This window comes from Salmo salar, chromosome ssa25 (genome assembly GCF_905237065.1).
Source record: "Salmo salar chromosome ssa25, Ssal_v3.1, whole genome shotgun sequence".
In the NCBI taxonomy this organism is placed as follows: domain Eukaryota; kingdom Metazoa; phylum Chordata; class Actinopteri; order Salmoniformes; family Salmonidae; genus Salmo; species Salmo salar.
The window spans coordinates 30,873,609-30,945,697 of NC_059466.1; the positions used below are offsets into that span (position 1 = coordinate 30,873,609).

The following is a 72,089-nucleotide window of genomic DNA, read 5'->3' on the forward strand; positions in this document are numbered from 1 at the left end:
GTGTGTGTGTGTGTGTGTGTGTGTGTGTGTGTGTGTGTGTGTGTGTGTGTGTGTGTGTGTGTGTGTGTGTGTGTGTCATCAACCCTCTGCTGCTCTCAGATCCAGTGTTCATCTGTCATGGGGGAGATATTCTCAATAGGGCAAAAGTGCGTCCTCTCCTCGACTCATCTGTCCTCCTTTCCAATGTGACCCACGAAAACCGATAAGTGGTTGCCAAATGTAGGAGCGCATCAATTAGTTAATAGGTGAACAGAGAGTAGTTTGCTCCTCTCCTCGACTGCCTTCTTCTGGCAGAGGATGCTCTGGTGTATCCTAAATGGAAGAGATTTAAAATCCGCCACAAACCCTTTGAAACATATTCTCTGAGGTGAAAAGCATGCACACATTTAAAAACGATATGCTACGTATCTTTTTATCTATAAAATGTCTAGCACAACTAGCTAGATGTATTTTTCTAACAATTTTTTGGGGGATAATTTTTTTTTAGGATGTAAATCATAATTTACCTGATGGCATGCTAGAGGAGTGTGTGTGTGTGTGAGCGAGAGAGAGAGAAAGCGAGAGAGAGAGAGAGAGACACTAGAACGCTCCCATTTAACAACTTGTGTTTTTGAATTCCTTCTGCCTATGTCTTCAGTATGCTTTTTGTTACAAAGAATAGATTTACCATATTTATAAGTAGTACTGCGCCATTGTGTAAAAGAACAGCCATTACAGAGCGGGTTAGACCTTCACATAGGTGCGAGTGCTTTGGCAGGCACCTGATGTCTATGTATTTCACATGAAGAAAGCTAAGATAACTGAGCTAAACGACTATCGCCCCGTAGCACTCACTTCCGTCATCATGAAGTGCTTTGAGAGACTAGTCACGGATCATATCCCCTCCACCCTACCTGACACCCTAGACCCACTGCAATTTGCTTACCGCCCCAATAGGTCCACAGACGACGCAATCGCAATCTCACTGCACACTGCCCTAACCCATCTAGACAAGAGGAATACCTATGTAAGAATGCTGTTCATCGACTACAGCTCAGCATTAAACACCATAGTACCCTCCAAACTCATCATTAAGCTTGAGACCCTGGGTCTCAACCCCGCCCTGTGCAACTGGGTCCTGGACTTTCTGAAGGGCCGCCCCCAGGTGGTGAGGGTAGGAAACAACATCTCCACCCCGCTGATCCTCAACACTGGGGCCCCATAAGGGTGCGTTCTCAGCCCTCTCCTGTACTCCCTGTTCACCCATGACTGCGTGGCCATGCACGCCTCCAACTCAATCATCAAGTTTGCAGACAACACTACAGTGGTAGGCTTGATTACCAACAACAACGAGACGGCCTACAGGGAGGAGGTGAGGGCCCTCAGAGTGTGGTGTCAGGAAAATAACCTCACACTCAATGTCAACAAAACAAAGGAGATGATCGTGGACTTCAGGAAACAGCAGAGGGACTACCCCCCTATCCACATTGAAGGGACAGTAGTGGAGAAGGTGGAAAGTTTTAAGTTCCTCGGCGTACACATCACGGACAAACTGAAATGGTCCACCCACACAGACAGCGTGGTGAAGAAGGCGCCTCTTCAACCTCAGGAGGCTGAAGAAATTTGGCTTGTCACCGAAAACACTCACAAACTTTTACAGAAGCACAATCGAGAGCATCCTGTTGGGCTGTATCACCGCCTGGTACAGCAACTACCCCGCCCACAACCGTAAGGCTCTCCAGAGGGTAGTGAGGTCTGTACAACGCATCACTGGGGGCAAACTACCTGCCCGCCAGGACACCTACACCACCCGATGTCACAGGAAGGCCAAAAAGATCATCAAGGACATCAACCACCCAAGCCACTGCCTGTTCACCCTGCTATCATCCAGAAGGTGAGGTCAGTACAGGTGCATCACAGCTGGGACCGAGAGACTGAAAAACAGTTTCTTTCTCAAGGCTATCAGACTGTTAAACAGCCATCACTAACATTGAGTGGCTGCTGCCAACATACTGACTCAAATCTCTAGCCACTTTAATAATAAAAAATTGGATGTAATAAATGTGTCACTAGTCACTTTAAACAATGACACTTGATATAATGTTTACATACCCTACATTACTCATCTCATATGTATATAGTGTACTCTATACCATCTACTGCATCTTGACTATGCCGCACGGCCATCACTCATCCATATATTTATTTTACACTTGTGTGTATAAGATAGTTCTTGTGATATTGTTAGATTACTTGTTAGATATTACTGCACGGTCGGAACTAGAAGCACAAGTATTTCGCTACACTTGCATTAACATCTGCTAACCATGTGTATGTGACCAATAAAATTTGATTTGATTTGATGGACACTATTAAAGTGGAGGATCCCATAATGGAATATGCATCAGTGCAGGTAATAGTAGTCAGGTTGAGCACCCAGGAGGCAGTGGAGGATTCCATTAGAGACTCACAGTTCCTAAATCAGTAATTTTCTCTCTCTCTCTCTCTCTCTCTCTCTCTCTCTCTCTCTCTCTCTCTCTCTCTCTCTCCCCCTATCATTCTCTCTGAGTGTGTATTGAACTGCCTCTTTCGGGTAATTACTACAGCTTCATAAACTCTCTACTCCTCGGCCTCCTCAACAATGAAAAGAGACCTAGTCCTTGGACTTATCAATGCCCACCCAGCTGAAACCATTACACAGTGGCTCTCTCTCAAGCATAAGAGGCTTACAACAGAACATCACCTGACAACAGGTGTATAGACTGAAGCCATCTCAAAACAGGGTTTTGGGCTATAGGTTTTTGTTATATGTTGAAGCCATATTGCAAGTTATTTATAACAGAATAGGCTAAAGGTTTTTCTTAGGGTGATTACAATATTATTATTGCAATATTATAGCTTACTGTGACCACTATTGTATCATATATATATATATATATATATATATATATATATATATATATACAGTTGAATTCAGAAGTTTACATACACTAATGATGGAGTCAGGGGCTAGGCCCCTTTTTTGTCAATTTCCGCCTGAATGACGTGCCCAAAGTAAACTGCCTGTTGTTCAAGCCATGAAGCCAGGATATGCAAGTTTGTAGAAATGTTAAAAATAATGTAGGAGAATATAACACAATAGATATGGTAGGAGAAAATCCAAAGAAAAACCAACCGGACTTCTTTTTTTGAGAGAGACCTTGCTCTTACAATGGAAAGCATACTGGAAATTAGCTCCCTGGATGCAATTCCTATGGCTTCCACAGGATGTCAGCAGTCTATGTTCAAGGTTTCAGGCTTGTAACTTTAAAATCGAGGAAGAAATATCAGTTTTAGTACAGGGACACAGTCTTGGAAATTCGTGTTTGGCGCACCATGAAGAAGTAACGCACCTGCTAAAATCGGTTTCCTATTGAACATACTTCTTTCCGTAAGAAAAATCATAGTTTGATTACATTTTAGGGTATCTGAGGAATAAATAGAAATGTATTTTGACTTGATGAAACAAAGTTTAGGGGTAGATTTTTGGATTCCTTTCTCTGCATGTTGAATGGGTCGATTACTCAAATCGATGGCGCCAACTAAACAGACTTTTTGGGATATAAAGAATGATTTTATCTAACAAAACACCACATTTTATAGCTGGGACCCTTTGGATGACAAATCAGAGGAAGATTTTCAAAAAGTAAGTGAATATTTAATCGCTATTTGTGAATTTATGTAACCTGTGCAAGTGGAAAAATATTTTGATGTGGGGTGCCGTCCTCAAACAATCAAACAATAGCATGCTTTCGCTGTAATAGCTACTGTAAATCGGACAGTGCAGTTAGATGAACAAGAATTTAAGCTTTCAACCAATATAAGACACTTACATTTACCTAAATGTTTAATATCCATAATTTTAATAATTATTTATTTGAATTGTGTGTCCTCCAGTTTCATCGAATGTTGTCCCGCTAGCGGGACGCCTAGCCCTAAGAAGTTTTAAAACTCGTTTTTCAACCACTCCACAAATTTCTGGTTAACAAACTATAGTTTTGGCAAGTCAGTTTGGACACAAGTACTTGTGCATGACACAAGTACATTTTCCAACAATTGCTTACAGACAGATTATTTCATTTATAATTCACTGTATCACAATTCCAGTGGGTCAGATGTTTACATACACTAAGTTAACTGTGCCTTTAAATTGGGATAGGGGGCAGCATTGGGAAGTTTGGATGAAAAGCGTGCCCAGAGTAAATTGCCTGTTACTCAGGCCCAGAAGCTAGGATATGCTAGGATGTTGCAATCCTGTACCTGTCCAGCAGCTGTGATGTTCGGATGTACCGTTCCTGTGCAGGTGTTGTTACATGTGGTCTGCCACTGCGAGGACGATCAGCTGTCCGTCCTGTCTCCCTGTAGCGCTGTCTTAGGCGTCTCACAGTACAGACATTGCAATTTATTTCCCTGGCCACATCTGCAGTCCTCATGCCTCCTTGCAGCATGCCTAAGGCACATTCACGCAGATGAGCAGGGACCCTGGGCATCTTTCTTTTGGTGTTTTTCAGAGTCAATAGAAAGGCCTCTTTTGTGTCCTAAGTTTTCATAACTGTGACCTGAATTGCCTACCGTCTGTAAGCTGTTAGTGTCTTAACGACCGTTCCACAGGTGCATGTTCATTAATTGTTTATGGTTCATTGAACAAGCATGGGAAACAGAGTTTAAACCGTTTACAATGAAGATCTGTGAAGTTATTTGGATTTTTACGAATGATCTTTGAAAGACAGGGTCCTGAAAAGGTATGTTTCTTTTTTTGCTGAGTTTGGTATACTATTACCTTAACTGTAATGAAAGCAGAAGACATTCACAATGGTGTCCCACATATGAAATAAAGCCTGTTTCATAGAAGTCTTTCCTGTTTGCCCGTGATCCAAGGCCCTCTCCTCGCCCGCACTGACAGTTGTAAGATTAACGTAGTAAGGTGCGAACCTGCTCATGCGCACCAAATTAAATTAATGGAACAAATTTCCCTCCTAATTAAGATGGAAATTTGTGTCAGTTGTAACCTTGCTGAGCACTAATTATGTACAAATGATTTGTCATCTGTTTGGTCCTGAATAGCAATGGTCTCACCTCACTGATAGCCATGGCCGCAGTTTAAGAGATAGGCTGCTCATTAACACTGAGAGTTTGTGCTACAGAGGAGCAGCCAATGAGAACATATGCACTGAATCTCCCTCCTTTCAATTCACCTATATTGGATGCGTAACTGAGTTTCACTGGGCTCGGCTCTGACATATTTCTCTTTCCTGAATGAAAATAAAGTGTCTGCTGACTGATATTTTTTGATGAGTGTTTCTCGGTTTGTAATTGATGATGAATCCCATGTAGGCCATTTCAAATTGAGAGTGCACTGATTATGCCTGTATGATGACTGATAAATATACTGTAGGGGTGAATAAACATCCTCATATAGCACTCCTCATATATTGTCTTCTCTTTCCTCCCGTTAGAAACAATGGGTTCAGTAAAGCACATCTGAGCTTGTGCATTTGACTTGATAGGTTGACCAGGCTAGTTCTATGATGGTGCCAGTAGATGGTGCAATAGGTTAAGATTGACAGTGAGCAAGTGGGGTATAAAATGCAGTTGGGCTAAAAATGGCAAAACACGCAGAACTCTGTACAATGGTGTAACTGGTGTATTCCATTTTATTTCCCTCCTTTAGAGCTACATGGGAAAATACATTTCAATGGGAGCCAACAGTGATTAGCATTAGAATCCTGGTCCTCTTGGGGGTGAGGACACACTGGCCAATCTGTAATCAGCGTTCCACAGACTTGCTCACAAGGGATATGGCATGCTTTGTCATTATCATTCAAGATGCCACACACATGCTGGTATTGGTGCTTCTGTGTGGCCAGCTAAATTACATTAGCATTTTACCTCATACTCTTAAGAATTTTCAAAGACAATGATGAACTAGTAGACTACCCTCTGTTTCTAAAGCTCCAGCATATATATTATTTTCCATACTGTGTTTCTTTCTCATTTATTTTGAATTATAGACATAAGTGTGTGTCCCTGTGTGCCTGAATGCTGTGCTCCTTAAATACCACATGGAATGTCTAATCATGCCGTTATGGACCATTTGACTTTCCATTATTACTCATTGAGCAATACCATGAATATGACGGTTGGTATTTTATTGTTGCATTAAATGCCAATATACTTTCTGAGGGAGGTACTTGCATGGTTCTTTATTAATTCTTGGCTTATCTTCTGCTTGGCCATCCTCTGCTGCTGTAAACACAACCCATTACAGATGTTCATGCAGATACACAGCATGTCAGTCAGGCAGAGAGAGAGAATAAATATGTCAAGCCCTGCTGATACACCCTGTGAGCCCTGCGGACCAGGGGGCACGCTAGAACGTGCAAACAGATGTGCATTGGTGGAATTTCAAATAAGGCATTTCATTAATATTATGAGTTTATGTTAGAAAACTATTCTTAATTCTCTATGGCATTTAGACAACAGCTTTAGTAATGTTATGTTTTAAGTGATTGAAGACTACCACCGTTGTCACCAACAGAAATGACACGCAACGGCATAAAATATGTTACAGGTATTTATTGGTCATGATGTACAGGCAGCCCCAGTGAAACACATACTCAGCCATTTTCCTTTGTTGCCCTCAGTGGTTTTTAGTTTTAAATAACACCTCTGAGAGGCTGAGAGTTCCAGTGGCACTGCAAAATGCATCTATTATCCCTGTCTGGGGATTGGTGGGCGAGTCAGAGAGGGGAGGGGTTTAGGGGTTAATTAGAGACAACAGAAAGGTCAGGGGGGCTATTATGTGTGAGCTGAGACCTGTAACAGGCCAATAGGGGTTGACTTTAACTAGAGCACACCTCACCCTGCACCTTCCCCATCAGTCACATTTATACCAGGGTTGTGTCTGACTGGGACACACGGGGCTGGTAATGAAAAGGCCCTTAACATTGAGCCAGTCAGGATGATGAATTGGGTCCCTGACCATTTCCTCTTAGCGCTAGGGGGCCTCCAAATAGCCCTTGACAACTAATTGAAACCCCTTCTGTATCCTGCCTGTACCTAGCAGGCTCCCTCTATCACTCTGATTATTAGGGTTAAGGACATCTCCCCGGGGATCGTTGGTACTGCTGTAGTGGATGGGATTTGCAGTGTCCCGATTGAATCCAGAAAACCCAAGGTGATAACAGTTCTAAATGAATTCACCACCACTATTCTTCTTCTCCTATTCTATGTGATTTTACGTCCTAGCCATCCAGTGTAAATGGATACTAAGGTGTTTTCACTGGTGTGTTGGGAAGTAGTTTAGTGACAGTTCATCCTACTGTATGTCAGAAGAAATGGAAATATCCCTTAATAGTTGAACTATCTCTGGGCAAAATAATTCTAAAGGCTTTTGTGTCCCTCAAAAGTACAGCTGCCCAATATCCCTGTCCTGCTTCTCACTGTATACTCAAAAATAAATGTGATCCCATTCTCTCCTGTCATCTTTCATTCATGATGGCTGAATGGCTTCCCTTAAGTCTCTTACCACTGTTCAGTCAAGACATTCCTTTTGCTCCAGCATGTAGTCTAATAGGCTTATGCTATGGAGGTGAGGCAGTCACAGTGTGGAGTAGATCACAGATAATCCCCATTTCCACTTGATTTGGTATTCAGTATTCAGACTTTTGCCTTCTCAAAGTCTTACAGACCATTCACACACTGTCTATTAGGATTTATTGTTATGTTTACAGAAACTCTGGATTTCATCCAATGGATAGACCAAAAATTACAATAGGCCTACATTAATGACAGATGTGATCCACATTAAAGACATTCTTATATAATGGGATGGCAGGTAGCCTAGTGGTTAGAGTGTTGGATGAGTAACCGAAAGGTTTTTAGATCGAATCCCCGAGCTGACAAAGTAAAAATCTGTTGTTCTGCCCCTGAACAAGGCAGTTAACCCATTGTTCCTAGGCCATCATTGTAAATAAGAATGTGTTCTTAAGTGATTTGCCTAGTTAAATAAAGGTTACATTTTTTGTTGTTGAAATAATCATCATTGATTTGATATACACACCCAATGCCAAACAATTTTATCAATATGTTTATAAATGAATGTATTTTAATTTTAACCACTTCTGTGCATTTTCTAATGTTTTATATCAAAGACAATTTTGCATTTATTCTACCTGGGCAAAACGTGGGCTTTGTGCAATGAGATTACGTCAGGGTTTTAGAAGCCGATTGGTTGGCCACGTAGCCAGTGCCAAACCAGTTCATCCGAAATTAGCGAGAAGACGATTTTTTTCCCCCCCTCGAAGCTAGTTCTCAAACTCCTGCTACTACCTAAAAAATAGAATCAAAATGTGTCTTTTGCAATTTTTGAAAAATACTTTATAAACATTGAAGGTAATATTTATTATTTAATTCAAGGCAAATAGCGTGTGACTGTAAATATCAGCTGACGAAGTGTGCTAGCTAGCTAGGCTAATAAACAAGATGTGTATGCTGATTATCAGCAATCAATTGTTGCTAGCATATATACAAAAACTATCAAATTCGTTTTATTTAACACTACACTATATAGTTAGCTAACGTTTAGTAATTATTGGTTGTATCCAACAGTGTATTCAAAGTATTAATGTTAGCTATTATGCTAGCTGGCTATCTATGTTAGCTGGCTATCCTCTAACGTTAGCTAATTTAGCTGTTTTCGATGACCTTCGCTAGCTAGTTAGATAACGTTACGTTGCTCTGGCAGTGCCAATACTGCCACAGGTTGCTGTTATATCAGCTTCCAATCTCGAAGTAGATGAAACGTCACTGTAGGTAGCTAACTAGGTCAAAAGTAGAGAGCCATCTGGCAAATGTGATGTATGCATTTGCTGAGGCTGAGCATAACGTGGTTTGATCAAATGACTGAAGAGTTATTGTCTCTTCTTGAGACAAAGAAATCAACATTAGGCATAGCTAGCTACTCTTAATTATTTGACTAGTGTTTGTAAGCTGAGACATGAACATTGACTAACTAGACCAGGGATGAGCAACTCCAGTCTTCAGAGTCTGGAGTGGTGTCACACTTTTTGCCCATCCCTAGCAAATACAGCTGAAGGTCATGATTAGTTGATTGTTTGAGTCAGGTGTGTTAGCTGGGGCTGGGGAAAACGTGTGACACCAAATCAGGCCCCAGAGGACTGGAGTTGCCCATCCCTGAACTAGACAGACATCTGTGTTTGTCCACTGACTTCACACCTCTGGGCTGTGGTTGTTTTATTGGATGATCATGTAGCCACACCTGAATATGTTCCTGTGTTTCAGGGTATTGGTGATGTCAGTGGACAGTGCGATCACTGGAGGGTAAAGCTAGCATTTCCCCTTCTGTCCTGGTGTCCACGATTGCCCTGGCAGCCATGGCCGACTCCACAGTAGTCAGCGACCAGCAGCGGTCTGGGTCCAGTCAGACCGCTCCTTCCAGAGCACCATACATTGCAGTGATCACCAACAGAAGCACCACCCTGGTGATCCGTGGGTTCATGCTGTTCTCTATAGGAGTTTTCCTGGCTCTGGTGCTCAACCTGCTGCAGGTGAGCTATGTTTGTATTTTAATGATACATATCTTGAATGGGGAAATATTTAAGGGGAAGATATGACTAAGAGTACTAAAGTAGCTAATATTTGTTTTCTCTCACTGCAGGTACAGAGGAATGTCACTCTGTTCCCGCCTGATGTCATCAGTAGCATCTTCTCATCAGCCTGGTGGGTGGCGCCCTGCTGTGGGACCGCCTCAGGTAGGGGACACACACATTTACATTTTAGTCATTTAGCAGACACTCTTATCCAGTGTAGCTTACAGTTAGGGCATTCATCTTAAGATAGCTAGGTGGGACAACCACATCACAGGCATAGTAAGTACGCTTTTCCTCAAAGTAGCTATCAGCAAAGTCAGCAGTAGAAGGGGGACACACACAGGTTTTTGCTGCCAGACTTGACTACTATCATTATTGAATTGTTGTCCCCTGGGTCTACAGCACAGAGAGTAGATGTAGCTGCTGATTCCTAGTGGACCAGTAGAAAAGCACAACAGCCGCAGGCCTGTATCCCCCTGAGACTGAGACTGCCGCGCTCGACTGCTCAGCCTGGGGGGAGATGCAGGTTTCCACTGTTACTGCGCACTGGGCTGTTTGCATCATGCAGTAGCTATCGGGTTTTATTGACTAGTCAAGACCAGAGCAGTTCACTGTACAGTTACCTAAATTTGCACAGCAGTCTGTATAGTTCTTGTGTAATATTTAAACAATAGCTTTAAAAGGAGGCCAACCTCAACAACAGTGGGTTTGTTTTTTGGTGTGTCATCAGAATAGCGTTGATGCTATGTGGTGGGCTGGCATGGCAGCCTTTCTCTCCACAACCATATTAACAGGAATGTACGACACAGGCCATGCTACTGCAGCAATAAAGCTGCTTGTTGATCTCTGATCCCCTCTTCCTATTTCTGCACCCTCAATCCCTTACCTTTATCCCGGTCTACCCCTCTCTCTCAGCAATAATCGGTCTGTTGTATCCATGCATTGACTGTCGGCTCGGCGAGCCCCACAAGTTCAAGCGGGAGTGGTCCAGTGTGATGCGCTGTGTGGCCGTGTTCGTGGGCATCAACCATGCCAGCGCTGTATCCTCTATGCCCTTAAACTCAACTCTGGACCTGGAATCCAGTTCCACTGCATTTTTTTCATTGTTCCCCTCTATAATCAGGGACTGATTTAGACCTGGGACACCAGGTGTATGCAATTCATTGTCAGGTAGAACAGAAACCCAGCAGGCTCCAGACCACATAGGGTAAGAGTTGAGTATCCTGCTCTATTCCTACCTGCCTGTCTGAAACTTACTGAATTTGATGTGAATAATAAAAAGATGTGTAAAAACCTGTAAACCATGGGGCAAAAGCATTCCATGTTGACATTTTTACTTGCAAATCAAACTTGATTTAAATTGTATTTATAATCGCAACACACTTTACAATAAAACAAAATGAATCTGTCGATGTACCCATGGGCAAGGCACTTTACCCTAATTGCTTCTGTAAGTTGCTCTCTATAAGAGCATCTGCTGAAAGACTCAAATGTAATGTGTAAAACAATAAGATCAGTGACTAAAGGCCCAGCTAAAACGATGGGCTTTTAAATGTGATTAAACAAGCCTGTTTACAAGAAGAACCTTACTGAGCCGAACCCATGGTTCCTGTGTGGACTATCCTACTACATGATCAGCTGTCCTTAACCCCTCTCAGAAAGTGGACTTTGCGAACAACGTGCAGCTGTCCCTGACGCTGGCAGCCCTGTCCATCGGCCTCTGGTGGACGTTTGACCGGTCTCGCTCTGGCTTTGGCCTGGGGGTGGTCATCGCCCTGCTGGCCACTCTATCCACTCAGCTCCTGGTCTACAACGGAGTCTTTCAGTGGGTACTAATACAATACAGTTTACAGGACATGCATGTATAATAATTAAGCAATTAGGCGCGAGGGGTGTGGTATATGGCCAATATACCATGGCTACGGGCTGTTCTTATGCACGAGGCAACGGGGAGTACCTGGAAACAGTCCTTAGCCATGGTATATTAGTTATATACCACAAGCACCCAAGGTGCCTTATTGCTATTATAAACTGGTTACAACCTAATTATAGCAGTAAAAATATGTTTTGTCATAACCGCGGTATACGGTCTATTATATACTGGGTGGTTCGAGCCCTGAATGCTAATTGGCTGACAGCTGTGGTATGTCAGACCGTATACCACAGGTATGACAAAACATTTTATTTTTACTGCTCATATTACGTTGCGTCGTGCCTAAGAACATCCCTTAGCCATGGTATATTGGCCATATACCACACCCCCTCGGCCCTTATTGCTTAAATATACAACTGCTTTGAGCCAATCAGCATTCAGGGCTCGAAACACCCAGTTTATAATATTTTTCAAGGTACGGGAGGGATTTCTGTAGATTTTCATGCTCATTTGGGGATTGTCCTACGTTTTAATACCTGTTCTCTTGTTTTGTTTCAGGTATACCTCTCCAGATTTTCTGTACATTCGCTCCTGGTTACCTTGCATCTTCTTCGCTGGTGTGATAACCATGGGGAACATAGGACGACAGCTAGCCCTGGTGAGGAAACTTTATGCTGAATTAAAGTGTCATAGGTTTATAAATGTCCTACATACATGCATGTATACATTCATTCCAACCAGAGCTTTTTACTGAATATTCAACTGCCACATTACATTATCCCTTGTCTCCTTGGTTCTCTTTTCCAGTATGAATGCAAACTTATGTCAGAAAAGACTCATCAAGACTGAGAGAAATTCTGGCTATATAAAACCTTTGCACAAAATTACATTTTCGTAGCAACAAAAAGCCAAAAGGAGATGGTAAAGGACATCTGTATGCAGCGTTGATGGAGATTGGTCAACCTTGGAGGAGGCGGAGCAGTCATCCACAGGCAACAAATGATGTGCTTCTGCTTTGCTGATGAGTGCTTCACTGTGGAAAATAGTGTTTTGGTTGGTTCTTATGTGCCCTTTCTGGGCCTAGGGGGACAGACACCAGCTCGCTTTACTATAAGCATTCAATGGATGTCTAAGGAGAGGAATAACAACTGCCGATGTGATGTCGTGTGTGGTAGGTAGGCCCCATCTACAACGCAATCTGTGATTGCAACTCAACAGGCACCAATATTAGTGTAGCTCTGCTGTTGTTCAGGGCACTTTCAGCACCAGTGGTGAGAAACCTTTGGCTCCATCGTGCCAAACAGGATCATCTGAATAATTTTCTTTCGTCATCCATTCTTTATATCCTTTATATACTGGTAGAACCTGCAGTGTATATGGCCCATATATGTATAGAGAGACATTTATTCCATGCTTTTACAACGTACAATTATATACACATATTAGTTTTTTTTTTTATGCTGATAATGTCTGTGTTTGCTGGCAGTCATGAAGGGGTGAAGTGTTCAGTGTTGCACTTATTTGTGCCATCCCAGCGTTATATCAAGGCAACCAGCATCCTGGGTCCAGTTTGGTATTTCATCCAGCCTTACCAGACCCAGCTTTTCATTAATTTCATTTTGTAATAAAACGCTCATAGAAGTTTATGGGCAAATTTCACTTCATTAACTTAATTTTGGTTAATTTCCTAAATTCAAAACTGAATTTAGCAAACCCTGATGAAATCCAATCAGAGACCAGGCTTCCCATTTCATTGTCCAACCTCCAGGTGCACGCAAGTATCCACATCATCAGTGGGTTCTTTGGTCAGGCATCTAATGGCAGATCTGCATTTTTTTAAATAGAAAAATGAGATATAATACAGTGTTACATTCCTGGATGCAGTTGGACTTGATTTAGGAACCTCACTTCTCATCGTAAAAGATGGTCTTATTGGAAATAGAGACCAAGAAAAAGGGATGGCTTTCTATATCTAGAAAATGTTGCGAGACTGCTAAGTGAAGGAATTTTATTCAAATGTTATTTTTTTACTTTTTAGAAAAACTTTAACAAATTTAACGTGACTGGTTGAATTAGAGGATGCTGAAACTGTGTTTAAGTGTCTCAACAGTGTTTTTGTAAAATATTGTTTGTAATTTCACTGTGCATGATAAGGCAAACAAACTGCCAATGACTACAGAGGAAAGAAAATTAAGAACCAACAATCAATATTAAAATGACTAACTTGGATATCCTAGCATGTCAGCGTTATAGCTATGGTGATTTTTTTCTAGAAATATGATGAACTAGTTTTATTTCATCCATCTCTTCAGGAAGTAGAGGATTTAACTGGTTGAACTGGGACATTTTCATCCTCTCACCAAACAGAAAATCTGGAACTTGTGCAATCTCTGGTTCAATAAAGAACATTCCTTTTGTTGACGACAGGTTTATGTTGTTTCTCCTTGATCACGCACACGGCTCTGAAAGATTTTAGGGAAAGTTTGGAAAAGCATTTTTTTTGTTCTAGATATTGTACATTTTGTTGTTATATAGAGAGCCTCTTGGTCATGATGCTTAGGCTACTCTACATGGTTAAATGAATGTGTTTTGGCATGAATATACCAGTGCTGCAGTCAAAATGTGCAGTGCCTGCTATGGCAGGTTTGGCCTATCTAACTGGTGTATTCTACTAATGTGGATTAATGTTGCCTGTCTTCACCTGCCTCCCACAATAACAGGCTTCTATAGACACATAATTAAGATGAATAATCTGAAGTTGACTCCTTTGTTTGCGTGGTTGCTAAATTCCAGGAGATGTGGATGCTTTTTTTTCTTTGGTTTTACAGTCCTGTATGAGGCAATTTACTGTGTGAATGTTATTGTTCAAGACTAACTAGCTAAAACAATAGGCGTGATGTGTCATAGCAGAAAGTGGTGCTGTGAAGAGCTAAACTCCCTCCTGCTAATGAATTCATTAATCTCTCTATTTATTCCTGACAAGTAATTATCTCTTCTTAGAGACTGAGGGTCCGGAGGCAAGGTTGAGAGCACTCAGATACACTGCAAGGAAAAACTGAGATGGGCTCTTTTCCCAACCGTTCTGCAAGCTCCTTAGCGTGGTCGTGGATTGTGGGTAACACGTTCCTTTGAAACGTTCACCTTGAGCGGTGTTAGCTATCCCCACTTCTGACACCAGTGTAGCTGGTATTGAACCCAGTAGTACCCTATTGCACTGAACGGTAAGGTACAGTTGTGTCCAACACTCGAAGCAAGTCTGCAGTTAACTGTGGTCACTGCATTTGCTCATCACATGAAAACAATGGTAGGAGTTTGACCTTGCCCACTGAGGTGTTTTCACACACAGCAGGGCACAAAATCCATAAAGTCTCAGTGAAATTGAAATGGGGGTGGGTCTTCATACAATGAAATGGATGCTCCACTGCCACGTTTCCTGTAAGTCTCTGAGGAATGACCATCTAAATCGGAGCAAAATCCTGTTAAACAGTGTCAACATGAATCACCGGCTGCACAGACATCCATCAGGGCTAAGAAGTTGACCACAAATGACCTGTGAACCACTATATATTGATTACTCATGTACGGCCAGTGTCAGGTTTAATGTTGTGGCCGCCTGAGAGTGGTGCCTCTGACAGCGCGTGATCTAACTCTCCTCTAATAGATTTTAATGGTGAGATATTGATTTCTCTGTGGCCAAGGTCTCCCATTGAGGATCATTTATTGGGGTATTGCAGGACAACCCATGCATCCATCACAATCTATCACTTTGACAGGGAGCACCAGATATTATCCACGACTGAGAGGGTTGAGCAGAGAGCTACAGTACATGGCTGAGAGCTCCTGCAGAGAACTGAAACTCCAGCTAGATAATATGAATACTAAGATGTGTTTATTGAGTGGGAATGCTCAGCAAATCAGCACTGACGTGAAAGCAGCTAGTCGGAGTGTCTGGAGCAGGGAATGAGGATCTCAGTGAGAGGGTCTATATTTTATTTGAATGTCTGAGGCTGCTCGAGACTGCAGCAAGTAATGTGTTGTGTTACAACCCAGTGGCTGTATGGTTCTCTCCACCCACAGTGATAACACACCAGCTAATGGGAGCACATCAATCACAATCACACTCCTATTCCACCAGTGTCTCGATCTGCTCTTTCCTCCTCCCTACCAGCTCTGTAGCATGAACAATTCCAGTAATAATGGAGTTTTGTAGCCTTACACATTCCAGGATCATATTTACAGCTAAGGTATGAAATGGCTTTGCCAAGTCAGCATCTCTTTGAAAAGGTAACAGAAAAGTCAGTGAAAGAATCATGAGAATCATGAGGAAGGAGATGATGAAAACCGGCCTTTTGTCAAATATTGTAAGGCCTTCCATTAGTATTATAGTGATATATTTTGTTATCACAAAGGCTGCGTTTAAACAGGCCGGCAGCCCAATTCTAGTATTTTTCACTAATTGCTCTTTAGACCAATCAGGTCAGCTCTGGTAAAACAGCTGATGTGAAAAGATCTGATGTGATTGGACAAAATACCAATTATTGGAAAAAAGATCAGAATTGGGCTGCCTGTTTAAACGCAACCCATGTGTTGTGAATGGGAGCTGGATGACCAGAAGGGGGCACAAAACTACAGGACTGTTACACCAACCTTGATCTGTGTATAACTCAATTGCTCTGTGAATGGAGTTCCTGAATGTATTATTGTTTCCCTGTAGATATCGTTTTTTTAAATTATAGATGTACAGTACCTGTAAAAAGTTTGAAGACACCTACTCATTCCAGGGTTTTTCTTTATTTTTACTATTTTCTACATTGTAGAATAATAGCGAAGACATCAAAACTATGAAATAACATATATCGAATCATGTAGTAACCAAAAAAGTGTTAAACAAATCAAAATATATTTTAGATTCTTCAAAGTAGCCACCCTTTGCCTTGATGACAACTTTAAACACTCTTGGCATTCTCTCAACCAGCTTCATGAGGTAGTCACCTGGAATGCATTTCAATTAATAGGTGTGCCATGTTAATTTGTGGAATTTCTTTCCTTCTTAATGTGTTTGAGACAATCAGTTGTGTTGTGACAAGGTAGGGGTGGTATACAGAAGCCCTATTTGGTAAAATACCAAGTCTACATTATGGCAAGAACAGCTCAAATAAGCAAATAGAAATGACAGTCCATCATTACTTTAAGACATGAAGGTCAGTCAGCCTGGAAAATGTCAAGAACTTCTAGTTTCTTCAAGTGCATTCGCAAAAACCATCAAGTGCTATGATGAAACTGGATCTCATGAGGACCGCCACAGGAAAGGAAGACGCAGAGTTACCAATGGATTAGTCCATTAGAGTTACCAGCCTCAGAAATTGCATCCCAAATAAATACTTCACAGAGTTCAAGTAACAGACACATCTCAACATCAACTGTTCAGAGAAGACTGCGTGAATCAGGCCTTCATGGTCGAATTGCTGCAAAGAAACCACTACTAAAGGACACCAATAAGAAGAAGAGACCTGCTTGGGCCAAGAAACACGAGCAATGGACATTAGACCGGTAGAAATCTGTCCTTTGGTCTGATGAGTTTTCGGTTCCAACCGCCGTGTCTTTGTGAGACACAGACTAGACTAACGGATGATCTCCGCATGTGTAGTTCCCACCGTGAAGCATGGAGGAGGAGGTGTGATGGTGCTTTGCTGGTGACATTGTCAGTGATTCATTTAGAATTCAAGGCACATTTAACCAGCATGGCTACCACAGCATTCTGCAATGAAACGCCATCCCATCTGGTTTGTGCTGGTTGGGACTATCATTTGTTTTTCAACAGGACAATGACCCCACACATCTCCAAGCTGTGTAAGGGCTATTTGACCAAGGAGAGTGATTGAGTGCTGCATCAGATGACCTGGCCTCCACAATCACCCGACCTCAACCCCATTGAGATGGTTTGGACCGCAAAGTGAATGCAAAGCAGCCAACAAGTGCTCAGCATATGTAGGAACTCCTTCAAGACTGTTGGACAAGCATTCCAGGTGAAGCTGGTTGAGAGCATGCCAAGAGTGTGCAAAGCTGTCATCAAGGCAAAGGGTGGCTACTTTGAAGAATATAAAATATTAGTTTAACACTTTTTTTGGTTACTACATGATTCCATATGTGTTATTTCTTAGTTTTGATGTCTTCATTATTATTCTAGAATGTAGAAAATAGTCAAAATAAAGAAAAACCCTTGAATGAGTAGGTGTGTCCAAACTTTGACTGGTACAGCATGTATGTATAAAAATGTTAAATGTAATTTATTTTTAAATAACACTTAAAATTGTTCAGCGCTACACTATTTTTATTTTGGTAAAAAATAAAATAAAAAGCTTAGATGACCCAACTATCCTATAGCACCTTTAACATATTTTTCAGTAAATATATTATATATCAAAACATATATTGAGAATGTATATGAATAACAATTTCCAATGGTGTCTGTATTGAACTATATAAAGTCATCCTCCCTCTCCTTCCCCTCACTGTCATCATCATTATCAATGAATTACACATCCACTCTGGTATTTGGGCTGCTGTCAAATAATATAGCTTACCAAAAGTCTATTTTGCTCACACACGCGCACACGCACATGCACACACACACAGCTAGACCTAAACATTGCATCCCCAGAGGGATCAAGACAAGGTTAGACTTGTAACCAGACTAATGGCTGACTTCCTCCCTGTATTGTTTTGTGGCCTCTAAGCCGTCGGCAGGGAGCATGTCTGTCAATCAAAGGTTTTCTGTATGTGCCAACATGTTGTCATGGCAACAGGGTAGCATCTGGAACGATGCAGGGGGGAAGAGGCCCTAGCTACCCCACCCCTGTACCTGAAACCAATCAGAGGCCTTTGAATGAATTTAATGTTTTTGCCCAACACAAATCAACATAGATGATCCAAGTTGAGGTGCTCTTTTGGTGTGTGTTTTTAATGCACCCTAACAATTCACAGAGAAGCAGCCCATTAAAATCGATTGAATTCTCTTAAGTTCAGCATGGTCTCAGCGTAGCATGGCGAGCCCAGTTGGTTTTGAGAGGGGCACTGAGCAGAGAGGATCGCACATCAAAGTGAGCATTTTGTGTGAGAGGAACAATGGTGGAGTCACACATGAGGGGCTGTGTATTGTGCTGGATGTGAATCTCCACGGGAACCCAGTCACTATAGGCCAACACTTCGACTAAGATCAAGACCAAGGTTAACAGTCTCAGATTTTTTTAAATAGAATTTATTGAAGAATGGAAACCAGTCATACTCCTTGGGATATTCACGATCCAGACACTCACACTTACTCTGTAACCAGGAACATGTAAATCATTATTTCTGCTACTATTTAAATGTATTAATAAAAGACACATACCAGCCATGATAACAGTAAATAATGTTACAGTCTGAGGACTAAGGCTGTATTCTGTGGCTCAGAGACAGTGAGTTTTTGTGTAATCACATATGGCGTTGTCATCATACAGTGACTTCCTGCTCTGACACTGACTATACATTGATTCTGTCACAGGGTCAAATTGAATTTTCTGAAGAAGGGTCTGAAGATTCAAAGCACTGTCATGGTCCCCTTGGTGATACAACATCTCCCTCAGGACAGATCCAAAATACATTTTAAAGGAAAATGGAGCTCTCCATTGTAGTAAAGGCATGTGGGGTAGTGGTTAGTTTAGTCTTAAAACCCAATAGGTTGACATGAGCGGAGGGATATTGGAACCGAACCACACATGACGAACTAGAATTACCACACCATTTCAAATGAGACTTTTTTTTACACACCAGACACTTACAGTATATCCTGTAAATATGTCTAACTTCATCTTGACGCTATATTGTTGATTTCATTCTATCTTTGACTTTTCTCCGGTTAGTAATTAGCACTGGCTTCAGGTATAGGCTTTCATCATGAATCGGTATCGCTGTCTTCGATATAGCCTACTATCAGTAGCCTGTATGAGTTTTGCATATTGACTCTGTCTACGAGCCACATCATTACATCTGGTGTCAATGTTGAACTGAAGACCAAACCAGACCAGAGCATTTTAACTCAACCTCCCTTCAGATTCTGTTCATATTTCTCCAGTTGGTCTCTCTTTCTCATACAGTAGACAGTACACAGTCTCTATCTATCCCACCCTGTTAGTTTACATGCTGACAGACACATATGACATGCTAAATCACCCCCACCATTAGCCATGGTTGCAGACCAAACGGATAACATGCTAGAATCCTAATCACGGGTTTGAATTGCTGTGCGCTCCGTGACTAAATGCTTTTGGTCAGACACAAATCATCAGTGTGTAATCCACTTAGCTGTGTGTGTGAGACTGTGTGTGTGGTCCCACATAACATAACCTAGCAGAGGTACTAAAGCAGCCATAAATGAGCGGTGGTGTGGGCCATGGGTCATGGGATGAGCTAACCCACAGCAGAGAGGAGCAGTCGGTCCACAGTAGTAGTTGAGCTCATGTACATTTGCTTAGGTCTGATGATTTTGTGGTCAGAGGCCTGCAACTTACAGTGCAACACTGATTAGAAATTCATGGTTATATTTTCCTAAAAGCTCAAAATGAAAAACAATGGACAATGTTACTATTGCAGTAGTAGTCTTATTTATTGCTTACCGTGATCATGTTATATGCCATTTAGCAGATGCATTTATCCAAAGCAATTTAGTCATGCATGTATACATTTGTACATACGGGTGGCCGTGAGAATCGAACCCACAACCCTGGCATTGCAAGTGCCATGCTCTGAGCCATACAAGACCATTCTATTATTACCTTTTTATAAACTAGTAATTAGCTGTGTATATTCCAAAGGATTACCCTTTATTCCATTCATACATTCCAATCAGATGGAATTATATTATTAAGAGCTACTAAAGTGTGTGGCTTACCCTCACAACACCTAGCATAATTTTTTACACCATTTATAGTGATGTTTTAAATACGTCCCAAGACGTATCTCAAATACAACTGTGAACGTGTGTCTGTGTGCATGTACATGTTTATCTGTGTGTGGATATGTACATGTATGTTCTGCATTCATGAGTATCATGGTATTCGTGAGCATTTAAAGGATTAATCTCCCATAATCCTCCAGAAAAAAACGATTTAGCTTCCATAAAAGAGCTGCTTTACCTTGCCTTTCTTTATCCACACACACACACACACACACACACACACACACACACACACACACACACACACACACGCACACAGTCCCTCTGATAATGGAGATTAGGGTTATTAAGAGGGGTTTTTGTCTGTGGTGTCATGGATACCAAATGATTACATATCCCATGGCTGCTCCTCCTCTGTTCAGCTTCAAACCTCTGGGGGTATCTCTCGCTGCCAAAGTCAAAGAAATGATTTTTCACATTCACCTCTGATATTATGGTGCAACTATAGTGCACTGTGCTGTTGACTATAGATATGGTGCACTGTACTGTCGACTACACATATGGTGCACTGTGCTGTCGACTACACATATGGGCACTGTGCTGTCGACTACACATATGGTGCACTGTGCTGTCGACTACACATATGGTGCACTGTGCTGTCGACTACACATGGTGCACTGTGCTGTCGACTAAACATATGGTGCACTGTGCCGTCGACTAAACATATGGTGCACTGTGCAATTGACTAAACATATGGTGCACTGTGCAATCGACTAAACATATGGTGCACTGTGCTGTCGACTAAAGATATGGTGCACTGTGCTGTCGACTAAAGATATGGTGCACTATGCTGCATATAAACTCAGCAAAAAAAGAAACGTCCCTTTTTCAGGACCCTGTCTTTCAAAGATAATTCGTAAAAATCCAAATAGCTTCACAGATCTTCATTGTAAAGGGTTTAAACACTGTTTCCCATGCTTGTTCAATGAACCATAAACAATTAATGAACATGCACCTGTGGAACGGTCGTTAAGACACTAACAGTTTACAGACGGTAGGCAATTAAGGTCACAGTTATGAAAACTTAGGACACTAAAGAGGCCTTTCCACTGACTCTGAAAAACACCAAAAGAAAGATGCCCAGGGTCCCTGCTCATCTGCGTGAACGTGCCTTAGGCATCCTGCAAGGAGGCATGAGGACTGCAGATGTGGCCAGGGCAATGAATTGCAATGTCCGTACTGTGAGACGCTTAAGACCGCACTACAGGGAGACAGGACGGACAGCTGATCGTCCTCGCAGTGGCAGACAACGTGTAACAACACCTGCACAGGATCGGTACATCCGAACATCACACCTGCAGGACAGGTACAGGATGTCAACAACAACTTCCCGAGTTACACCAGGAACGCACAATCTCTCCATCAGTGCTCAGACTGTCTGCAATAGGCTGAGAGAGGCTGGACTGAGGGTTTGTAGGCCTGTTGTAAGGCAGGTCCTCACCAGACATCATCGGCAACAACGTCACCTATGGGCACAAACCCACCGCCGCTGGACCAGACAGGACTGGCAAAAAGTGCTCTTCACTGATGAGTCGCGGTTTTGTCTCAACAGGGGTGATGGTCAGATTCGCGTTTATCGTCAAAGAAATGAGCGTTACACCAAGTCATGTACTAGCGGGATCGATTTGGAGGTGGAGGGTCCGTCATGGTCGGGGGCGGTGTGTCACATCATCAGAGTGAGTGAGCTTGTCATGTCAGGCAATCTCAACGCTGTGCGTTACAGGGAAGACATTCTCCTCCCTCATGTGGTACCCTTCCTGCAGGCTCATCCTGACATGACTCTCCAGCATGACAATGCCACCAGCCATACTGCTATTTCCTGCAAAACAGGAATGTCAGTGTTCTGCCATGGCCAGTGAAGAGCCCGGATCTCAATCCCATTGAGAACGTCTGGGACCTGTTGGATCGGAGGGTGAGGGCTAGGGCCATTCCCCCCCAGAAATGTCCAGGAACTTGCAGGTGCCTTGGTGGAAGAGTGGGGTAGCATCTCACAGCAAGAACTGGCAAATCTGGTGCAGTCCATGAGGAGGAGATGCACTGCAGTACTTAATGCAGCTGGTGGCCACACCATATACTGACTGTTACTTTCTTTTTTGACACCCCCCCCCCGTTGTTCAGGGACACATTATTCAATTTCTGTTAGTCACATGTCTGTGGAACTTGTTCAGTTTATGTCTCAGTTGTTGACTGTTGTTATGTTCCTACAAATATTTACACATGTTATGTTTGCTGAAGATAAACGCAGTTGAGTGAGAGGACGTTTCTTTTTTTGCTGAGTTTATATCCATTATCATTATTATTTGTATATAATCTATTGATATTGTCCAAAGAGTATTTAAGTAATCCATTGACAGATAGGGCTATAGAGTAGGTGGTGATTTGTGTTCTCCTGCAAGCTCCATGCAGTCCCAGCAGTGTTTCTAAACCCAGAACATTAAGCCCCATGGGTGCCTCTGTACCCTCAGGAGATCCACTGGTCTTGTCCCAGGGGCCCAAGGGGTTTAGATGTTCCCTTTGCAGCTATGGCACTTGACCCTGGCTGCCCTGAGAGCACCGGTTCAACAGTGATGTCATGTCGCTCTGTTTTCAGTGCTGGAATATTTCAAGGAGGCTGAGACTTAGAGGGCAATAAAACTGTTAGCGCAGAAGGCCTTGAATCTAAACATATGGGCCAACAGTTTGGCCTTAACTCTCACTTGGCGTCCGAACACCTTTTGCAGGTCCCACAAATCATTAGGCGGAGAGTGAAATTATCACAGGGTCAAAATAGGTCACATTTTCCAGGAATTAGTTGTTGCGTGGGTGCGTTTGTTATGGTAACGTATGTTCTGTATGTATGTGAGGTGTGGGACGACTCACATTTGCCGAGTCTGAGTCAGCGTTCCTAATCCTCTGGTGCTGCTGCCGCGCTTGCTCTAGATCCTCCTCACACCAACCAGGTGCCACCGCAGCCACAACTTGTCCATATAAATGTGAGGTATCTGAAGGGAAAAGATTGACTGACGTTGAACTACGAGCTGTGGGCTGTGAAACCCCAACACCTCCAGTAGCACACAGTTGTGTAATAAAATGTGTAATAAAATCCACAGCTTCTAATTGTGAGCTCGGGCGTCAGGGCTCTAAAATGTGAACAATTTGTTAGTTTTATTTTGGGAGCACTGTGCTACTATGAAAAAAAATCTCCCTGATAATAATTGTTGTAATGATAAGGCTTCGCTATACTGTTGTTTCCGAGTGTCCTGAAGAAACAAGAGAGTGCAGATTCGTTACCGTCACGGATGCATCATTGCTACAGCAAAAACGGCTTGCTTCTAACCCAACCAGGTAAAATAAATCTGACCCATATTACGGGCGCAATATTTTTTATCTTCCTATAGCGGATCTCCGAGACCGCGTTTTACATTCATAAACCATGTCATCGGCCGTTGTAAAACTACTCACGCGTACTTAACCATTTGTTTACACTTTGTTCAGTCATGTTATCTCATTGGCTAGCTAGCTAACTAACTACCTGGTAACTTTACCAGTGTATACATTTGGGGGCACATAAAGTATTACATATTTGTTCCTAGGGCACACCATGTTCTTCAAAAGCACTGGAATTCATATAGGCAATATAGGTTGTATCTCAATCAATGTAAAAATCGTATTTTCTGGTGCTCCTAAATTTCATGTGGTGCTCCTAAATTTTTTAAGTTGGGCGCACCAGTGCTACCAATTACATTTTTTAATTTAGAGCCCTGAAGGGAGTCATGACGATCTTTACTGATGTTCTTGTGATTTTTGGCTCCACCTTGACTGCACCTCGTTGGTTGAAATGCTATCTACACCCCTCTGAGAAATGAACAATTAAGAATGTTTGTTGAGATAGGAGAGAGAGTATAATTGAGGTTATGACAGAGACAGGTTATCATCTGCAGTCAATAGATCTCCAACACAAAGGTGCTGCTCTTTATGTGTGAAAACAGCAGCGCCAGGGGGCTGGAGGTGCAACCAGACAGAGAGGTCTCTAACATCCAGAGACCAGGCCACTGATAGGCTGATAGGCACTAAGCAGGCCTCTTCAGCCGGTTAGCGTTGACATAATTAAAAAGATAAACCTTTTGAGCAGGGCTCAAAGATAAGGTTGTAATGAGAGGGAGACGTGGGATGAGACAGTGGAGAGGAGAATTGAGGGGTAAGAGGGGGCTTGGAGGGGGGGGTACTAATCCCCAGGGAAATAAAGACCCAACCTGTCAATCATTTTCTCCAGATAAGTGTGGATGGATGGATGGACGGACGGACGGACCTGTCCCGAAGATGATCTCTGTCTGCTAACTAGGCTTGATCTGTACCTTGACTCGCAGAATGTACGGATGATTGCAATGCCTAATTTTGAAACAAATCAGCTAATCATTGTGCTTGATCATACCTAAGACATTCACCCTTCAACAGATGTTGCCAATAACTAGGCATGAGATCAGCTAATTTGTTCAATATGGCAGATGACTCAAGCTTTGATTCGCGTGTTGTTTTGAACAACAACATAATGTAGTTTACAGGACTAAGATCGAACCCTACTACACCGGCTCTGACGCTCATCGGATGTGACAGGGCTTGCAAACTATCACAGATTACAAAGGGAAACCTAGCCACTAGCTGCCCAGTGACACAAGCCTACCAGATGATCTAAATGCCTTCTATGCTCGCTTCGAGGCAAGCGACACTGAACCATGCGTGAGAGCACCAGCTGTTCCAGACGACTGTGTGATCACGCTGTCCATAGCCGATGAGTAAGACCTTTAAACAGGTTAACATTCACAAGGCGGATTACCAGGATGCGTATTCAGAGCTTGAGCTGACCAGCTGGCAAGTGTCTTCACTGACATTTTCAACCTCTCTCTGACCCAGTCTGTAATACCTACATGTTTTAAAAAGACCACCATAGTCCCTGTGCCCAAAAACAACAAGGTAACCTGTCTAAATGACTATCGCCCCATAGCACACAGATCTGTAGCCATGAAAAGCTTTTAAAGGCTAGTAATGGCTCACATCAACATCATCCCAGATACCTTGGATCCACTCCAATTCTTATACAGATCCACAGATGAGACAATCTCTATTGCACTCCACACTGCCCTCTCCCACCTGGACAAAAGGAACATCTACGTGAGAATGCTGTTCATTGACTACAGCTCGAAGCTCATCACTAAGCTAAGGTCCCTGGGACTGAACACCTCCCACTGCAACTGGATCCTGGACTTCCTGACAGGCTGCCCCCATGTGGTGAAGATAGCCAACAACACGTCCGCCACGCAGACCCTCAATGCGGGGGCCCCTTGGGGGTGCGTGCTTGGTCCCTTCTTGTACTCTTTGTTCACCACTGACTGCGTAGCCATTCACAACTCCAAAACCATCATTAAGTTTGCCGACATCATGATGGTGGTAGGCCTGATCACCGACGATGATGAAACACCCTATAGGGAGGAGGTCAGAGACTTGGCAGTGTGGTGCCAGGACAACAACCTCTCCCTCAACATCAGTAAGACAAAGGAGATGATCGTGGACTACATGACCCAGAGGGCCGAGCAAAAACCCATTCACATTGACGGGCTGTAGTTGACCGGGTCGTTAGCTTCAAGTTCCTCTGTGTCCACATCACTAAGGATCTATTATGGTCCAAACACACCAACACAGCCGTGAAGAGGGCACGACAACACCTCTTCCCCCTCAGGAGGCTGAAAAGATTTAGCATGGGCCCTCAGATCCTCAAAAAGCTACTGCTACTGCTATTACTACTACTGCTGCTACTACTGCTACTGCTTATGCTACTGCTACTGCTTATGCTACTACTACGACTTCTGCTGCGTAGGTAATAGCTTTTTCCTACAGCAAATCATTCCTTCCCTTCAGAAAACACATAGAGCAATCTGTTCCAGCTGCAGATGTACCAGTCTCTCTCACTGGAGTGTGTAAATGATCTCAGAGCACTTTGTCTTTCTGTCCTCCAGTACAGCCAGCTTACTATGTAAGCCTTACACCGGCGAGAGCCTCCAGACTGACAGGTAGCTCGTCTCTTTGACACTCATATATAGAGTTAAAGCCGTGAACAGAACCCTGCGTCTCCTTTGAGATGCTCTCACTTTTTCTGACACCTCGATTAGAAGGCAAACCTGCGTGGAGAGAATGCATTTCTAACTGGAACAGTGTGTGGGTGTGGGTGGTGTGTGTGTGTGTGTGTGTGTGTGTGTGTGTGTGTGTGTGTGTGGTGCTGTGAGGTGGAAACACAGCTCTCTTGTTACAGGGCCAGTGGTGGAGGTTGTTTACATGACTACTTTAGGAAGAACAATGTACAGGCTGACAGGCAAACCGTGTTACTTCATTTCCAGGGCTTTCTTGTTTAGAAATAAGAGTACATAACTGAGTGCCATGCATACACGATGGAGCATATCTGAAGATGTGTTGTAAATGTACTGACTCATAATACAGACGTATGACAGTCAGTCTGCTAGTGCATCAATGTAATTACTCTAATCACATATTTTTATAATAATATGAAGAAAAGACACTGCCATGTCGTAGATGCCTAGCGCTAAATTCCAAACCGACCCCAAGCCCTTTCTCCCATAGGCACTGCTTTAGATCTGAAAGGGGTGCATAGATATAAACATTATGGCAATAGCTTCGTTTTATCTTCTGCTTGGCTTGGTAGAAATGTCACAATGTTGCTTCCTCCTACTTAATTATCCCAGATCTACAGGAGTGGCTATACAGAGGGTTAATTGGCAATCCAGAACCAGACAGACTCCAACCCTACAAGTATAACGTTTTCTGTACACAGCCTGTCTCTGCTGTAGAACGTGCTCCAGCCTCTGTCTGATGTACCTGAGACTTCACATTTTCTATTCTAGAGGAAAATAAAACACAGCAAAATAGAAACACAGAAGTGTATCCATTTCAAACCCTCAGTCTCGTTCACTATTCAATTACGTCTTTCATTTCATCTTTTCAGTATTTCTAGGAAACATTTTTACTGAACCTGACATGCTGCATTATTTGCATTGGAGAGATTTACTATACAAGAGAAATCAACCAAATAGCAGCTCTAAGACAGTTATGTTTTAATGTGTATTTTATTGACTGAATGAAGCTTAATTAATCTTTGTGTGTTGTGAGAATGATTTTTCGCTGATGGTGCTACATGAACAAGGCTTTACTGACGTAATGGAGACAATATGTAACTCATACAAGAGCTTCTGACAGATAATTAGCATTATTCATCAACCAAAACAACCCATAAAGATGTTGAGAAATCTCTTTTCCTAATGAACAATGTGTCTTCCTTCAATCTGCGGTCTGTGTATTGAAATGTGACAAACCCACAAATGAAGATTTAAACAAACGTCAGTCATTTCTTTTTCTATTGCAGAAAAATGGAAAGATGAGACTGTTTGTTGGTGAAAAATGAAATGCTCTCCAACCATATGAATTGAGTTAAATTATAATTTCACAATGCATGGTTAAAAATCCCTCAAACTATTCATCTTTCATTAATATGACATGTAACACAAACAGTGTAGCTACTGTATATGACTGATGCATTCTAGTCTCATTTCTAAATGTATTCTCTGCATACCTATAGGACACAAGCACATTATTACAACCTTAAAGGAAAAAAGTGATTTATAATTTTCTAGAGTACATTTGATACATTTTCCTTAAAAAAATGGTTTTCTCTGTCATAATAATACTTGTATCCCTTGATTGATTTGTTGCTCCTTGTAAGCACTTTTATGGCATGATATATTAATCAGAGAGCTGGTGAACAGAAGCATTCTGTGTAATCAGCAGATGTGTACTGTTTTATAGGCTTGGCACAGCGTCGCTCACAGCAGCTGAAAATCTCTCCCTCTGTGTTGCGAGGTCTTCCTCCTGAGGACAACTGAACCCAAGGAAAATGCCTGTCTCAATGGAACAGTAGTACAAGTCTTGATTTGCGTGGACAAATATAGTTGGGACTTTCTACATTTCTGCGTTAGAGCTGGAATTACAGTTATTTTCTAAATTTGTAAATTAAATCCACAATTATTTTGCGCTTAATTCATTATTCATTCTTGTGAATTAATAATCTTAGTCTTAATTTACTTGTTTTTATTTAGTTGTGTTTTATTCTTTACAATAGTGTCTATAACAGGGTGTCTGTGTAGAAATGAGAGGTATGTTTTGAACTGTTAATTTCGAGTTCTATGGGTTCTCTGTGTTGTAAAAACTCCTGATGTCCAGCCAGTCAGTGGACATCAGGACATTGGTTACACCAACACTGCCTCGGGCGTATTATTTAGCAGCCATGTTGGCAACCATGTTAGCGCTCCAAACTTCAGATTTCACACCACAGGGTCTGAGGATGACACAGCTGACGCGCTATGCAGCCTCTCACCATGATAATACACATTTGCACAGAGCAATGGATAATTTATCTTTTCTCAGCAGTCACCCCTTCTAGAGAACAGAGCTATAGTCACTGGCTCCATTGTGAGCTGCAGACTAATGCATTATTAATCTGGATTTATGTTGTTACTTTCCTTACATGGTTTGGAAAAGGACATCACATCCAATAACCTATTTATACAGAATGGACCAGTGTAAACAGGACAGGATAGGGAATATATACTGTAAGATCTTCTACTCAGTACTTCTACTCAATAAAAGCAATGTTCTTGGATGGATTGCAGTTAGGGTGATAGGGCTATACAGTCGTGAATGACCCTTTTGAGGTGACTGATGCCTCTGAAGAGACAAGCCATGTGAGAAGACACAAAGATTGGATTGGAGATTTGTTGGAGATCTATTAGCCCTGGTCTGCTCCAACATGTTAGTCCTCTGTTACGCCACTAGAACGTGCTCTTCAGCAGCCTATCAGTCCTCTGTTACTACTGTACCATCACCTCTCTCTTTCTCTGTCTCTCTTCCTCTCTCTCTCTCTTTGTCTCTCTCTGTCACGGTGCTGATAAGAGACGGACCAAGGCGCAGCATTTGTTGAGTTCCACATATTTATTTCAAGTGAAACTTCTTCAACCAAAACAATAAACAAGCAACACAACGTGACGTGGTGTAACAAGAACCACCACAAACAAAAAATATCCCACAAAGCAGGTGGGAACAGTAAGTATGATCCCCAATTAGAGACAACGAACATCAGCTGCCTCTAATTGGGAACCATACCAAGAGCACCAACATAGAAATGAAAAGACTAGAACACCCCCTAGTCACGCCCTGACCTACAACACCATAGAGAACCAAGGGCTCTCTATGGTCAGGGTGTGACACTCTCTCTCTTCCTCTCTCTCTTTATTTCTCTCTCTCCATCTCTCTCTCGCGCTCTCTTTATCTCTCTCTTCCTCTCTCCATTTATCTATCTTTTTCTCTCTCTCTCCGTCTCTCTCTTTACCTCTCTCGCTCTTCCTCTCCTCTTAATCTCTGTCTTTATATCTATCTTTATCTCGCTCTCTCTCTTTCTGTTCTCTCTTGCCCTCTCTCTGTCTCTCCCTCCCTCTCTCTGCAGACCCTAAGACAAAGCTCTGCGTCTAATTTGTTGAGGAAGCAGAAAGAATGTGATTTAGAGCTGTGAAGAGCAGCATACCACCAACACACACACACTCTCAGAGGTCTCCTGGGGTTCTCTGTGCTGGTCTGTGGAAAACACACAGGATGAATAAATCACAGAGACATACAGTATCAGAGACCACCTATACCATACCCCACTGCTCATAGTCCATACCCATTGATTGAGTGTGTGTGTGTGTGTGTGTGTGTGTGTGTGTGTGTGTGTGTGTGTGTGTGTGTGTGTGTGTTCAATCCTGTATCTTCACAGTGTAATAAATGTTAATGACACATCAAGAAGACATTAGGGAGTCATGGTAGACCGAGTCACCATTAGGAGTTATCTATGACAGAAACTGAGGGACCAACTGTTTTAGGTGCCCTGTCTGCTGACCTGTAATGGCCAATACGTCTTAATTATTGACACTCTTTAACAAGCTCTGAACTCTTTAGTGAGCATTGAATAGAACTTCTAGGTGTGGTCCTCAGGGAGTGAAGGGGTGTTGGGATGTTTTCTCCATGGGGTCCTGGGTGACTGGTCCAGGGCCTCCCCAGGGCCCCTAGAGAGTACTGAGTCTCCCCATGGAGTCACAGTTACATACTGGGGTTGAATCTCTACAAAAGATACCTGCTCAGTCTCAAAAGCCAGAGTGAGACAGAGAGAACATTTGCAATGTGTATCTGGCATCTTCCACTTATAAACAAAGGAAAATCTGGCATACAACACCATTCATTGATTATTCATTACAATCTTTAGATCAATAGGTTTATTTTCATGATGCAGACATTGTAAGTGAGATAATATATGTGTATTTCAGACTTATAAATGAATCCAAATCCAATCCAAAACCTTTCACTACTACACCGTACAGCCTGGTTGTGTTAGAGGCTTCAAGCATTGAATGTGCTGATGTCTTCCATTACCCCTCCATTGTCCATCAACAAACGGATGGCTTCCATTACCCCTCCATTGTCCATCAACAAACTGATGGCTTCCATTACCCCTCCATTGTCCATCAACAAACTGATGGCTTCCATTACCCCTCTATTGTTCATCAATAAACTGATGGCTTCCATTACCCCTCCATTGTCCATCAACAAACTGATAGCTTCCATTACCCCTTCATTGTCCACCCAACAAACTGATGGCTTCCATTACCCCTCCATTGTCCATCAGCAAACTGATGTCTTCCATTACCCCTCCACAGGGGCGGAAATCCCGGGGGGGACGGGGGGGACACGACCCCCCCATCCTGGGAAAAATATGATTTGTCCCCCCCAATATATCACTGAAACATAACTATGTAATTTAAATAATATTAATAATACGCAATGAAAGCAATTGTGCTGATTATAGACACTTAATAGCGCGTTTTTAAGTTTCAAAAGATTGCAACCCCCCCACCCTTTGCCTCACAATGGTTTGATCCACTGCCAGTTCCTTAGTTGGCAAGGTAACAGAGAGGTCGTATCTACTGTCTGAAAGGCACTCAATGAACGTAACTGACGTGAGGTTAATCCAGTCAATCGCGCACACACACTAGTTGAATATGCAGAGCTAGCGCGCAAATATTAACTATTAAGCTAGCTAGTACCTATTCCATTTATGTGGCGTCGTCAAAGATGGAATCAGCATGCAGATGATGTAAGTTAGTGCTTCAAAGTCCCTGTGATAAGGTTAGCGATAAACTGAAATCCAAACTGAACAGAACTACACTCTCTTCTACCATTGTCTTAAATATATTTAATGGTCTCGTTGCAAAAGCTAAATTGTCGCAAGTGAACTTTTATTTATTTATTTTATTTCACCTTTATTTAACCCGGGTAGCAAAGATTATAGCAAACACCACTGAAACTGAATTGGTGCTCGCTAGCTTTGCAAATTCAGCTATTGTTGGAAGCCAGCCAATATGAAACAAACTATTAAAATTACAAAAGGTTGCAGCATATGTTGTGTAAATGGTGAACTCATACAGCTGTCAACTCTTGTCATTTTAATCCGTTTCACATTTGCTAGCTACCTTTTAGATCGAAGCCCAAATAGAATGATTGAAGATGATAGAAGCCCATCTCCTACTGTAAATAACCTACACACTGTGTGTGTAGCCAGCCAGCCAGGTAGAAAAATGGCAGAAAAACAAAAGACGGACATCAGAGTATTTTTCAATACACCAAAACGCATAGTAAGAACCCTAGTAGCCTAATATCTCAAAGACTAGTTGACAAAATGTTCATAAGAAAGAAATGAAATTCTAATGGAAATGTTTCACAATGATGTCATTAGGCAGAGCAGGCAACAGATGGCACACAGACAGCAGAGTTGGGGACAGATATGCAGGGACAGACTGGCAGAGACAGGGAGTCTCAGGTAAGTTTGTTGAGTCTTTGTTTGGCAACATTATGAAAGGTTCTCCATTTTTTTGACTTGTAAAATAGGAACATAATTGGAAAATACCATGGATACCCCACTCTCAACTTAAACTGGTGACTGAACTAAGATTTGTTAAAGGCAATGGTATTGCTGTTGTGATTAGTTGTGTAGCTTTGGGTACCGGTAGTTAGGAGTACGCCAAACACCTTATTTCTTTGGTTCCTCAATATACATTTACCATATTACAATGTAGGCTATGTGTTACAGCACTACTTTTGGTGTCCCCCTCAGGAATTGCTCTTGAGAAAATGTCATGTAATTGTCCCCTCCAAAGTTGATATCAGATTTTCGCCCCTGCCCCTCCATTGTCCACCCAACAAACTGATGGCTTCCATTACCCCTCCATTGTCCATCAACAAACGGATGGCTTCCATTACCCTTCCATTGTCCATCAACAAACGGATGGCTTCCATTACCCCTCCATTGTCCACCCAACAAACTGATGGCTTCCATTACCCCTCTATTGTCCAACCAACAAATGTATGGCTTCCATTACCGCTACATTGTCCACCCAACAAACTGATGGCTTCTATTACCCCTCCATTGTCCACTCAATAAAGAACATAATTAGTGCTAATGGTGACAGCAGTGTACCAGAATGGAGCACGAACACACACACACACACACACACACACACACACACACACACACACACACACACACACACACACACTACACTATGAATATTGAATCAACAACAGTTAAAATTGAAGATACTAAAAATGGACAAAGAAATACTTGGAAAGTCTTTCAATGAATATTTAGGTAAAATAACTTTAGTTGTACACGTCATTCTGTGCATTACAAAACGGAGCTAATGATTAAAATCAGCAACCTGACTGATATCCTTTCATTCTCATTTTGAATGACTCGTCTCTCTTTGTGCAGGGATACCTAGGTCTTTCACTGACTGGCATAATAGCCCTTTACAACCCTTTAATTCATCTGATGAGGAGATATCAGTAGGGGATGATATGGATGGTAATTGAGGAGATGTGTGTAACCACCCACACTATTATTACAATTCTTCATTTTCTCTTTCATTTGAAATTAATTGGAATAAAATCCATCCTACATTAGTCTCATAATGAAAGGCAATAATCTATAAAAGAAAATGTATAAGTGCGAAGATCTTCTCCTTAGGTTCAAATTAAGGAAATTCCTTTTTAGCCATATTTGATTAAATTGCTCTCATTTCACCAGTATTGGGCCTATGCCATTCATTCTAGAAGTGCATAAATTAAGAAAGAAAAAAAGTGAATTATCTGAGAGGAGTCAGTGAATTCAGACCAAGTTCATTATTTCAGCCTGATAACCCTTCTCATCTCCTTGACTCGCTTTATAGAGACAATTAATTATGTCAAACATGCTCTCTTTCTTTCCCGAGAATAGCCAGGCACAGGCAGGCTGGTGGGGGTATTTACGAGACGAGGGATGGGGGGTCTGCAGGACGAACGAGGGAAAAGCTTTTCCTAATCTCGACACACCTGTCAGACTTATAGATCGTTATGTTGCCACTGAGGGCTAGATAACAAGCTGAATGTTGAACTACAACATCCAGGGGAGCGCAGAGCTGAGCTGATCAGACCACTGTCCACTGGTAGACAATTCATTCAATTAGCCAGCAGCACTCAGCCATGGCTGTAATGAGCTTGTAACAGGGCATGAGTTGGGCTCATTGACTGAAGATCCTCAAACCTCGTCTATGTTATTGATACGGGACATTGACTTCATCTCATTAAGGACGTTTTGCCGTTCCCTGCTTGTGGCTGCATGAAGTAGTGTTTGGGAATAGCAGGGAAAAGCAGTAACGTCTGGCTATGAGAGAGAGCCTGATCATCCTAGTGTTGAGTGAGGGACATCAGCATGACACCAAAAAGAAAGCATGAGCACATGGCAGTGTCCTCAGAGCTAGCGTGTATCCGGTCTGAGCATGAGCACATGGCAGTGTCCTCAGAGCTAGCATGTGTATCCGGTCTGAGCATGAGCACATGGCAGTGTCCTCAGAGCTAGCGTGTATCCTGTCTGAGCATGTGGACTTGGCAGTGTCCTCAGAGCTAGCGTGTATCCTGTCTGAGCATGTGGACTTGGCTGTGACACCTGGAGATGCGGGGGGGAGCATTTAAGAATTCACTGAGTCACTATTGGAGGGAAGTGGGACCCTACGGTGTAGCTACCAGCTCTGATCCATCGCCAGGAACACACTTGGGAGACAAGTCTCTAGAAAATGCATGGTGTGTAATCCATCTCAGGAAAAAGGGCAGAAAATCACGCCCTCTGTCCGAGGGGCCCGCTGCATAGTTGCTACGGCTGGTTACACTCTGTCAGTCATTGGGTAAGGTCCGAGATGAGAGGGTGACGTCGGGTAACAGTTTTAATGGCTAGGGAAAATATGAAGTTGTGTCACAAGGTTCTGGAATGCTAGTCATTTTGAGGAGTATGGTCTTCAAAACATTTCTTCTTTGCGTGTTTGCTATATTTCTTCATTTGACTTCATACAACCTGCCTCTTCCTCATGAGAGAGTCTGAGAGAGTATGCATGAGCACAGCTGCCTACCTCTCTAGCTGTAACATACCACAGATGTGAGTACAGACAATTTACAGACAATTTAGTAAAAGTGTGAGCATGGGCTCCCCCCCGACATCAAAGAGATGGAGGGAGGACTGGTTGGAGGACTGGTTGGAAGGATGAGGAGAAGAAGTGAATTAGAAACTGTAGCTCTCTACAGCGCAGCGTGAGAGTCTGACCTCCACCTCTGACTGCAGGCCATCCAGGTAAACACACTGTCTATCAGCAGGGGATCTGAATGTTGCTGGAGAAATGGAGGCTCAACTTACAGCCTAGAAATTAGCTAGTGGTATACCACATATACGTGTGTGTGTGTGTGTGTGTGTGTGTGTGTGTGTGTGTGTGTGTGTGTGTGTGTGTGTGTGTGTGCCTACGTGTGGGTGTGAAGGTGAGCGTGTGTGTGTGTGTGTGTGTGTGTGTGCGCATGCGCGCTTGCGTGCGTTTGTATTTTGAAATGCCTGTTGGTTGAGTAAAAAGTAATTCTCTTTGATTCGTTCCCAGTCACACAGCCAAATGAGTCAGGATGAGAAAGACAGCGGGGAGTCTCTTGGCCTTCCCAAACGCAAGGCCCATTTTTGGTGCATGGAATTGGCCTCTCTCTGTTTGGATTTATTCATTTGATATGTGGAGCCTGATATTGAAATGAATGCCTTTAGACTGGTGCTGAAACAAAGAGAAAGACTGAAGGTTTTAACCATTTTTATATTGACTCTTCAGCAGTATTCCGTTTTATGTCTCATCAAATTCAAATAGTTGTTTAAGCCCCCTTTTTCTCCCTGATTTCATGATATCCAAATTGGTAGTTACAATCTTGTTCCATCGCTGCAACTCCCGTACAGACTTGGGAGAGGCGAAGGTCAAGAGCAATGCTTCCTCCGAAACACGACCCCACCAAGCCACACTACTTCTTGACACACTGGTCACTTAACCTGGAAGCCAGCCGCACCAATGTATCGGAGGAAACACCATCCAAGCTGGTGACCGAAGTCAGCTTGAAGGCACCTGAAGTCAGCTTGAAGGCACCTGAAGTCAGCTTGAAGGCACCTGAAGTCAGCTTGAAGGCACCTGAAGTCAGCTTGAAGGCACCTGAAGTCAGCTTGAAGGCACCTGAAGTCAGCTTGAAGGCGCCTGAAGTCAGCTTGAAGGCGCCTGAAGTCAGCTTGAAGGCGCCTGAAGTCAGCTTGAAGGCGCCTGAAGTCAGCTTGAAGGCGCCTGAAGTCAGCTTGAAGGCGCCTGAAGTCAGCTTGAAGGCACCTGAAGTCAGCTTGAAGGCACCTGAAGTCAGCTTGAAGGCACCTGAAGTCAGCTTGAAGGCACCTGAAGTCAGCTTGAAGGCACCTGAAGTCAGCTTGAAGGCGCCTGAAGTCAGCTTGAAGGCACCTGAAGTCAGCTTGAAGGCACCTGAAGTCAGCTTGAAGGCACCTGAAGTCAGCTTGAAGGCGCCCGGCCCGCCACAAGGCACAAGTCCGGCCTTAATTTTGCTGGACCCCAGGAAGAGTAGCTGCTGCTTTGGCAAATTCTACCTCAATTTGACTTCTACTGTTACACATAGTCCATGTGAAAGCACTGCTCCAGTACTGCAGGTGCACTGACTGTGTATGTGTTGAGGGTGTAAAGGATGGCTCAGTGACCCGGCCTCTGGAGGTCATCCCAGAGAGCTCTGGTGTCCAGAGCTGCCTGAGTGGTGACCTACAAGTCAGCGGACAGCAGTCCATGGCAACAGGTTGACCACATTTCACGGCCAGCTTGTGCAGGTGCCTCTGAGGTCAGGGGTCTGTAGCTGGAGGTCATAGGGGTCACAGTCTGTTTTAAACAGTAGGGTCCTCCCCAGCCCCTGGCCACCTGTCCTGAGCGTGCTAGGTTTGGTGCACCAGAAAGAGTGTGTGGGTGATCAAATGCATTTCCCAAATTTCTCCAGCGGTGCTGGGCCTTAAAAAGACTGATCATTAAAAACAAGAAAAGCCTGCACACTATAAAACAGTACAACTTGATGAAGGCTATTGCAGCTAAAACGTTCTCCATGTTTGTGCAGGGGGAAAGCATGAGAGCAGCGTATACTGTCATGTATACCATGAGCATGTTGTTCTCTTTACTACGGCTGTGGTGATCCGCCAGCCAGACTCAGGGAGAGCGGTCAGCGGCCTGTCCAGTCTGGATGGACACCAGCAGGGGGTATGTGTGGAATGTCCAGACTGCAGGCCACTCTACCCCACCATGGTATGCTATGTATATGGAAGGGAAGACCAACAGGACCTCGCTCTACATGCACCTGTGTTTTTGATGCATGTGTGTGCGTGCATGCGAGAGTGTATGTATTCGCGAGTGTGTATGCATGTGAGTGTGTGTGGGGTGGGGAATGAGTGTGTGTGGGGTGGGGAATGAGTGTGTGTGGGGTGGGGAATCCTGGCATTGGAATGTGTGTTAACTCTTGACCGCCAGGCCACACCATCAGCTGGACATCTGGCCTGGATTCATTTAGGCTTCCTTCCTTCCCATCAACCCCCCTCTCTCCATCAACCTGTCATCCCCCTCACCCCCATCAACCCCCTCATGCCCCTCTCTCCCCCATCAACCCCTTCTATCCCATTAACCCCTCACCCCCTCTTACCCATCCATCCCTCACCCCCTCTCTCAGCCATCAACCCCTCACCTCCCCTCCTACCCATCAACCCCTCACCCCCCCTCTCTCAGCCATCAACCCCTCACCCCCCTCCTACCCATCAACCCCTTACCCCCCTATCAACCCCTTCTTTCCCATCAACCCCTCACCCCCCTCTCTCCCCTCACCCCTCTCCCCATCAAACCATCAGCCCCCTTTTTCCCATCAACCCCCTCTCTTCCATCACCCCCTCTCCCTCACAACCCCATCAACCCTCACCCCCCTCTCCCCGTCAACCCCCCTCCCCTCTCCCCATCACCCCCCTCTCCCCATCAACCCTCACCCCCCTCTGCCCATCAACCCCTCTCCTCCTCTCCCCATCAACCACCTCTGCCCATCAACCCCTCTCCTCCTCTCCCCATCAACCACCTCTCCCCGTCAACCCCCCTCCCCTCTCCCCATCACCCCCCTCTCCCCATCAACCCCTCACCCCCCTCTGCCCATCAACCCCTCTCCTCCTCTCCCCATCAACCACCTCTGCCCATCAACCCCTCTCCTCCTCTCCCCATCAACCACCTCTCCCCGTCAACCTCCTCTCCCCATCAACCACCTCTCCTCATCAACCACCTCTCCCCATCAACCACCCCTCCCCGTCAACCACCTCTCCCCATCAACCACCCCTCCCCTCATCAACCACCTCTCCCCATCAACCACCTCTCCCCGTCAACCACCCCTCCCCTCTCCCCGTCAACCACCTCTCCCCATCAACCACCCCTCCCCGTCAACCACCCCTCCCCTCTCCCCGTCAACCACCTCTCCCCATCAACCACCTCTCCCCGTCAACCACCCCTCCCCATCAACCACCTCTCCCCGTCAACCACCCCTCCCCGTCAACCACCCCTCCCCATCAACCACCTCTCCACCTCTCCCTGTCAACCACCTCTCCCCGTCAACCACCTCTCCCCGTCAACCACCTCTCCACGTCAACCACCTCTCCACGTCAACCACCTCTCCCCATCAACCACCTCTCCCCATCAACCATCTCTCCACCTCTCCCCATCAACCACCTCTCCCCCTCAACCACCTCTCCCCCTCAACCACCTCTCCCCCTCAACCACCTCTCCACCTCTCCCCATCAACCACCTCTCCACATCAACCACCTCTCCCCATCAACCACCTCTCCCCATCAACCACCTCTCCCCATCAACCACCTCTCCACCTCTCCCCATCAACCACCTCTCCACCTCTCCCCATCAACCACCCCTCCCCCTCAACCCCCCTCCCCATCATCCCCCCCTCTCCCCGTCAACCACCTCTCCCCGTCAACCACCTCTCCACCTCTCCCCGTCAACCACCTCTCCCCGTCAACCATCTCTCCCCGTCAACCACCTCTCCACGTCAACCACCTCTCCCCGTCAACCACCTCTCCCCGTCAACCACCTCTCCACATCAACCACCTCTCCACCTCTCCCCGTCAACCACCTCTCCCCGTCAACCACCTTTCCCCGTCAACCACCTCTCCCCGTCAACCACCTCTCCCCCTCAACCACCTCTCCCCCTCAACCACCTCTCCCCCTCAACCACCTCTCCCCCTCAACCACCTCTCCCCATCATCCCCCTCTCCCCATCAACCGCTCACCTCCCTCCCCCATCTTTCTCCACTCCCCAATCAACCCCTCACCCCCCTCCACACTCCTCCCTTCCTCTCATTTCCTACTCACCCTCCACTCATCTCTGGCAAACCCAACACTCAATACCTATCTTGTTTATTCTCTCATCATCCCCTTCTCTTCCTCTAATCTGTAACCCTCTTTCACCTGTTCTCTCTATTTTACCTCTATTTCTCCTTCCCCTGCTGAGCCTCTATTGCCTGCTCCCTCTCTTTTCCTCTCCGTTAACTCCTCTCACAGGTGTTTTCTTTGACTTTACTGGTGTTCGCCCATAGTACATACACCATCTGATATTATGCTCTATCCGGTGGCTGTAGTGGTATGTTAGCCAGCTGTCCTGGGGGTGTCTGCTATTTGAGGTGTCTGCAGAAATGGCAGCAGGGGTGCAGGTCAGGGAAAGAGGGTTCGTTTCATCACTATCGCAGCCCTGAGTTACGGCCCCGCTAGACGTGTTACTGGATAGTCTGCTCCCCTGTCGGTGTTTGAAGTCCCGTCAGATTTAGCAGTGAGGTGTACATCCATAGGTGATGCATACGGACACTTGCTCTGACACCATCCACACATTTACGCATACGCACGCACGCACGCACGCACGCACCCTCGCACACACGCACGCACGCACACGTACACACACACGAGTAGCAAGGCCAGGGGCAGCCCTGCAAACTGTGCCGTAATAGAGAGAGTGTAAAATGTGGAGGGGTCAGGGACTAGGCCAGGGTTCATACACCCACATGTAGACTCACTCCACTCAACTCCATACAGACAGACAGAGGCTTACAGTTTCCCAGACGCAGATTAAGCCTAGGCCTACTCATGGCCTAAAGAAACATGCTCAATAGAGAAACTCCACTGAAAGAAGGTCTGGATAAACAAAATAAGTCTATAATCACTGCATGGCGGAGAAACAGACTCTGTTCTACTCAAGGTGGTACCCATCATCAGAGTTGTTGAGACAGTCAGTGGGCAGAGCTGTCACCATAGTCTAGTCAGTCTAAACAGACAGTACAGCAGTTTGAATCGCGTCCAGATTATCTTCACTCATTCAGAATGTTGAAATGCTCCTCTACAGTCCGAAAATAGGCTTGTTCACTGCTGCTCTCCTCGTCACACCAGCAGCCTGTCCTCTCCTCTCAGCCCAGTATCCAGAAGCCATCAGCAGCCCTGGCCCCCTGCTGGGACTGTCTGGCTGGCTGACCGACAATATCCAGAGTGACAACAGCCATGATGTCAAGAATCAGAAGACAGATGTAGTCATTTTGACTGAGAGAGAGAGTGGTGAGTATTCCTAATAGAAGTAATTACGATCTTATATTGTAAACTCTTTTCAATGGCCAAAGTAACATGGAGTCAGGCCGTATTCTACAGTTGTGAGTGAACACCAGGAGAACAACTTTGGTCTGATGCCTCCACATCAATAACTTATTCATCTGTTATCAGGCTGAATCCTTTCAATACCCTTGCTATTTATAAGCAATACCTTTCAAATATTTAGAAGTCAGTGTAAGCGGGTAATTTGTGACTGACTAATGATCCTTACAGTCTGTCTAATTACAGCAATTGAAAAGGGATTAGTCTGTTTTCATGTCTTAAAGGCCCTTGAATACCAACCACCATCATTAGGCATTCACACTGACAGAGAACGTTACAGGAACGCTAATAAAAGTGTGTAGTTTAATTAAGGCTAACGTTTCTTCACATAATAAAGCACTGCGCTGAAGACCATGAGCCTGCCGTATCTGGAGATTTGTATTACACCCCCGCAATGTAATTAATAAGACAACAATATCGGTGCGCAGTGCCCGTGGTTTGGAATGCCAACGGCAAACCCATGCAGCTAATGTACAAAGCCACTAATAAACAATATGGAAATAGAGGGACCCAGATGAGCCCCTGAGGGCCAGACCATTCTGATGCGTAATTACAATCACACTGTATTAATGAACACAGAACACTTATTCTCTGAAACGTGAGAAAGAACACCAAATCGTATTATATAGGGAGAACAGACAGAGCTCAAAGCCAAGTCCTTCAGCACTTTGGGGAAACGGATCTGAATCGGAGAGAGGATACACAGTGGCCTCCCATACATCACGGACAGAAGGTCATTGCTGATATGGAGAGGCTTTGATAGCTATTATCAGGCAGCACAAACAATGAAGGGTGTTGATAATAAGCGTATGAGAGTGGTCTTTGTGGGTGGGGTCTCTGTGTAGGGAGGCCCTCTGGTGTGAATAGAGCCAGGCACGCCGTGGCTCCTCCCTCTGGCTGGTGTGAATAGAGCCAGGCACGCCGTGGCTCCTCCCTCTGGCTGGTGTGAATAGAGCCAGGCACGCCGTGGCTCCTCCCTCTGGCTGGTGTGAATAGAGCCAGGCACGCCGTGGCTCCTCCCTCTGGCTGGTGTGAATAGAGCCAGGCACGCCGCGGCTCCTCCCTCTGGCTGGTGTGAATAGAGCCAGGCACGCCGCGGCTCCTCCCTCTGGCTGGTGTGAATAGAGCCAGGCACGACGCGGCTCCTCCCTCTGGCTGGTGTGAATAGAGCCAGGCACGACGTGGCTCCTCCCTCTGGCTGGTGTGAATAGAGCCAGGCACGCCGTGGCTCCTCCCTCTGGCTGGTGTGAATAGAGCCAGGCACGCCGTGGCTCCTCCCTCTGGCTGGTGTGAATAGAGCCAGGCACGCCGTGGCTCCTCCCTCTGGCTGGTGTGAATAGAGCCAGGCACGCCGTGGCTCCTCCCTCTGGCTGGTGTGAATAGAGCCTGGCACGCCGTGGCTCCTCCCTCTGGCTGGTGTGAATAGAGCCAGGCACGACGTGGCTCCTCCCTCTGGCTGGTGTGAATAGAGCCAGGCACGCCGTGGCTCCTCCCTCTGGCTGGTGTGAATAGAGCCAGGCACGCCGTGGCTCCTCCCTCTGGCTGGTGTGAATAGAGCCAGGCACGCCGTGGCTCCTCCCTCTGGCTGGTGTGAATAGAGCCAGGCACGCCGTGGCTCCTCCCTCTGGCTGGTGTGGCCATGTAGTCATTAGCTAGTGATAAGACAGGACAACAAGGAGGGAGATGTTTACTGGAACAGAGCTCGCTCTGACTGGAATATCGGAGGTGTACAGTGAATCTCAACCTAATGCTCAGGTACACTATGCTTTCTCGCAGTCATTAGGATGGCAAAATTGTGACAGGAATCCTGAACAATTTCACCTTTGAGTGAAGCATTCAACACAATCACTACCCTGGCAAATATGTGAGATGTGTGAATGCATGGCATGTCAACATTATGTCGGCCATGATAGTAACAAATATTCAGTCTGCAGTCTAATGTTGTTTTCTGTGTGATTGACAGCTGCATCCGCCAGCCCTTGGAGTGCAGCCAGGCGTTAACGCCCTGCATGAGCGATCATGGGGTCCGCCCCGAACCCGGGCTGCTGGGCCGGTGGGGCGTCCCACTACCACGACACGTTTAGGAAGTGGCAGAGGCCAGGGATTGTCTCTGGCCAGCAGGGAAGATGGAGAGACACCAGGATAGACAAAAGGAGGAGAGGATGAACGTGAGGGCTGAGGCCTCTGTCTCTTTCATTAGAGAGGAGCCGTCTAGACATCAATGTTCCACAGGAGAGCAGGGCCTCTTTTAAAGATGACTTTGAGAAAGTCTTTGCTGGGAAAATAGGGGTGGGGGTCAGAGTCAATGATCAGTATAGGCACCACAATACTAAGGTAAAACGGAATGCCTAAATGAATCCACATTCATCTCAAATCACATTCTGTGACATTAGGACACAGCAATCACAATATTGTGATCACAATGTGTTGTATACAGTTTGTGTTTTCTGGTGTCTTCCTCCACAAAATAGCAGGTGCAATGTGTGCATGTGTGAATGTGTGTGCATGTGTGCATGTGTGAATGTGTGTGCACGCATGCGTATCTGTGCTTTGTGGTGTCCCTTCCTTTCCACAGCAGCAGCACAGGGAGACGGTGGGGGGTGGGAGGAGAGGGTAATGGGCCACGGTTCTATTTTGAACACGTACTTACTGGTTCTTTAATAAACCTTTGACCCCCCCATGGGGTCATATATCCCAAAACAACTGTGCAGCTCCGCCACCCACAGAGCCTGCTGCCTGGCTGTCACAGTCACAGAGATAGGAGGCTCTGTCTCACACCAACTGCACTGTACCCAATACCCTTGTGCCCTCATAGAATTATTGGTGGTATGTTTGTAAGAGGTTCTCTCCCTTTTAACCCCTGCTCCTTAGCTGAATGTACTGTATGTGCTGAACAACCATCGGCTCTCATATAAAAATGTGTGTATTTACACTCCTGCATACTGTACATGTAATGTATTGTTATACAGTGAGGCCATATTTCTTTCCGGGCATGATTATATAGCACCTCAGCACTGTTTATTCTATTTGTTTGCCTAATGCAATGATTGCGTACTGTTATGATGGTCCTGCATTGAGTCGCATTCATTACCTAGACCTGCAGTGACATTTGAAATCTGCACCTGCAGTGCTCCCTCTAGAGTGTTACATCAGGCTCCTGTTATAAAAATACACTCAGACATGAAAACACTTGATGGGAACATTTGTAAATCTTGTCTTGCAAATAGTGTTATTAGAATGTCTAACTAATTGCAGGATGTAATGGCCCAAATATAGACATATAGACCTATTCAGATTTTAGAAATATTTAGTTACCTCGCATTAAAGATGTGATATGCAGTAACCTGGGTAGAAAGATGCTCTACAGCGTGTGACCATTTTAGATCATCCGATTCCTCAAATAAGTTATTGTTTTGTATAGCTTTGTTTGTAGATGCTTCCTCTCCTTACCTGCACATTAATCCCTGTATCTAACCCTCTCTAAAAACAGAGTTCACCGAAGGCAGATGGGTCAGTCTTCTGTTATTTAGTTGTTGATGGAAAATGTGTTCATCCTTGTCGTCTGTTCATCCATTGAGCCCTGGCGTTGAACTGAGTAGCGGGTGGAGGGGACCAGACGGAGGCACATTTGCATGAGAAAGTGTTTATGGTCCCCTATCTCTCCCCTCTCCTCTCAGGCAGTGCATTTTGAATCAGTCTTGTTGGCTTTCTGGCCCTCTAGATGAAGGGAGGGGTCAGGAGGGCAGCCTATTACAACGCCCCCTATCACTTCTATGTCACTCAGACCCCGTCACATGACCCTTTGTCAACCAGAAGGGCGACAGCCCTCTTAAGAATAATCAAATTAGTTATCAATAAGCCCCATAACTCTGGATGTAATTGGCTTTTTATGGACAGAGGAGGTGTGCAGCTGGTGGCAATGATTGAGGTGACACACACACACATAAATACACAAAGGTGTGTGAAAGAATGATGGGATGGAGAATAATGCAGTCTCTCGGGGGAACTCTCTCTTCAAACCCTCAACCAAAATCCTAATTGAATTAGTGGAGCTACAGTGAGAGAACTCTGAGGGCAGTGTATTATTGAAAATTAGGCATTATTTTGGTTCCTTTTTGGTCAAAATTCAGCTCAAAGTAGTATAGAAAATAAATACTTGATCGTGACATTTCCTCTACTAAAAGAATTGTTTTGAATCTTTCGTTTTTAATGAACACAACCAAGAATTGACCCATATGGGCACTCCACAGACATGTGTGTGAGGTATATCACCTTCATGTACGAGGTGTCCTAATCTTATATTATGTGTAAATTGCAACAACCCTCCTAGCTGCTATCAGACAACTCACCCTTCTGAATTGTTCTTTCCCCAATATCAATTCTCCTCACCCTGCAGAATCGTTCTCCCCAGGGCTCCTAGCCACAGCCAGAGCCACAGCCACAGTGCTGCCTCGCTACATTAGCTGATCGTCCAGCACCGGGGCCCGGGCCCTCCTAATGAGACGGGGGCGTGGGGCCCTGTAGCTCGTTCATCATCCTGCTCCCTCCAATCCCAAGCCCTTTTATCAGGCCCCCTGTCATCTCCACCAGCATTAATCAGCTGTCCGCTGAGGCACAGGCTCTGATAATGCCCTATTAGTCACCATGCTGCAGAGTCATTACGGGCCAATGAAAAGGCCAAGGAATTACATCCCCAAGACGCTCACAGAGCGCGCTCAGACAGCGCGACTGGCAAGGCCCGGATATTAGTGTTAGCTAGCAACAATGGCTCAGGTTCTGAGAGAGGAAAGGTCCTGCTTGGCTTGTTTGCTCTCTCACTCTCTCTGTAAAAATACTATTCGGTAATACTGAAGGGATGAGAATATTTCAAAGCAAGACCAAATAGTACATTTTCTGTAAATAAAGTCTTCGACTACCAACTAAAGAACATGAACCAAAAGCTAAACCTGGACAGAGATAATTTACATCCCCATCCTACCAGACAAAACCAAACATCACAATGTATTCCAGACAAATATGTCCTTTCAGTTCCTCCGCACCCATCTTACAGCTAGCTCCCTGCAATAACTCATTCATTATCACCATCAGGATCAACACTATGATCCACACTCTTAGAACATAGGGTTCCAAAGTGGTTCTTCAGCTGTCCCCATAAGATAACCCTTTTTGGTTCCAGGTAGAATCCTTTTGGGATCCATGTAGAACCCTCTGTAGAAAGGGTTCTAATGGAACCCAAAAGGGTTCTACCTGCAACTAAAAAGGGTTCTTCAAAGGATTCTCCTATGGGGACAGCCGAAGAACCCTTTAAGGTTCTAGATAGCTTTTTTTTCTAAGAGTGCATGGTTCTGAATATCATCAGAGCCATGCTGAACATATCCCCACCGTCAAAATATGGTGCTTTGGATCTTAATGGTAATTATCTGAGATATGCGTTCACTTCCCTTTATGATTATCTCTGTGTATGCTTGAGTGATCTGGCATTAGAGGTATCATAACATCCATCATGGGGAGACACAGGGAGATTAGCAGGGTTAGTCGTGTGATAGATAGCCCCTGATAGGCTAATGATAAGCTTCTTAGTGTCCATGTAGCCAGCCTGGTTCTGAGCTCCACTAACCATGCAGATGAGAGCCCATTTGTATTCATTAGACCATGGAGGTCCTGTCTCTCTCTTTCATTCTCTCTTTCTTCCCCTCTATCTCTAGCCCGGTTTATACCTGGTGCTAACATGAGTCCTTTGTCCTGATCTTGTCTACATTCTGATTGTGCCCACATTTCCAGAAATGTGTCTACATGTGGTATTAAAATATGTTTGTTATCCGTCCACTGTGTCTACATTGTGACCATATTTCCTGGTCCCTTCCTTTATGCAAATTATTTCAGTTATTCTTTCAAAATATTATTTATTTATTTAAACTGATGTAATCAGTCAATGGTGCCACCTGTCAATGATTTTAGAGGGCGGAGTAATGATGATTTAAATAGTTTCTCTGTCCAGATCTGTCTACACTTGTAAGATATACAGACACAATGCGTGTCTAACTACCTTAGGAGGTTGGCAGGATGATCTGATCACAATCAGATCACAATATGTCTTTTGATTGTCTACACCTGTCTAAAAACGTGGGCCCAATCAGAATGTGGACAAGATCAGGACAAAGGAATCAAGTTAGAACCAGCTATAAATGTGGCTTTTGTCTCTCTACCTCTCCATGAACATAAAAGGGTAAAATCTCTGCGGAAATTAAATCAGCACTACAGTTCTAGAAAACCTATAAAACCCCAATTCCTGGAAGATACTAAAAAAGCTGCATGTTTAAATTGACCAGGTAGACTTTCCTGAGAGACGTTGTTGCCGTCAGTGTCAAACCGCAGCCTGTAAGTCTAGACTGACTGAGACTATCTCTTCTCTGGCCTTGGAGATGAATGGTGTGCATCTGACAGCTCAGCTTGTTCTGAGGGCTGATAGCATCTCCACACCGGCCCAGACCCTGAGGTGAGGTGAGTCTAGCCTTATACTACAGTATGTCAAGCTGCTGCCGTGACACTGAACAGAGTGCTGGCCGCAGGCTACGTGTCCAGTCATGTGCCACAGGCAGGTGGACACACCCCTGACTCTGTAAAGTGTATCTACAACCTGTAATAGTTCCTGTGATCCATAATCGTTAAGCTTTTAGAACAGCTGGAAGAGAACTGAGCCACAGACAAAAGCGGGAAAGGACTGTGATATTCCTCTCTGCACTACATGCTGCCAATGTTCATTGTTGATATTGTTGCTGAGTGTAAACCAGGAAGCATGTTGGCCAATTAACTAGCTTTGTTGTCATTCAGACAGTGGACAACAGGTTAGATGACGTGTGATATTCTAATTAGTCCAGCAGGGTATTACAACATGTTGGTTCCAAACAGTTACCTCTGAAGGCAGACAAGGCACAAACACACACTTTCTGTCAGTAGATCTCTTTCCTAATGACAGCAAGGCACAAACACACCCTTTTCTGTGAATAGGTCTCTTTCCTAATGAGAGCCAGGCACAAACACACACTACTGTTACTGCAGGCTAGGTCCCTTTCTTAATGGCAGCAACAGAGAAGAGCACCCAACTAGCAACTTTTTTTTAGAAGAAGTGAGCAGGTTATTTATCATTTCATCGACACAGCCAATCCCAGCCAGGTGATTTATGGGACATCAACAGCTCAGGATGTGGCATCGTCTGCAGACAGAGGAAAGGTGTTTATCTGCTGCTGTCTGGATGAAGGGAAGGGAGGACAAGACACTCGACTTGGCTGTAACCGTCCGGTGTGATCTTTAATATACACCCTTCTGACAGCTTGGGTCTGTCCTCCTGACCTACTCTGATGAGGCCAAGAGATCAGAGCGAACTGAAGTCCCAGATTTCAACAGGCTTGTTGCTGCTGACTTACACTTTACACTCCACCTATTGTGTCAAAAGGCCAGTAAATGAGCGAAATAATGCTTCTCACTTTGTCTCTTTCTATGAAAATTCCTGACAGCTGAAACAAATCTTCTTCCTCAAAGCAAATTTAGTCAGATGCCAGTGTGAGGCAACGTTACCTTGTGACCTGAAACCCTATGGAGAAGAGACCTCTATCTATCGCTGTGTCTGTGCAGTGTCAGGGTGTGTGATGGAGGGTATTAGTCAGGACCTCTGTGGAGGAGAACAGGAGGTCTGTCATTACCACAGGACCAGGAAGGGATTACTACGCCTGAATTACCTGCACTGATAAGGACAGAAGGATGAGCCACAGACATCCTCCACTCTGACCCTGTTCCCCCGTACAAACATTTGATGTACAACATATTGGGGTTGTGTCTGTCTCTGTAATTGGAGTCAAATGCAAGAGGCAAAAGTTCACAAATATCACAGACAGACACCATAGATTTATCTCCAAACCCCAACATACTAAATTAGCCAAATACACACAACCAAATAGTGAGCACACAAAACACACACTCTACTCGCATCACTGGATCAAAAAGCAGAGATGAGCTGCAATGTGAATGCCACGACAGATGTACGTGACGCACTAGAGAAGCGATGCAAGACAAACAGGCCAACATGGGTACAGAGAAGCGCCAAGGGGAAATGGTGCTCTAATTATACCATCCAATGGTTCCCGACGAAGGATGGCCTGCCTGTGTTTCTCTGCCTGCTGCTGTGCCGTGAGCCACCGTTCAGCAGCACAGTCATACGCCCTGGGAGGAGACAGACACCCACCGTCTGCCTCCTCGGTATGTCTGAATGCTCCGTCGCCCGTCCTCCCCCAACTCGTCCTCCCCCCACCGTCGCCCCTCTTTCCCCCACTGTCGCCCGTCCTCCCCCACCGTTGCCCGTCCTCCCCACCTTGCAAGGGACACATCCACTGAGATAATTAGTCTTTATTGCAGATGAGAGAGTGTGGCGCTAACAGCCAGAGTCAGCTCAGCAGACTACCTTTCATGTAGTGCTCAGTATTGTGGCACCAACCAACCACACTTATCTTTGGCACTGCTTTAATGTAGTGTTGCAAGGTGGTAAGGTTTTGTTTCTATGTTGGTGTTTGTACACTTAACAAAAACATAACCGAAACATGTAAAGTATTGGTCCCACGTTTCATGAGCTGAAATAAAAGATTCCAGAAATGTTCCAAAAGCACAAATAGCTTATTTCTCTCAAATTTTGGGCACAAATTTGATTACATCCCTGTTAATGAGCATTTCTCCTTTGACAAGATAATCTATTCACCTGGCAGGTGTGGCATGTCAATAAATTGATTAAACAGCATGATCATTACACAGGTGCACCTTGTGCTGGGGACAATAATTGGCCACTCTAAAATGTGCAGTTTTGTCACACAACACAATGTCACAGATGTCTCAAGTTTTATGGGCGCGTGCAATTTGCATGCTGACTGCAGGAATGTCCACTAGAGCTGTTGCCAGATAATTTAATATTCATTTCTCTACCATAAGCCGGCTCCAACGTGGTACCTCCAACCGGCCTCACAACCGCAGCCCACGTGTAACCACATCAGCCCAGAACCTCCACATCCGGCTTCCTTACCTGCGGGATCATCTGAGACCAGCCACCTGGATAGCTGATGAAACTATGGGTTTGCACAACCGAAGAATTTCTCCACAAACCGTCTCAGGGAAGTTAATTTGCGTTCTCACCAGTCTTGACCCGACTGCAGTTCGGCGTCGAAACTGACTTCAGCGGGCAAATGCTCACCTTCGATGGCCACTGGAGAAGTGTGCACTCCACAGATGAATCCCGGTTTCAACTGTACTGGGCAGATGGCAGACAGAGTGTATGGCGTCGTTTGGGTGAGCGGTTTCTAATGCCAACGTTGTGAACAGAGTGCTTCATGGTGGCGGTGAGGTTATGGTATAGTGAGGCATAAGCTACGGACAATGAACACAATTGCATTTTATCGAGGAGGCCCATTGTCATGCCACTCATCCGCCACCATCACCTCATGTTTCAGCATGATAATGCACGGCCCCATGTAGCAAAGATCTGTACACAATTCCTTGAAGCTGAAAATATCTTCGTTTTTCCATGGCCTGCATACTCACTACACGTCACCCATTGAGGATGTTTGGGATGTTCTGGATCGACTTGTACGACAGCATGCTCCAGTTCTCGCCAACATCCAGCAACTTCACACAGCCATTGAAAAGGAGTGGGACAACATTCCACAGGTCACAATCAACAGCCTGACCAACTTTATGCGAAGGAGATATGTCGTGCTGCATGAGGCAGGTGGTGGTCACACCAGATAATGACTGGTTTTCTGATCCACGCCTCTACCTTTTTTTTAAGGTATATGTGACCAACAAGTTAATATCTTTCTTCCCAGTCATGAAATCCATAGAATAGAGGCTAATGATCTTTGAAATTGTTTCATGTTGTGCTTTTATTTTTGTTATGTGTATTTAGCTGCTCTTTGATCAAATAACTGTGTGTTTGTTTTGTCTGCTTGTAGTTTGTTATGTCTGTGTTTCAGTTGTTGTGTCTATGTTATTTGTCTGGTACATATTTAACCCATATTGAAACGCAACCCAAGCATATTTGGTGTGAGAAAATCTACATGTCCCTCTCAACCTGATCTTCTACCTCACACACGTCTACAAAGAGCTCTTGACCTACCTCTGAACGGTAAATCTAATGAAAGGCAATGGCACTGCGATCAAGGGCTGGTTTCACAGCTGCTTTTGGCTCGAGTTCTGTATTCTTTGAACCACAACCACCAAAGGACGCTGGGTATTAGACTAAACACACACACAGTCCCCAAAGAATTGCTGGCAGTTTTGAGTTTTTCATATATTTTCTCTCCACATGAGCGAGGGGCACGGCACAGGAATTCTACCCCAAAACTTTTATTGATTCTGAGCACAGTCTATTAGAGCCCCCCGCTAGTCTTAACATTGAGTGCACTTGAACCAACACTGGATGGCACTGCAGTTTTTCATTATGTGAAATCCAGCTAGATGTGATTGAGAAATTCTCTTCAACTATTCTCAGTTGTCGAAAGGAGTCGTAACCACACAGATCTGATACCATATGAGAAAATATACAAAAAAAGTACAAGAAAAAAAAACGATTTTTACCAGATGATATTGTATGTATATGCATTGAAACAAAAAGTATGTCTCACTAAAGCCCAATGACCATATAAATGGACAAAGTCATCAATCACGTGACACCAATCATTCCAATGTGAAGACTTAATAGCGCATTGAAGCCAATAGGAGGTGGGCCGAAGCCGAAAAACATGAACCCCGTCGAGGGAGGATCTGATTTTTTTGTATATGACAGTAAAACATTCTTAGGATTATTGTCACCTTCAATTCTTGCACATTTTCTCATAAAACGTATATTTGAATACTCTGTCCGCTCTGGTAAATTTGCCGAACTGCTAACCTTGGAACCAATCAGAACCCCCGTACATACCCCTCGTGATGAAGGCAGCCAAAGGTCTGCTTCTATCTACGATGTAAACATAGCCTCTTGTGAAAACACGAGCTGCTGTCTGATGAAGAGGAACAGATATTGCTAGCTCCGAAAGACTGCAATAAGATTAATATATTTATTAGAGTGCACTGGAAGAGGAGACATGCTAGCTAGTATAGTTAGCTAACTTGCAAGCTAGCTACATTGCTAAGGTTTTTGTGTTCTAAATTAGGAGTCATTTTACAGCTTGCATTGATGGTATCACGTTTCTATAGCTAAATAGTTAGATTAAAATAAAAAATACTCTACCTGATAGCAGTTTGTCGGACGGCGATCTCTTTCAGGATGTCACCAGCTGTCTACTACCTTAGATATGGATAAGGGACAGATCGACATTTACTGGGGGTGATTGGCTGGTCCAACTCAAGGTGTCGTAAAAACAATTATCACCACCCTCCCCAAGGAAAACATTTTCCCCCCTCCCCCTCATAGAATTAACTCAAAATAATGTTTACGACCAAATATAACGGAACTACTGACCCTGTGTTTAGAAACGTGGATATCAACTTTGCAACTTCAGCATGCTTTTGTGGCACAATCGATGCCACACAGGGCCACGGGCCAGAAGGTTGGGGGTTCGCCGACCACCATAAACGAGCTCACTCACTCTCCCTGCCTGTTTCATTCCACTACAATCAGAGCTGGCTGCAGACAATGATCAGCTTGGGGGAAATCAGATTTTCAACATTTTGATGCCATATTTATAATTATGTAAAATATATGCAACTCATTATCCACCAACAGATTTCTGTGCCAATGCACCACACATCCAATAAACAAAGCATACCAATTTCGGGCACTTCACTATCATGGTATATCATGGTTTCAACATCACAATAAATAGACCATGTAAATCTCGACAAACAGAAAATACATCCCTCCCTACCTTGTAGGCTTACCCAGTATAGAAGGCTTGGCTTGATTATCTCCGAATGTCATTAAATGTGTGTGTTTTGTAACAGATGTCTCTTCCCATTCATCAATTGGCCGCTGCAGAGTTTGGATTGATTGAGCTTATTTGCCAATTAAACAAATACATAGTGTACAGTATATACACAAAGATTTTTTTAAGTGACCGGGATTGCACAATAAGGTTGGGGACTTATTTCCATTGTGATCCCTGCTTTTTACATAAATACATATACAATTACATAAATAGACACATTACAGAGATAAAGACAAAAAAATGCTCAACATCCAGATGAGTGTGGGGGGGGGTTAAGTACAATTCTTACAAGCTTTTTTTTTTGGTTTGTAACTTATTCTTTAGATGTTTGGGGCTACTGGTGAACCATGATGTGCAGCCATAATCAAAGTGACACTGGACTAGCACACTAGCTAGGTTTCCATCCAATTGGCGACAGATTTTCATGTGAATATTCTGAAATCTTCAAATAAACAAAATTTGTTTCCTTTCTGAAAATTTGGCGCCGAAAAAAACATGCCAGGGAAGGAGATGCACTGCAGTACTTAATGCAGCTGGTGGCCAAACCAGATACTGACTGTTACTTTTGATTTTGACCCCCCCCACTTTATTCAGGGACACGTTATTCCATTTCTGTTAGTCACATGTCTGTGGAAGTTGTTCAGTTTATGTCTCAGTTGTTGAATCTTCTGTTCATACAAATATTTACACATGTTAAGTTTGCTGAAAATAAACACAGTTGACAGTGAGAGGACGTTTCTTTTTTTGCTGAGTTTATATAGCCTATATAAAAGGAAGAGAAGCTTATGCCTAACCCCAGACATATAAAGATATTCCCATGGCATGCTATGACACTGACATGCATTTTTTTTTACGTCAGATGGCTACTGCGTCTGCTATACAGATATAGACACAAGGCTAAATTGTAAATTTTCTATCAGAATATTTTGTATAAAGTTAAGGATTATATTGTTAGATTATAGGAGGAACTTTGGTAGGCCTGAAACAGTCTTCCTCACCTCAAGTTCAACTGTCGGAGTCAGCTGGAGCGCCGGGGCGCACTGCCTTCATATCATAGGCCTGCAGTAGCTAAAGCTTAATAGTCACACCATACCAAACGTTTCTAAACTTTATTAGGGTAATATCAAAAGTTAGTCAAGGCATTGTTATAGGGAAAATACGAGCAGAGCAAATGTAAACCAGGGAAAAAATATACTTAGAAAACAGCTCCTCTCTTGACAGAGATCGAGCTCGAAGATTGAAACAAATAGCTTTCTACTTCCCACCACCTACAAATTAAGTCGGTTAAGATTGCATTTCATGGAGACATAACATGAGCAGTTTGAGTTACTCCAGGAAGTGGCGTTGCAGTCTAGCTCAGTGCTGCCGCCTCTCATTGAGTATCTCAAATTGAAGGCCAACCAGGGTAGTACTGCAGGCTTCCAATAGCAACTAAATTAGCCTGATTTTTTTTTTTTCATTATCCTGTGTGCGATTTTAAAATAGTTGGTTCAAGGACATACATCTGGTGTATTAGATGCAATTGATACCACGATGGTAGTAGAATATATATTTTTTACACAAAGATTGCCATTTTTTCCATTTACTATAATTTGGGGAGATCTAGTTTTCTGCTAATGTCAAAGGCTGGTCAAGAGCAGCTTTGACTAGACACAGTTCAGTACCATAGATAAGACTACACCACCCTAGGTTTAGGCCAAGAGCATAGGGAGCTCAAATAAACACTTCTACCATTGGCTACACAGGTTCTTTCGGTTTGAGTTTGAACAGAAGAACGTGAAAGGAGGATCAGAGGCATGCTACAGTTCACAGTTTGTTTTGTTTTATCTCCCAATTTCAGCTTCCATATCCACTTTTGCATTAGCACAAATGGAGGACAGATAACAAACATATATAACAAAACAGGTTTCAGTGCATGTGGAGCATTTTAACATTATCTTTAGCTTAAATCATTATTTCATCAAGGTAATACTTTTCTTAGCAAAAACCACAGCTTCCAATGCTCTGTCACAGCTTTAATCAACATCACTTCCCCTGGACAGCCACGCTTCAAACAAGGGTTATAAACAGAGCCAAACACATTGCTCCATGAAACAATCAATTAGGAATACTCAATTAGGGCAAAAGCATGCACAGTAATTAAGGGCATTCGTCACACCTGGGACACTTACAATGCCTTCAGTACCGCGGTCGGTCTTGAACCTCCAAGGCTTCAATGAGAGGGGGTAGTTGTTCTTCCCTTACAAACAGTAGCTCTCTGCATCTATGATGTCACCATAGTGTCATGAACTTAACATTCTCTCTGACAGGTGTGTATTATGACTTTATGTAGTCTAGTAGGGGTCGGAGACATACGGCTCTGTTATGGCTATTCTATGTCCACTGACTGACTTGTTTCCTGGATGTGGCCAGATAACTTGAATAAGTATCAGCCTAAAGGAGCCTAAATGGTTGGCAAAGAGTTATATGCGTTGATAGGTAATGGTGTTGAAGAGAATGACAGTGAACGACAGGTTCACTTTTACTACTGGCTAGCTCTAAGTGTTGATCTGAAATGTCTGTTAGAGCAGTGTAAATATGTTGAGGCGAACTTGGCCAGTTTATGTCCCTAATGAACTTATCTTCTCTAACTGATAAGAGTTTCTTTCAAGGTTCCTCTGAAGGGCGCAGAGTGACACATGATCCCATCTCTTTCTCCAACGTTAACTCAATGTATCTTGTCTTCATATTTATTTTACTCTGTATGGGCAAAACTCTGGCATTGCTCTTCATCTGGGGTGTCAGACATGAGTCTGCTGTAAATATTTTTAAAAATGCCCCTAATTTTTCAGCAAATGTATTTTTTTCTGACCAAGTATTCCTACATGGCCAAAGTTCCTGGGCCAAATCACTTTGAGCATGGTGTCTATGAAAACCAGGCATACAGTGGAATCTAAGCCTCCATAGCTTCTGAATAACAGAAAGATATTTTAGGGACATGTATGCATTTCTGGTCTCAGGGCATCGGGTATCTAAACATTGCCAGAGTTCATTTGGACTAACATTGCATCATGTGATGTCTTTTTCATAATGTACAGCAGACCATTGCAAAAGAATGTGGTCCAAAAATGATTTTGTTCAATATAAATACATTTTATCTGTATTTTGTTAGGAATATAGGCATGGACATTGATACGCCTTTCACTTAAAAAATGTATGTGTTTGATTTATGGTAAATGTAAAACAGCTTCTAAGATTGAGCAATGAGGTGGTGCTGAGTTGAGTTCTGCATTGCTGAGCTGATATTTTGTGTTCAAAGGTATGTCTGTGACGGTGAGAAAGGGAAGAGGCAAAACTACATTGGCACACATAATTCTGTCAGATTACTGGTGACAGGGACGCAAATAGTTCTCAAACCTTCAAGAGCATGTGACCTTCATATCGCTAACACTCTGACACTCCATGTAGGGTAACCACGTCTCAGAATATGCCACAAAGTCCCACGTTTTGGCCCTTTGTCTCGCGTCCTGCAACCAAACAATCATGTCCCGTATTTTATCAACAAATTTAAACACCACTAATTTAGGAAAAAAAAGGCTGATTTGGCCGTTATTTCAGTCAGACATTCCGACCTGTCTCTTGCAGTCACATTGCGCTTATGAAAATATTTACACTACCATTCAAAAGTTTGGGGTCACTAAGAAATGTTGTTTTTGAAAGAAAAGCAATTTGTCCATTAAAATAACATTAATTTATCAGAAATAGTGGAGACATTGTTAACACTGGAAACGGCAGATTTTTTATGGAATATCTACATAGGCATACAGAGGCCCATTATCAGCAACCATCACTCCTGTGTTCCAATGGCACGTTGTGTTAGCTAATCCAAGTTTGTCATTTTAAAAGGCTAATTGATCATTAGAAAACCATTTTGCAAGTATGTTAGCACAGCTGAAATCTGCTGCTTGATTACAGGCTCAAAATGGCCGGAAACAAATAACTTTCTTCTGAAACACGTCAGTCTATAATTGTTCTGAGACATGAAGGCTATTCCATGCGAGAAATTGCCAAGAAACTGAAGATCTTGTACAACGCTGTGTACTACTCCCTTCACAGAACAAAGCAAACTGGCTCTAACCAGAATATAAAGGAGTGGGAGGCCCCGGTGCACATCTGAGCAAGAGGACAAGAACATTGGAGTGTCTAGTTTGAGAAACAGGCGCCTCACAAGTCCTCAACTGGCAGCTTCATTAAACAGTACCCGCAAAACACCAGTCTCAATGTCAACAGTGAAGAGGCGACACCGGGATGCTGGCCATCTAACCAGAGGTGCAAAGGAAAAGCCATATTGCTGTCCAGTGTCTGTTCTTTTGCCCATCTTAATCTTTTCTTTTGATTGGCCAGTCTGAGATATGGCTTTTTCTTTGCAACTCTGCCTAGAAGGCCAGCATCCCGGAGTCGCCTCTTCACTGTTGACGTTGAGAGTGGTGTTTTGCTGGTACTATTTAAAGAGGTGCCTGTTTCTCAAACTAGACACTAATATACTTGTCCTCTTGCTCAACACCGGGGCCTCCCACTCCTCTTTCTATTCTGGTTAGAGCCAGTTTGCGCTGTTCTGTGAAGGGAGTAGTTTTACGAGATCTTACAGCGTTGTATGAGATCTTCAGCTTCTTGGCAATTTCTCGCATGGAATAGCCTTCATTTCTCAGAACAAAAATAAACTGACAAGTTTCAGAAGAAAGTTATTTGTTTCCGGCCATTTTGAGCCTGTAATCAAACCCACAAATGCTGATGCACCAGATACTCAACTAGTCTAAAGAAGGCAAGTTTGATTGCTTCTTTAATCAGTACAACAGTTTTCAGCTGTGCTAACATAATTGCAAAATGTTTTTCTAATTATCAATTAGCCTTTTAAAATGATAAACATGGATTAGCTAACACAACGTGCCATTGGAACAGAGGAGTGATGGTTGCTGATAATAGGGCCTCTGTATGCCCATGTAGATATTCCATTAAAAACTCTGTTTCCAGCTACAATAATAATTTACTACATTAACATTGTCTACACTGTATTTCCGATTTAATGGACAAATTTTATTTTCTTTCAAAAACAAGGACATTTCTAAGTGACCCCAAACTTTTGAACGGTAGTGAATATGTTTTCATAAGTGCAACGTGACTGCAAGAGACGGGTCGGAATGTGACTGAAATAATGGACAAATCAACCTTTATTTTCTAAATTAGTGGTGTTTAAATTTGTTGATAAAGTACAAGACATGATTGTTTGGTTGCAGGACGCGAGACAAAGGGCCAAAACGCGGGACTTTGTGGCGTATTCTGAGACGTGGTTACCCTACATGGAGTGTCAGAGTGTTAGCGATATGAAGGTCACATGCTCTTGAAGGTTTGAGAACTATTTGCGTCCCTGTCACCAGTAATCTGACAGAATTATGTGTGCCAATGTAGTTTTGCCTCTTCCCTTTCTCACCGTCACAGACATACCTTTGAACACAAAATATCAGCTCAGCAATGCAGAACTCAACTCAGCACCACCTCATTGCTCAATCTTAGAAGCTGTTTTAAATTTACCATAAATCAAACACATTTAAGTGAAAGGTGTATCAATGTCCATGCCTATATTCCTAACAAAATACAGAGAAAATGTATTTTATATTGAACAAAATCATTTTTGGACCACGTTCTTTTGCAATGGTCTGCTGTGCATTATGAAAAAGACATCACATGATGCAATGTTAGTCCAAATGAACTCTGGCAATGTTTAGATACCTGGTGCCCTGACACCAGAAGAGCAGACATGTCCCTAAAATATCTTTGTTATTCTGAAGCTGTGGAGGCTTAAACTGATGAGTTTCAGAAGAAAGTTATTTGTTTCTGGCCATTTTGAGCCTGTAATCGAACCCACAAATGCTGATGCTCCAGATACTCAACTAGTCTAAAGAAGTCCAGTTTTATTGCTTCTTCAATCAGAACAACAGTTTTCAGCTGTGCTAACATAATTGCAAAAGGGTTTTCTAATGATCAATTAGCCTTTGAAAATGATCAACTTGGATTAGCTAACACAACGTGCCATTGGAACACAGGAGTGATGGTTGCTGATAATGGGCCTATGTAAATATTCCATAACAAATCTGCTCTTTCCAGCTACAATAGTCATTTACAACATTAACAATCTCTACACTGTATTTCTGATCAATTTGATGTTATTTTAATGGACAAAAAAGTTTTTCTTTCAAAAATCAAGGACATTTCTAAGTGACACTAAACTTTTGAAAGGTAGTGTATATCATGAGGATGTGGTAGCCTAAACCTACTTGTGATGTTTAGCACTTCTTTAATTGTTAGTGAGAACTGACATTCTGTCCAGCGCAAGATGAGATATAGGCCAATGTCATAGGCCTATCATCAACCAATCATATTTCTCCGCCACTTCTCACAATAGTGCTTGTTTAGTAAAGTTAGTTCAAAGTTGAATCAATGTCTTGGAAGATCACATAATGACTAAATAGTTATTATACATGATTTTATTCATATAGGCTACACTGTCCCACGAATGTCCCACAAAATCACAATATTGTCCCGCATTTTGGGTATTTTAAATATGGTCACCCTAACTCTGTATGTATATGTGTGTGTGTGTGTGTGTGTGTGTGTGTGTGTGTGTGTGTGTGTGTGTAGCATATGAACCTTACTCTAAAAGGCTGACCTCAAGCAGGCAGACAGACTAGTATGATATCTTATTCAACAACCTCTCACTGTCTCTCTGCATAATTAGAAGCTCATCTAAGTTCTCCAAATGTCAAATTTTGAAGTTAACTATAGGCGCTCATTCCGAATGGTTAAGGTTAGTGTTAAGATTTGGCACAGGGTTAAAACCAAAAATAAAAAAACTGTGCCCAAGACTGGGATGGAACACACAACCTTTTGAGCCAGAGTCATGGGGTTACACCATCCACAATGCCCCAGCAAAACCCAACCATACTCAACATGAATGGCGCTCACTGTTGCCCCAAGTGGACGGTTTTGAAGGCGTTTCCCGTCGTACTCAGGACATGAACAGACGTCCAATTTTGACGTCAATCTTGAACAACCTGGCTGATGTTATTGTACCTGAGGGGCACTGACAAGATATGGGTACCATTTAAGACTATGGTCTAGGGCAGGGGTGGGCAATTCCAGTCCGGGAGGGTCTGATTGGTGTCACAGGTTTGCCTCAGCCCCAACTAACACACCTGACTCCAATAATCACCTAATCATGATCTTCAGTTTAGAATACAATTTGATTCATCAGCTGTGTTTGCTAGGGATGGAGAAAAAGTGTGACACCAATCAGGCCCTCAAGGACTGGAATTGCCCACCCATGGTAGTGCGAGTGAGTACAAACTCAGGGTAAACGGCCCTTTGCTCACCGATGGAGGCAGGCTACTCCCATGCACGTACACTTAGCCCACTGGGCACAAAATGGTTAAATCAACATTGTTTCAGTGTAATTTGTCTACGTATTGTGATGTGAAGAATACACACAGCTATTTTCAGGTCTCTCCAGAGATGTTTGATCTGGTACAAGTCCTGTCTCTGGCTGGGCCACACAAGGACATTCAGAGACTTGTCCCCGAAGCCACTCCTGCATTGTCTTGGCTGTGTGCTTAGGGTGGTTGTCCTGTTGGAACGTGAACCTTCGCCCCAGTCTGAGGTGCTGAGTGCTCTGGAGCAGGTTTTCATCAAGGATCTCTCTGTACTTTGCTCCGTTCATCTTTCCCTAGATCCTGACTAGTCTCCCAGTCACTGCAGCTGAAAAACATCCCCACAGCATGATGCTGCCACCACCATCCTTCACCGTTGGGATAGTGCCAGGTTTCCTCCAGACGTGACACTTGGCATTCAGGCCAAAGAGCAATCTTGGCTTCATCAGACCGGAGAATCTTGTTTCTCATAGTCTGACAGTCCTTTAGGTGGCTTTTGGCAAACTCCAAGTGGACTGTCATGTGCCTTTTACTGAGGTGTGGCTTCCGTCTGACTACTCTAACTTAAAGATCTGGTTGGTGGAGTGCTGCAGAGATAGTTGTCCTTCTGGAAGGTTCTCCCATCTCCATAGAGGAACTCTGGAGCTCTGTCAGAGTGTCCATCGGGTTCTTGGTCACCTCCCGGACCAAGGCCCATCTACCCGATTGCTCAGTTTGGCTGGATGGCCAGCTCTATGAAAGAGCCTTGGTGGTTCCAAACTTCTTCCATTTTAGAATGATGTTGGCAACTGTGTTCTTAGGCACCTTCAATGCTGCAGAAATGTGTTGTTACTCTTCCCCAGATATGTGCCTCGACACAATCCTGTCTCAGAGCTCTACGGACAGTTCCTTCGACCTAATGGCTTGGTTTTGGCTCTGACATACACTGTCAACTTTGGAACCTTAGATAGACAGGTGTGTGCCTTTCCAGATCATGTCCAATCAATTGAATTTACCACAGGTTGACCCCAAGTTGTAGAAATAGAAGGATGATCAATGGAAACAGGATGCACCTGAGCTCAATTTCGATTCTCATAGCAAAGGGTCTGAATACTTATGCAAATAAGGTATTTATGTTTTTTATTTTTAATACATTTGCAAAAATGCCTAAACATGTTTTCACTTTGTCTTTGGGGTATTGTCTGTAGATTGAGGGGAATTATTTTTTTTAATCAATTTTAGAATAAGGCTGTAACAAAATGTGGAAAAGTCAAGAGTTCTGAGTACTTTCCCAAATGCACTGTATAGGCCTAGGGTTTCAAGTGTTGGTTGATTTCAAATGGCATCTACAAGTTAATAATAAATATGTTCGATTCACATCTCCATCTCTACCAAAAATATAAATGAAAGAATAGGATAAAGCCAGTAACTCAGATGGAACTGTCCAAGCAGTAGATACAGCTCCTTTAAATGTTGATATTTGGTTGCATTGTCAACCAAACACAATTCAATATTATACTGAACAAAAATATAAATGCAACATGCAACAATTTCATATAAGGAAATCAGTCAATTTAAATAAATAAATTAGGCCCTAATCTATGGATATCACATGACTGGGAATACAGGTATGCATCTGTTGGTCACAGATACCTTAAAAAAAAAGGTAGGGGCGTGGATCAGAAAACCAGTCAGTATCTGGTGTACCACCATTTGCCTCATGCAGCTCGACACATCTCCTTCACTTAGAGTTGATCAGGCTGTTGATTGTGGCCTGTGAAATGCTGTCCCACTCCTCTTCAATGGCTGTGCGAAGATTCTGGATATTGGTGGGAACTGGAACACACTGTCGTACACGTCGATCCAGAGCATCCCAAACGTCCTCAATGGGTGACATGTCTGGTGAGTATGCAGTCCATGAAAGAACTGGGAGATTTTCAGCTTCAAGGAATTGTGTACAGATCTTTGCTACATGGGGCCGTGCATTATCATGCTGAAACATGAGTTGATGACAGCTGATGAATGGCATGACAATGGGCCTCAGGATCTTGTCACGGTATCTCTGTGCATTCAAAATGCCTACCCATACCATAACCCCATTTCCACCATGGGGCACTCTGTTCACAATGTTGACATCAGCAAACCGCTCGCCAACACGACGCCATACACGTGGTCTACGGTTGTGAGTCCGGTCGGACGTACTGCTAAATTATCTAAAACGACATTGGAGGCGGCTTATGGTAGAGAAATGAACATGAAATTATATGGCAACGGCTCTGGTGGACATTCCTTAAATCAGAATTACAATTGCACTCTCCCTCAACTTCAGACATCTGTGTGGTGCACCTGTGTAATGATCATGCTGTTTAATCAGCTTCTTGATATGCCACACCTGTCAGGTGGATGGATTATCTTGGCAGGAGAAATGCTCACTAACATGGACTTCTGCAAAGAAAATATAGAAATAAGCTTTTTGTGGGTATGGAACATTTCTGGGATCTTTTATTTCAGCTCGTGAAACATTCAACACTTTACATGTTGCGTTTATATTTTTGTTAAGTTTACTTTTGTAAGACAGTTAATAGCCTAATGCTTTCACATTTTGAGGTTACTGTAGCAAAACAAATCTTATCATAGAAAGCATGCACAGAATCTCAAACGGCATTGATCACTTGGACCAGGTACTTGAATGTAATCACAACTATCTTCAATCCAGGTAGGTTTTGCTATCAGATTAAGCACAGTGATAACACGTTTTATAAATAAACAAAATATCTAACATTGTATTCCCATTTTTGAACTTTGGTGTGCTTTTAGATGGTTGAAACCATAGTGACAACATTGGGAATCAAACTTTAGGCTTGTTGAGTAGGTGGAAATAGTTTGGAATCTCATTGATCAATGTATCTACCAAATAAGACCACATTCTCCATGTTGAAATGACGTGGTGTGCCCAGTGAGAGGTAACTTTCGGATCCATTTTTTTCTACCAGCTCTCACACCAGAATTAGACATTCATCTATATCAAATTTCGAAGTTGTTCCAAACGTCTAATTCCAAGGTGTTTAAGGTTAAGTTTAGGCATTAACTCTGAATGGTTAAGGTTTGTGATAGGCTCAAAACTAAAATATAATCTATCACTGGATTCAAACTTGCAATGTTTGGAATCAGAGGCGACTGCTTACGCCCATCCGCCATCACCAATGCCCTCGCACAACCCAAGCATTCTTAATGGTAATAAAGCTCACTGTTGCCCCTAGTGGCCAGTTTACACGTCATCTCCTGACGTCCTCAGACATGGATGGACTTTGAATACTGACTTCTATCACAGGTGACCTAGCTGATTAAAAAAAAATATTATAATAATCAAGCTGAATTGAAACACTCCCCTTGTCATGTGTTTGACTGTTTGACTGAATGGAGTGGAATGCTCAAGCCCCTCAGGTGAAATTAGAACTGCACTGTGGCATCTGCCTATTCTGCTGTAAATGCCTATTGTGTGTGTGCCTGTGTTCGCATGCATATGATCACAAGGGATCATTACAATGCAGTCTTATAGAGTGTGTGTGTGTGTGTGTGTGTGTGTGTGTGTGTGTGTGTGTGTGTGTGTGTGTGTGTGTGTGTGTGTGTGTGTGTGTGTGTGTGTGTGTGTGTGTGTGTGTTAGGAGGTCTAAAAGTAGACAGGTAAAGGCCATCCTCCTGGGTTGAGGACTATTAGACATGGTTTGGGTCAGACGTGCCCAGATTCACAAGCCTAAAACTCATTCCATCTCTGTTTGACCTTTGCCACGTTCCCTCAGTGGCTGAAGGTTAAGGTCGACTGCTAAGGTTGAAGTTGAAGGCGGTGTGAATCCTTTGTTTATTTGTTTTTTTACTGCACACACTCTCTGAATGAATCAACCCCAGAGTGTTTTGACAAAGAAAAGGATCTCTGGTATATTTCAGTTGTAAGTAAATAAAACAGTGGAGGCTGCTGAGGGCAGGACAGCTCATAATAATGGTTGGAACGGAGTGAATGGAATGGCATCAAACACATGGAAACCAATGTGTTTGATTTACTTAATACCATTCTACCTATTCTGCTCCAGCCATTACCACGAGCCCGTCCTCCCCAATTAAGGTTCTCTGAACCAATACATATTGGTTCAGAGAATGTACAGAATTCTGTCCGTTTATTTAGCTATTTTTGCATTGTTGTTAGTGTGAGTCACCTTAATGTATTCAAAATGACCGTTTTTTTATGTATTAAAGATCTATGTGTCATTACAGAATAATTACTGAAACTGTAAACAAAATATTATAGTACATATTCAATACTAAAACGAACCAGTTTTAGTATTGTAGTTTTTTTGAAGTGTAAAGACAGTGTAACCCTGTTGACAGTATAGACCTCCATATTTGGATATGTTTGTATTTTTCATGTTGTCTCACCCCTGTATGCAGAGGTTCATGTGAAACACATGTAAGGTGTTAAGCAGACCACACAGACTCTCATCTTAACCTCCGCTCTGTCTGACCGTCAATAACCCGTTCTATACAGCACATCCTCTACAAACAACAGATCAGCTCTGAGAAATAGGTAAGCATGATTTACAACTCCACAAACGAATGGTTACTCTGTTTATACGCAAACACCTCAGGGCACAAACACGTAGTTGAACTTTCTTTCTCTCCTCAACATCAAAAGAGTTGCCGAAAGAAAATCTGTTTCTTGCAACTATGTAATGGATTCCACATGTGAGCGCAGACTCCAAGTCCACCACCGAGGCTGAGGCAGTCTATCAACCTTTGAGGTGCACATGTACTGGTATTCATAGATCAGGGCTATAAACCAGAGTGTATCATCAAGGCACAGTGATAGACAGTGATCGACCTTCATCAGTGTCTGGGTGGGTGGGTTTCACTTTGGCAGATGGGGAAAGAGAGGAGTAGTCTGAAGTGTTTGTTGTCGTATACTCTCATGGTATACTCTCGTATACCATGCTGTCTTACTTTTCAAACCAACCTAATTACTTTGCCAGGTTAATCCACTGACTGGTTTCCAAAAAGCACTGACATCCCTGCTCGGTGCTATCCAATTCCATATCACGTCTTGGCTGTGTGTGACTGCTGCATCTAGAACAACATACAGTAAAGTGAATGGTAGAGGCTTGGGGAAGCTTGCAGTATAGTAGGGTGATAAAGAGTGACTGTTGGGTTTGAGCAGGCGACTGAGTGGGCAGCGCTGACTGGTCATGCACCTGCAGTAAGTTAATCAGTCAGTGTCTGGGTAGGCTTATACAGACCAGCTGTGCACACTGGAGATCTCCAGTAAAGCTGCACATTTCTCCCCTATGCTAGAAGTGGGAAGATGACAAATAGGAGTTCAACAAAGGAACCATTCAGTCCTTGCTAAAGAGCCCAGAACCAATGTGTGAGATGAGCGATGAATGAGCATTAGCTATCCCTCACAGTTATCTGCATTTCTCAGCCTTAACATGTTGAGGATCACCCACTATGAGGAGGCCTAACCAGTGCTGATATGCCATAGCACTTGTTTTGGACCTGTTGTGGGGTACCATTCAATTATATTATCATCAGATATATCATTACTGGGATGAATCATTGTATGCATTGTGCCTTAATAGTAAACTGCCCAGTGAAATGTTTAATGGACATAGCTATGCTTAATTAGCCATGTATTGTCCATCCCCTTCCTTGTCTAATTACATGGAATGCCCCTTTATTAAGGCGCCACTACCTCCATTAAATTAATAAAAATGGTCAAATAAAACTGTAGTTCAGAATGAATTATTATTATATGTGTAGTTTTCTCAGGCATTGACTCCATAAGCCTTCAGTTTATCATTACCTTTATTTTAGTGAGGGAAATCCTTGACCTCACACACACACACACATACACACACACACACACACACATAGAAACACACCAACATGATTTTTCATGCCTGCCCAGATGCATTTGGGGCCCAAAATATTGCCGATGACATCACAACAGCCACATGACCAGCCGTGAAAGCCTACTGCTCCACACATACTAAATAGATTTCACACCACCGGTTAACTAAATGATTCTGTACTGTTTCACTGGTGTCCTACACTTTAATATGTCTAATGACTTTATATGACACTGAAATATTATGATTCATTTATACCAGTGCAATTAGTGTTGTTCGACATTTGGCATTGGCTTCTGTTATCTGTCAACACACACACACACACACACACACACACACACACACACACACACACACAGAATTCCGTTGGGACCACACATGATGCTGGCTGGTGTTAAAGCAGTTATCCACGGTCTGTGCCGAGCTCCATTCCCAAGATGCCTCCCAGTTGTAACCTGAACTCTTTGAGGAACACATGGGATGAGCACTTTGCTCTTCACTCTGTGTGTGTGTGTGTGTGTGTGTGTGTGTGTGTGTGTGTGTGTGTGTGTGTGTGTGTGTGTGTGTGTGTGTGTGTGTCATCAACCCTCTGCTGCTCTCAGATCCAGTGTTCATCTGTCATGGGGAGATATTCTCAATAGGGCAAAAGTGCGTCCTCTCCTCGACTCATCTGTCCTCCTTTCCAATGTGACCCATGAAAACCGATAAGTGGTTGCCAAATGTAGGAGAGCATCAATTAGTTAATAGGTGAACAGAGAGTAGTTTGCTCCTCTCCTCGACTGCCTTCTTCTGGCAGAGGATGCTCTGGTGTATCCTAAATGGAAGAGTTTTAAAATCCGCCACAAACCCTTTGAAACATATTCTCTGAGGTGAAAAGCATGCACACATTTAAAAACGATATGCTACGTATCTTTTTATCTATAAAATGTCTAGCACAACTAGCTAGATGTATTTTCTTAACCATTTTCTTTAGGATTCATTTGTTTTAGGATTTAAATCATAATTTACCGATGGCATGCTAGAGGAGAAGGAGAGTCTTATTTCATGCAAGCACAGTTGTTTCCATGGCCTTTTCTCAATTGAATTTGTTCAACTCCTGCTGTCCTCTCTCCTCTGTCCTCTCTTGCCTCCTTTTAAAAAAGGACAAAGGTAATCAAGGAGAGGCAGCAAGGAGAAGAACGTGGACGGAAATGTGCTTGTATGAAATTAGACACTTCTCCACATACTCTTTAAATTTTAAAAATGTTACAGATAAAATGATAAGTAACATATTGTTTTTAAACATGTGCATGCTCTTCTCCGACAAAACAAAAGCTGATTCAAAGGGGGTGTGGAAGATTTCAAAACTCTTTCGCTTAGGACACAGAGGAGAGAGGCAGGATCGGAGAGGGTGGAGGACGGACTTTTTCACAAATGAGAAAAGGCCCATGTTTCCTCTCCTCGCCTCCTCTTCTTGATGACCTTTTACCTTTTATTAAAGGAGGCGAGGAGAGGACGGAGGAGAGGATGCAAGGAATTAAGGAATCCAACTGAGATTTTCCTATAGGGTAAACATTACTCTATGGATAACACTACATGATCACATGACCTGTCATTAGGGTAAAGGACATCAAACATCACTGATACAATTTTAACAAATATTTCACAAACTTATGCTGTATATAACACAAACTTATGCTGTGTATATAACACAAACTTATGCTGTATATAACACAAACTTATGCTGTATATAACACAAACTTATGCTGTATATAACACAAACTTATATAACACAAACTTATGCTGTATATAACACAAACTTATGCTGTATATAACACAAACTTATGCTGTATATAACACAAACTTATGCTGTATATAACACAAACTTATGCTGTATATAACACAAACTTATTTGACACTTTCAACTAATTATTTAAAGAAAAAAATGAATGAAGATGTAAATTATAGGAACGAAATGAATGTGTTGGCTACTATTCAAAAAGGTTTTGACTAATTTGTTAAATAATGTATTTTGTTAAATACATTTGTGTAATCTGTTAAATATGTAGAATTTGTGGAATAAATATGTGTAATTCAAACATCTAAGATTTACTAGTATATTTGCCTATCCTATTTTTTTGCAATGACACGAAAAAGGTGACGGTGTCATGGGATAATATATATTTTTTAATCAACTTACCAATGTTATAATTATAATTGTGTTATGAATTTTAATTGTTTTATGAATTATTCATCATTGGGTAATTAATTCATATGAATTTATAATAGATTGTATAAAATGTATAAAACTGAGTCTTTAGCGTTTTGCAACATTCTTTTATTGTTCAGATATAGCATTATACAAGTATACCCTTCTCCAATGGGTGATTCGCTTCAACTAAAGTAAGCTGATTTACCATTGTCTGTCAACTAGTCTTCTGTCTGTCCTCTCAGTACTTGTGTATATCTAAAAAAAACAAAGAATTCTTTCTCTGAGAAATTATTTGCACTTTTAAGTATAACATTATTTATTTAAATGTAAATCTTTCAAAAAAAATATAATTTGAGGATGTGTTTTTTAAAGAGAGTTCTAAAGAGAGAACTAAAATATTATTTTATTTTATTAATGCTTGGGGCTACGTTAAGATGAGAATCAAAAAAGAGTTATTTGATAAAATCCACAAATCCAATGACTATATACCAAATGAAATCTTGCTGTATATTGCACTTACATAAGACAAGAAAACAATCTGCTGAAAGCCTGCTTTAAAAACAGCTATGCTGTTAGAGTACGGTAGTAACCAAGTTTTCTGGCTACACTTTTTTAGCCACAATTTGTTGAGGACGTAGTCTACTGTATAGGCGGTTGCAGACACATCATTTTGAAAACATAGGACTGTCAATTTGCGAATTAAGAATTATTTTTGTAACCTAAGGAACTGGATGTTTAAAAGACAGCGAATTAGAAAGTTTTACAAATGAAGAGTTGTGGTTTTCTCTGGCTTTGGATGTTTGAAGTGGGAATATATTTCCAGTGGTGGGAAATGCTATAGGTGCTATAGTCTAAGCCTTTTAATGAAAGAACCAACTGCACTGTACTGTAAGACAGAAACGGAAGAGGAAGCGGAACATCCCACTCCCTAATGTTTTCTGTTTCAATGGAAGTCACTGAACTAAGTAGACCAAACCCAGCTGCTATCGCATCGGTGTCTATGGGAGAGCCATCTCTTAAGTAGACAGGACCTGAATTTTTTTAGTTCAATGGTAAACGGCCTGAGTGAACAATTTTAATTTATCAATCATCTTTGGTAAGATTATTCAACTAACACAACACATACAGTGCATTCGGAAAGTATTCAGACCTCTTGACCTTTTCCACATTTTGCTACGTTACAGCCTTATTCTAAAATGGATTACATTAAATGTTTTCCTCATCAATCTATACACAGTACCCCATAATGACAAAGCGAAAACAGTTTTTTTTTAATATTTGCAAACCTGTGATATATTCAATTGATTGGACATGATTTGGAAAGGCACACACCTGTCTATATAAGGTCCCAAAGTTGACAGTGTATGTCAGAGCAAAAACCAAGCCATGAGGTTGAAGGATTTGTCCGTAGAGCTCAGAGACAGGATTGTGTCGAGGCACATATCTGGGGAAGGGTACCAAAAAATGTCTGCAACATTGAAGGTCCACAAGAACACAGTGCCCTCCATCATTCTTAAATGGATGAAGTTTGGAACCACCAAGACTCTTCCTAGAGCTGGCCATCTGGCCAAACTGAGCAATTGGGGGAGAAGAGCCTTGGTCAGGGAGGTAACCAAGAACCCAATGGTCATTCTGACAGAACTCCAGAGTTCCTCTATGGAGATGGGAAAACCTTCCAGAAGGACAACCATCTCTGCAGCACTCCACCAATCAGGCCTTTATGGTAGAGGGGCCAGACGAAAGCCATTCCTCAGTAAAAGGCACATGACAGCCCGCTTGGAGTTTGCCAAAAGGCATCTAAAGGACTCTCAGACTATGAGAAGCAAGATTCTCTGGTCTGATGGCACCAAGATTGAACTCTTTGGCCTGAATGCCAAGCTTCACTTCTGGAGGAAACCTGGCACTATCCCTACGGTGAAGCACAGTGGTGGCAGCATCATGCTGTGGGGATGTTTTTCAGTGGCAGGGACTGGGAGACTAGTCAGGATCGAGGGAAAGATGAACGGAGCAAAGTACAGAGATCCTTGATGAAAACCTGCTCCAGAGTGCTCAGGACCTCAGACTGGGGCGAAGGTTCATCTTCCAACAGGATAATGACCCTAAGCCAAGACAACGCAGGAGTGGCTTCGGGACAAGTCTCTGAATGTCTTTAAGTGGCCCAGCCAGAGTCCGGACTTGAACCCAATCGAACATCTTTGGAAAGACTTGAAATAGCTGTGCAGGGACACTCCCCATCCAACCTGGCAGAGCTTGAGAGGATCTGCAGAGAAGAATGTGAGAACCCTAACCCTAACCCCAAATACAGGTGTGCCAAGCTTGTAGCATCATACTCAAGGCTGCAATCGCTACCAAAGGTGCTTCAACAAAGTACTGAATAAAGGGTCTGAATACTTATGTAAATTGTGAGATTTCCATTTTCCAAAATGTCAAACAATCTGTTTTTGCTTTGTCATCATAGGGTGTTGTGTGTAGATTGATGAGGGGGGAAAAGAATGTAATCAATTTTAGAATAAGGCTGTAACGTAAGAAAATGTGGGGTCTGAATACTTTCTGAGTGCCCTGTATGTAACATCTGACCTCCAATGATGACTTCCTTTATTTTCAGACATAGGGGGATGCAACCGCAAAATGCCGCCATTTGTGCAACTTTTAAAGGCAAGAACTTTTCGTGGGTCATTCAGACTGTCATTGCATTTTAAAAATGAACCTGAATGTTGTCCTTACCAACAGCAGCTGTTTCAAATTACAGTTCTCCTCAGTTTCTCCCTGTTTCATGGTCCATAACTCTTATTCTAACAATCATAAGAGGGGAAATATGGGGAAATATTATCTTTAGATTAATATTGTACAATTACAGTTGGATTAAGATGATGTATCTTTCCTCTTTGGTAATGTGCATGGATTTGACATGTCAAAGAGTACAAATGCTATTCATATACTATATATTTACATAACATTCAATCATTATACTTAGTCATACATTATCATATTTACTTTTACAGGAAAGTCCATGTACTACAGACTATTTTGACATTGACCAGTCCAAAGCCATAATGTCCAAGACAAAATGGCTGCCTTGCGTCATATTGAGCCACATCATCACGTATGGCTAGTCGGAACACGGCGAATAGTAGGTCCGCTGTTGTGAGCAGTGTGTTCTAACTGGCTCAGCGTTGGGCTCCTTTGCATGGCCTTGTCTGTCTGAGGATGGGCTAATCCGGTTAACATGGTGGGCCATAGAGGAAATGGAGGAGGGATGGGGGACAGGGAGGGTTTTAATACCCCCAACCAACATGCTGTATACAAAATCCTGAACACACACGCACACACACATAATCAATTCTGATTATATCCACCTTATAATCTATGCAATAGCGTATGATTGCACGGCTGTGTGCCAAGCACATATACATATAGAAATACACGCCCACACACACAGTACGCTGCGGCGTGGGAGGCCTGTAGGCTACGTCTCAATGCTACTTTTGTTAACTCCTCCTGACAAAACAACAGCAGTCCTTCTCACCACAACGGCTGCCTCGCATGCAGGCAGCCCACTTGTCAACAGCCTGGTAGACAGAGGACGGCATGTGGTGTTCTCTACCATTATTCAGGAACACAACCCTTCATTACATAGGGTCTACCCATTCCATCTGTGTGTTTGTGTGTCTGTATCTGTGTGCACAGGCATGTGTCTGTATGTGTGTGTTTGTCTGTCTGTCATGCTGCCTGTCTCCCAAGGATCAAAGACCAAAGAGTGTGTTATGTAGTACTCACTGTACAGGGTAGGAACAGACCAGTGTCCTTTTTCTAGAGCCGGAGGCCGCTAAGGATATCTCCGACGTGACGTGTGGTCATCCAAAAATGGCCGAGACCCCCCCTG

The 72,089-nt window shown here is 43.3% G+C and overlaps 2 protein-coding genes across 3 annotated transcripts; one reads left to right on the forward strand and one right to left on the reverse strand.

Moving 5' to 3' along the window:
* The first annotated feature begins 8,235 nt into the window (after window positions 1-8,235).
* insig2 (insulin induced gene 2) lies at window positions 8,236-13,923 on the forward strand. Of its 2 annotated transcripts, none has more exons than XM_014173959.2 (7): window positions 8,236-8,412; window positions 9,322-9,587; window positions 9,698-9,791; window positions 10,545-10,669; window positions 11,288-11,458; window positions 12,061-12,160; window positions 12,310-13,923. In XM_014173959.2, exons 2-7 carry the CDS (start codon window positions 9,414-9,416, stop codon window positions 12,312-12,314), a joined length of 669 nt encoding a protein of 222 aa, XP_014029434.1. In that variant the 5' UTR covers window positions 8,236-8,412; window positions 9,322-9,413; the 3' UTR covers window positions 12,315-13,923.
* A 27,023-nt stretch (window positions 13,924-40,946) lies between these two features.
* LOC106586562 (uncharacterized) lies at window positions 40,947-52,090 on the reverse strand. Its single transcript, XM_014173994.1, has 2 exons — window positions 51,983-52,090; window positions 40,947-42,368 (listed from the first exon to the last, which is right to left on the reverse strand). Exon 2 carries the CDS (start codon window positions 42,355-42,357, stop codon window positions 41,437-41,439), a length of 921 nt encoding a protein of 306 aa, XP_014029469.1. The 5' UTR covers window positions 42,358-42,368; window positions 51,983-52,090; the 3' UTR covers window positions 40,947-41,436.
* Window positions 52,091-72,089: the final 19,999 nt, after the last annotated feature.

What these genes read in the sequence shown, in the direction of transcription:
- LOC106586562 (XM_014173994.1), bottom strand. Translation starts at nt 42,357, where the DNA reads ATGGCCACACCAGCCAGAGGGAGGAGCCACGGCGTGCCTGGCTCTATT.
- insig2 (XM_014173959.2), top strand. Translation starts at nt 9,414, where the DNA reads ATGGCCGACTCCACAGTAGTCAGCGACCAGCAGCGGTCTGGGTCCAGT. An exon ending in TGGTGCTCAACCTGCTGCAG is followed by an intron (nt 9,588 to 9,697) that starts GTGAGCTATGTT and finishes CTCTCACTGCAG; the next exon opens with GTACAGAGGAATGTCACTCT. An exon ending in CTGCTGTGGGACCGCCTCAG is followed by an intron (nt 9,792 to 10,544) that starts GTAGGGGACACA and finishes CCTCTCTCTCAG; the next exon opens with CAATAATCGGTCTGTTGTAT.